Source organism: Moschus berezovskii, chromosome 4, assembly GCF_049115385.1.
Source record: "Moschus berezovskii isolate FMDL1 chromosome 4, NW_MosBer_1.0, whole genome shotgun sequence".
NCBI classification, from domain to species: domain Eukaryota; kingdom Metazoa; phylum Chordata; class Mammalia; order Artiodactyla; family Moschidae; genus Moschus; species Moschus berezovskii.
The window spans coordinates 64,984,975-65,045,922 of NC_142463.1; the positions used below are offsets into that span (position 1 = coordinate 64,984,975).

At 37.3% G+C, this 60,948-nt stretch overlaps 1 protein-coding gene across 1 annotated transcript; it reads left to right on the forward strand.

The window, feature by feature from the left end:
- Positions 1-21,149: 21,149 nt before the first annotated feature.
- On the forward strand, positions 21,150-51,929 carry LOC129541386 (calcium-activated chloride channel regulator 1). Its single transcript, XM_055403257.2, has 14 exons — positions 21,150-21,308; positions 22,752-22,892; positions 23,089-23,236; positions 23,997-24,105; positions 26,688-26,868; positions 32,622-32,849; positions 33,945-34,169; positions 41,146-41,323; positions 43,348-43,448; positions 43,791-44,015; positions 44,144-44,414; positions 45,052-45,222; positions 45,919-46,158; positions 51,589-51,929. Exons 1-14 carry the CDS (start codon positions 21,150-21,152, stop codon positions 51,927-51,929), a joined length of 2,718 nt encoding a protein of 905 aa, XP_055259232.2.
- Positions 51,930-60,948: the final 9,019 nt, after the last annotated feature.

Sequence of the window (60,948 nt, forward strand, 5' to 3'; positions counted from 1 at the left end):
TTCCAAGCCAGCCCAGCCTCTGGCCGATCTCCAGAACTCCTTGCCCCAGCTATTTAAGAGATAACTACTCCCAGCAACCTTGGAAAAGAACAGGCCCCTTAAGACAGTAGCTTTCTACATACATGCCTATATATACTTACTCTTTTCTTAGATAAGGGCAGCAGCTCGCTAATCTGACTGCTGCCCCTTCTCACCTCATTAAAGGTGATCTGTTCCTGTAGAGTGCCAGTCTCATTCTTTTTCTGAACCTTGCCTACTCTAACTCCGTACCTTACAAAACCAAAATAGCTCTTAAATTGTTTTAAAAATAAAGTCTCATGCCACAAAAGCAGAGACTATGACATTACATAAATTGTTCTAGGCATCAAGGACAAAAGGGACAAAATATTTGTCAGATAAATGAGTGCCAGGCCTGCCACTATGCGGCCCTTGCCTCCACTTCCCTATCTATACCATCCCAGTGATCTCACACTTTTAATCAAAGACTTTCAATCTTCCCAAAGTCCATACTGTTTTATATCTCTGTATCTTTATCAGAAATACCATACCCCTTTCGTCCTTCTACATTTCTATTTATTTTTCTTTTTAATTAGAGGATAATTGCTTTACAAGTGTTTCCCAGGTGGGACTAGTGGTAAAGAACCTGACAATGCAGGAGATGTAAGAGACACAGGTTTGATCCCTGGGTCAGAAAGATCCCCTGTAGGAGGGAATTGCAACCCATGCCAGTATTCTTGCCTAGAGAATCCCATGGACACAGGAGCCTGGTGGGCTACAGCCCATAGGGTGGCACAGAGTCGGACATGACTGAAGCCAATTAGTATGCATGCACATGCTTTACAGTGTTGTGCTGGTTTCTGCCAAGCAACAATGTGAATCAATCACAATTATTCCCTATCTTTTGGACCTCCCTTTCCCCTCCCATCTTACCTCTCTATGTGACTATGTGTCTTAAACAAAAGAAATGTATTTCTCACTGTTCTGGAGGCCAGGAAATGAAGATGAAGGCACCAGCAGATCTGGTGTCTGGTGAGAACTCTCTTCTTGGTTGTCAGATATTTGTCTTATCTTATCCTCAGATAGTGGTGTCCTCATTTCTAATTCTACCGCCTTCAGTTTCCCTCTTCTGCCCATGAACATGTTTCTCTTTTAAAACCCCACCTCTACTGCCATCCCTGACTGTCTCTACCACTCTCAGGCAGAAGAGAGGATTTTCTTTTGCATACAACTCTCCACTCTTCATAATGAGTCTAACGTCCAAATGTATTTACCTCTTACATCTGACATAAGCCTCCCTAACATCCCTCACCTATACAGTGAGCTCTTTGGAGAACAGGACCATGTCCTGGGGAGAGAGAATAAAACAGAAGAGAGAGAAGGATGAACTACTGAATATTTGAACACACATACACATACAGAAGGAGAAGGAAATGGCAACCCACTCCAGTATTCTTGCCTGGAGAATCCCAGGGACGGGGGAGCCTGGTGGGCTTCTGTCTGTGGGGTCACACACAGTCGGACACGACTGAAGTGACTTAGCAGTAGCAGCAGCAACACATACAGAAACTTTTCCATTCCCACTCTTTACCCTTTTACAACCAGTCAATAAATTTTGTCAGTTCTTCAGTTCAGTTCAGTCGCTCAGTCATGTCCGACTCTCCGCGACCCCATGAATCACAGCACGCCAGGCCTCCCTGTCCATCACCAACTCCCGGAGTACACTCAAACTCATGTCCACAGAGTCGGTGATGCCATCCAGCCATCTCATTCTCCGTCGTCCCCTTCTCCTCCCGCCCCCAACCTTTCCCAGCATCAGAGTCTTTTCCAGTGAGTCAACTCGTCGCATGAGGTGGCCAAAGTATTGCAGCTTCAGCTTTAGCATCAGTCCCTCCAATGAACATCCAGGATTGATCTCCTCTAGAATGGACTGGTTGGATCTCCTTGCAGTCCAAGGGACTCTCAAGAGTCTTCTCCAGCACCACAGTTCAAAAGCATCATTTCTTCGGCGCTCAGCTTTCTTCACAGTCCAACTCTCACATCCATACATGACCACGGGAAAAACCATTGCCTTGACTAGATGGACCTTGGTTGGCAAAGTAATGTCTCTGCTCTTTAATATGCTATCTAGGCTGGTCATAACTTTCCTTCCAAGGAGCAAGCGTCTTTTAATTTCATGGCTGCAATCAGCATCCGCAGTGATTTTGGAGCCCAAAAAAATAAAGTCTGACACGGTTTCCAAGGTTTCCCCATCTATTACCCAATAAGTGATGGGACCAGATGCCATGATCTTTGTTTTCTGAATGTTGAGCTTCAAGCCAACCTTTTCACTCTCCTCTTTCACTTTCATCAAGAGGCCTTTGAGTTCCTCTTCACTTTCTGCCATAAGGGTGGTGTCATCTGCATATCTGAGATTATTGATATTTCTTCCGGCAATCTTGATTCCAGCTTGTGCTTCTTCCAGCCCAGCGTTCCTCATGATGTACTCTGCATATAAGTTAAAAAAGCAGAGTGACAATATATAACCTTGACGTACTCCTTTTCCTATTTGGAACCAGTCGGTTGTTCCATGTCCAGTTCTAACTGTTGCTTCCTGACCTGCATACAGGTTTCTCAAGAGGCAGGTCAGGTGGTCTGGGATTCCCATCTCTTTCAGAATTTTCCACAGTTTATTGTGATCCACACAGTCAAAGGCCTTGGCATAGTCAATGAAGCAGAAATAGATGGTTTTCTGGAACTCTATTGCTTTCTCCATAATCCAGCGGATGTTGGCAATTTGATCTCTGGTGCCTGTGCCTTTTTAAAAACTGCTTGAACATCTGGGAGTTCACGGTTCACATATTGCTGAAGACTGGCTTGGAGAATTTTGAGCATGACTTTACTGGCGTGTGAGATGAGTGCAATTGTGCAGTAGTTTGAGCATTCTTTGGCATTGCCTTTCTTTGGGATTGGAATGAAGACTGACCTTTTCCAGTCCTGTGGCCACTGCTGAGTTTTCCCAATTTGCTGGCATATTGAGTGCAGCACTTTCACAGCATCATCTTTCAGGATTTGAAATAGCTCAATTGGAATTCCATCATCTCCACTAGCTTTGTTCGTAGTGATGCTCTCTAAGGCCCACTTGACTTCACATTCCAAGATGTCTGGCTCCAGGTCAGTGATCACGTTATTGTGACTATCTTCGTTGTGAAGATCTTTTTTGTACATTTCTTCTGTGTATTCTTGCCACCTCTTCTTAATATCTTCTGCTTCTGTTAGGTCCATACCATTTCTGTCCTTTATCGAGCCCATCTTTGCATGAAATGTTCCCTTGATATCTCTAATTTTCTTGAAAAGATCTCTTGTTTTTCCTATTCTGTTGTTTTCCTCTATTTCTTTGCATTGATCGCTGAGGAAGGCTTTCTTATCTCTCCTTGCTATTCTTTGGAACTCTGCATTTGGATGGGTATATCTTTCCTTTCCTCCTTTACTTTTCGCTTCTCTTCTTTTCACAGCTATTTGCAAGGCCTCCTAAGACAGCGATTTTGCTTTTTTGCATTTCTTTTCCATGGGGATGGTCTTGGTCCCTGTCTCCTGTACAATGTCACGAACCTCCATCCAGAGTTCATCAGGCACTCTATCTATCAGATCTAGACCCTTAAATCTATTTCTTACTTCCACTGTATAATCATAATGGATTTGATTTAGGTCATATCTGAATGGTCTAGTGGTTTTCCCTCAGTTCAGTTCAGTTCAGTCGCTCAGTTGTGTCCGACTCTCCGCGACCCCATGAATCACAGCACGCCAGGCCTCCCTGTCCATCACCAACTCCCGGAGTACACTCAAACTCATGTCCACAGAGTCGGTGATGCCATCCAGCCATCTCATTCTCCGTCGTCCCCTTCTCCTCCCGCCCCCAACCTTTCCCAGCATCAGAGTCTTTTCCAGTGAGTCAACTCGTCGCATGAGGTGGCCAAAGTATTGCAGTTTCAGCTTTAGCATCAGTCCCTCCAATGAACATCCAGGATTGATCTCCTCTAGAATGGACTGGTTGGATCTCCTTGCAGTCCAAGGGACTCTCAAGAGTCTTCTCCAGCACCACAGTTCAAAAGCATCGATTCTTCGGCGATCAGCTTTCTTCACAGTCCAACTCTCACATCCATACATGACCACGGGAAAAACCATTGCCTTGACTAGACGGACCTTGGTTGGCAAAGTAATGTCTCTGCTTTTTAATATACTATCAAGGTTGGTCATAACTTTCCTTCCAAGGAGTAAGCATCTTTTAATTTCATGGCTGCAATCAGCATCTGCAGTGATTTTGGAGCCCAAAAAAATAAAGTCTGACACTGTTTCCACTGTTTCTCCCTCTATTTCCCATGAAGTGATGGGACCAGATGCCATGATCTTTGTTTTCTGAATGTTGAGCTTCAAGCCAACCTTTTCACTCTCCTCTTTCACTTTCATCAAGAGGCTTTTGAGTTCCTCTTCACTTTCTGCCATAAGGGTAGTGTCATCTGCATATCTGAGGTTATTGATATTTCTCCCAGCAATCTTGATTCCAGCTTGTGCTTCTTCCAGCCCAGCGTTCCTCATGATGTACTCTGCATATAAGTTAAATAAGCAAGGTGACAATATACAACCTTGACGTACACCTTTTCCTATTTGGAACCAGTCTGTTGTTCCATGTCCCTACTTTCTTCAATTTAAGTCTGAATTTGGCAATAAGGAGTTCATGATCTGAGCCACAGTCAGCTCCTGGTCTTGTTTTTGCTAATTGTATAGAGCTTCTCCATCTTTGGCTGCAAAGAATATAATCAATCTGATTTCGGTGTTGACCATCTGGTGATGTCCATGTGTAGAGTGTTCTCTTGTGTTGTTGGAAGAGGGTGTTTGCTATGACCAGTGCATTCTCCTGGCAAAACTCTATTAGCCTTTGCCCTGCTTCACTCCGTGCTCCAAGGCCAAATTTGCCTGTTACTCGAGGTGTTTCTTGACTCCCTACTTTTGCATTCCAGTCCCCTATAATGAAAAGGACATCTTTTTTGGGTGTTAGTTCTAAAAGGTCTTTTAGGTCTTCATAGAACTGTTCAACTTCGGCTTCTTCAGCATTACTGGTTGGTGCATAGACTTGGATTACTGTAATATTGAATGGTTTGCCTTGGAAACGAACAGAAATCATTCTGTCGTTTTTAAGATTGCAAAATGTGGTCCACTGGAGAAGGGAATGGCAAACCACTTCAGTATACTTGCCTTGAGAACCCCATGAACAGTAACAAAAGGCAAAATGATAGGATAGTGAATGAGGAATTCTCTAGGTCGGTGGGTGCCCAGTATGCTACCGGAGATCAGTGGAGAAATAACTCCAGAAAGAATGAAGGGATGGAGCCAAAGCAAAACAAATACCCAGTTGTGGATGTGACTGATGCTAGAAGCAAGGTCCGATGCTGTAAAAAGCAATATTGCATAGGAACCTGGAATGTTAGGTCCATGAATCAAGGCAAATTGGATGTGGTCAAACAGGAGATGGCAAGAGTGAACATAGACATTCTAGGAATCAGTGAACTAAAATGGACTGGAATGGGTGAATTTAACTCAGATGACCATTATATCTACTACTGTGGGCAGGAATCCCTTAGAAGAAATGGAGTAGCCATCACGGTCAACAAAAGAGTCCAAAATGCAGTACTTGGATGCAATCTTAAAAACGACAGAATGATTTCTGTTCATTTCCAAGGCAAATCATTCAATATTACATGGACCACAGCCTTGTCTAATTCAGTGAAACTATGAGCCATGCCTCGTATGGCCACCCAAGATGGCCAGGTCATGGTGGAGAGTTCTGACAAAACGTGGTTCACTGGAGAAGATAATGGCAAACTATATCTGTATTCTTGCCTTGAGAACCCCATGAACAGTATGAAAAGGCAAAAAGATAGGACACTGAAAGATGAACTCCCCAGGTCAGTAGGCGCCCAGTATGCTACTGGAGATCAGTGGAGAAATAACTCCAGAAAGAATGAAGATACAGCCAAAGCAAAGACAACACCCAGTTGTGGATGTGACTGATGATAGAAGCAAAGTCCGATGCTATAAAGAGCAATACTGCATAGGAATCTGGAATGTTAGGTCCAAAAATCAAGGCAAATCGGAAGTGGTCAAACAGAAGATGGCAAGAGTGAACGTCAACATTTCAGGAATCAATGAACTAAAATTGACTAGAATGGGTGAATTTAACTCAGATGACCATTATAGCTTTACTGTGGGCAAGAATCCCTTAGAAGAAATGGAGTAGCCATCTTGGTCAACAAAAGAGTCCGAAGTGCAGTACTTGGATGCAATCTCAAAAAGGACAGAATGATCTGTTTGTTTCCAAAGCAAACTATTCAATATTACAGTAATCCAAGTCTATCCCCCGACCAGTAAAGCTGAAAAAGCTGAAGTTGAATGATTCTATGAAGACCTACAAGACTTTCTAGAATTAACACCCAAAAAATATGTCCTTTTCATTATAGGGGACTGGAATGCAAAAGTAGGAAGTCAAGAAACACTTGGAGTAACAGGCAAATTTGGCCTTGGAGTACAGAATGAAGCAGGGCAAAGGCTAATAGAGTTTTGCCAAGAGAATGCACTGGTCACAGCAAACACCCTTTTCCAACAACACAAGAGAAGACTCTACACATGGACATCATTAGATGGTCAACACCAAAATCAGATTGATTATATTCTTTGCAGTCAAGGATGGAGAAGCTCTATAGAGTTAGCAAAAACAAGACGGGGAGCTGACTGTGGCTCAGATCATGAACTCCTTATTGCCAAATTCAGAATTAAATTGAAGAAAATAGGGAAAACCAGTAGACCATTCAGGTATGACCTAAATAAAATCCATTACAATTATACAGTGGCAGTGAGAAATAGATCTAAGGTACTAGCTCTGATAGACAGAGTGCCTGAAGAATATGGACAGAGGTTTGTGACATTACACAGGAGACACGGATCAAGACCATCCCCAAAAAATGGAATGCAAAAAAGCAAAATGGCTCTCTCTGGATGCCTTACAAATAGCTTTGAAAAGAAGAGAAGTGAAAAGCAAAGGAGAAAAGGAAAGATATACCCATCTGAATGCAGAGTTCCAAAGAATAGCAAGGAGAGATAACAAAGCCTTCCTCAGCGATCAATGCAAAGAAATAGAGAAAAGCAATAGAATGGGAAAGACTCAGGATCTCTTCAAGAAGAGACACCAAGGGAACATTTCATGCAAACATGGGCACAATAAAAGACAGAAATGGTATGGACCTAACAGAAGCAGAAGATGTTAAGCAGAGGTGGCAAGAATAAACAGAAGAAATACACAAAAAAGACCTTCATGACCCAGATAATCACAATGGTATGATCACTCACCTAGAGCCAGACATCCAGGAATGGGCAGTCAAGTTGACCTTAGGAAGCATCACTATGAACAAAGCTAGTGGAGGTGATGGAATTTCACTTGAGCTATTTCAAATCCTGAAAGATGATGCTGTGAAAGTGCTGCACTCAATATGCCAGCAAATTTGGAAAACTCAGCAGTGGCCACAGGACTGGAAAAGGTCAGTTTTCATTCCAATCCCAAAGAAAGGCAATGCCAAAGAATGTTCAAACTATCGCACAATTGCACTCATCTCACACGGTAGTAAAGGACTGCTCAAAATTCTCCAATCCAGACTTTAACAGTACATGAACCATGAACTTCCAGGTGTTCAAGCTGGTTTTATAAAAGGCAGAGGAACCAGAGATCAATTTGCCAACATCTGCTGTATCATCAAAAAAGCAAGAAAGTTCCAGAAAAACATCTATTTCTGCTTTATTGACTACGCCAAAGCCTTTGACTGTGTGGATCACAACAAACCGTGGAAAATTCTTCAAGAGATGGGAATACCAGACCATCTGACCTGCCTCTTGAGAAATCTGTATGAAGATCAAGAAGCAACAGGCAGAACTGGACATGGAACAACAGACTGATTCCAAATAGGAAAAGGATTACCTCAAGGTTGTATATTGTCACCCTGCTTATTTAACTTATATGCAGAGTAAATCATGAGAAACGCTGGGCTGGATGAAGCACAAGCTGGAATCAAGATTGCTGGGGGAAAATATCAATAACCTCAGAAATGCAGATGACACCACCCTTATAGCAGAAAGTGAAGAACTAAAAAGCCTTTTGATGAAAGTGAAAGAGGAGAGTGAAAAAGTTGGCTTAAAACTCAACATTCAGAAAATTAAGATCATGGCATTTGATCCCATCACTTAATGGCAAATAGATAGGGAAACAGTGGAAACAGTGACAGACTTTATTTTTGAGGACTCCAAAATCACTGCAGAGGCTTTCTCCTTGGAAGAGAAGTTGTGACCAACCTAGACAGCATATTAAAAAGCACGGACATTACTTGGTCAACAAGGTCTGTCTAGTCAAAGCTATGATTTTTCCAGTAGTCATGTATGGATGTGAGAGTTGGACTATAAAGAAAGCTGAGTGCTGAAGAATTGATGCTTTTGAACTGTGGTGTTGGAGAAGACTCTTGAGAGTCCTTTGGACTGTGAGGAGATCTAAGCAGTCCATCCTAAAAGAAATCATCCATGAATATTCATTGGAAGGACTGATGCTGAAGCTGAAACTCCAGTACTTTGGCCACCTCATGCCAAGAGTTGACTCACTGGAAAAGACTCTGATGCTGGGAGGGATTGGGGGCAGGAGGAGAAGGGGACGACAGAGAATGAGATGGCTGGATGGCATCACCGACTCGATGGATGTGAGTTTGAGTGAAGTCCAGGAGTTGGTGATGGACAGGGAGGCCTGTCACACTGCAGTCCATGGTGTCACAAAGAGTCGGACATAACTGAGTAACTGAACTGAACTGAATTGAACTAACCAATATTTTAAAATTCTGCTCTGAATCTGACATTGATTCTTGAGACTGGTGGCTCAAAGAATAAACAGTCTGCCTGCAATGCTATTAAAATTAGTCTTTAAAAGTCTAGCTTTATTTACAGAAAAACACTATACAGAAGCAGGATTCAATTTAGTAAAATAAGGGATAAGATTTTTTAAATCTATTATTCTTGGATTTTTCATTTAAAAAGGAAGTAAAATGAGTTTCAGCAAGATATATATAAAAATGAAACTTTTAAAATACTTGAGTGTATTACTTAAAGTTCTTATGAAGAATTTTCTTGGATTATTATTTTAAAAATTTTGTCAGAGATAACATATGTGATACAAGCTATAAGTGGAAACTAAGGTCAATTTTAGAAGAGATTTTCAAATACAAATTTTTATTTTTCAAAAAAAAATGATCTTGAAGTTATTTTTGTTTACGATAAATGCTGCTGGCAAAGTGCTTTTCATAGTTTTATGGACTATTTAAACATCCATGAATGAATAAATTAATTAACAAGAACTAATGATCCATAATTCATTCAGTGGAGATTTAATTATGGTTATTCAATTTGTAATCAGAAGATATGTACCTAAACCTTAGCATCATTTTTACTAATCACATGCCAGTTTTTTTCTTTTTATATAAATTTGTAAGGTATAGAGAAAAACACTCCAGGGTATTTTGAAGATCTAAATGCAGATAATATATGTAAATTCCCTCTCATAAAACCTAGCAAATAATAGCTAATCAACCCTATAAGCTGTCCTTCCCAGTTTTCTTAACTGTAAAATTATGATATTAATTTATATCTCTCAGAGTAGTCATGGAAAATTAAAATAAAGTACGTATTGCAATGTAAAAGCACCTATCAAAATTCTTGGCACATGGTAGAAGCTCAGTTATTCTTCCATTAGCTCCTGATTTCCTATCATTTCATTTTCACATCAACATATTTGCTAAGCATCTACTTATGTGCAGTGGATCCTGAGCAATGAAGGTAAACAAGACAAATGTGATCTGTGCCCTCACAGAATTTATAATCCTGTGCTGGAAGAAAGAAAGTTAGTCATTTAATTACAATTAGATGGTAAAAAAGCCTTCATAACCAAAAATATGTGTGACTCAGTCATGTCGGACTCTGCAGTCCCATGGGTTGTGGCCCACCAGGCTCCTTTGTCCATGAAACTCCCCAGGAAAGAATACTGGAGTGGGTAGCTATTCCCTTCTCCAGGGGATCTCCCCAATCCAGGGACAGAACCCAGGTCTCCCACACTGCAACAGTTTCTTTACCGTCTGAGCCACCAGTGAAACTCACAACCAGCTTTTAAGTCTGCCAACTCAGTGGTAGGCACTGGGAATACAAAGGTTATATGTGCTTGCTTTCATTTGCTATGAGAAATTATTTAGGGAAGCCTGTCTACAGCTTGATCACAGGGATGTCAATGAGGTCCTGACCATCCCTCAGTCTCATCTGTCATTTGTGTTGTATTGTTTCTCTGTAGTTTTTAATCTTTCTTGACTTAGCAAGAGATTAATATCTGTCAATGACTGTTTAGTTGTCACAACATTCACATTCCTAAAATGTGAGTGGTAAATGGTTGTTTACTATAGTTCAAGTAGAGGGTAGCATCAGCACTGCTGACAACAGAATGTGACCCAGTGAAGAGGAGATGCTAATAAACTCTTCACCTTGTTACTTGCCGGAGCCTGCCGGCAAAGAGAACAAGTCCGGATCGCAACGACGTAGAAGCCTGAGAAAAGAATTAAGGAGTAAAGAATGGGATCGAGAGGACTGAATGCCCTTGAAGCAAATCAGTGACTTTATTGAAGAAGGCTAGGGTTTATATACCAAGTGAGACAGGGAACAGGGTACATAAAAATACCAAGTCATTTACCAGGTTAATTATTACATCTATAGAAGATTACAAAGGCTTGTTTGCTTTCTAAGACAAGCTTGGCATTTAGACTAATGCTCACGAGATAAGAAAAACAAGTCCGCAGGCTATAAAGATTAGGGAGTACATTCTTAATCTATTTTAAGAGATAAGGAAAACATACCTACATAAATCTGGGGGGGAGAAAACAGGAGACCAAGCAAAGGGTCATTTGCTCTGTTTTTCTCAAGGAAGAACAAAGAAGGCCTGGTAAACGTTTTATGACTCTTTTAAGGGGTGGCGGGACAGGGAACAGCACTTACAAGGCGTTCCCAGGGCCGACATTTGGGGCCTTGTTTAGGCCGGCTCCCCGCAGTTACTGTCATAGAAAATCTCTTGCAGGTTCATGCAGGAGTAAAGCAGCTATTTACTTGAAATGATTTTTAGATCACTGTGTTCAAGCTTACCGCCTGTGCAAAGTTCTCCTACGGCTTACTTTGGAGTGCCTCTTCCCTTCCTACATTATCTACTTGCCATCAGTAAATTCATTATTTCAGGTTCAATTCAATATGACAAATATTTATTGAGTGCCCATTGTGTGCATATCCTCAGGAATCTAACATTTCAAATATTCCTTGTGTGGGAGCAAAGTTCTTCGCCCTCCAAGAAGTAGGGGAAACATATTAAAGACGCTGAAGGAGAGACCGAGAGCAGAGGTTCAGCAGTGTCAGTACACTAGACCAAGGAAGGTGCATTAAGCTGACAAGATAAACCTGGCACGGATGGACATGACTGAGTGTTGAGCAGTATCCTTCTTTTGCACTTGTTCTAGTTCATATTCTCAAAACAAAAAGTAGTAAAACATCACAAAGAACCTCTTGAGAACTGTATAAGACACCAACCAAGGAAATGCCTGACCTCCCAGTGATTTAACACTTGGCCAGGTTGTTATCGCTCAGTTTTCCTTATGGAACACCATGGCTCCCCTCACCTCATTCACTACTCTAATATGTAGCCTAAATATGTCACTTAGGACCATTCCTCCCTTGCCATGGTGTATACCAAACACTGAATATGCTAGTCACAAAAAGACCTGACACCCTGGCCACGCAGATTAGTTCAGAGGGTGAGCACGTAGCCTGAACCAATATAACCAGAGCCCCTTGTCTTGCTTGTTTAAGCTGAGGTACGTGACAAGAAGCTCTTTTTTCTCAGGTGGTGATGTTGAAAAGATATGAGTCTGAACTGTCAGCAGCCAAAATTCCTGGCTTGTAGAGAAAGTCAGTCTGAAAGATGGATACTAACATGATAAGAGAAACAAAAGCAAGAAACAAAGCATGATTCCTGCTCATCCTGGGGTCCCCTACACCTAACCTTATTCCTATTTCTAATATAGTAATAAACTTGGCGTGTTCAAGGAACTGAAATCAAGTGAATGAGGAGACAGTGAAAGCAGATGAGTTGAAAATCTCAACAACAATGAAATTTTGGTGTCTGTGAATATAACTCCATAGTTAAATATTAAAATCATCTAGAAGGTTTATAGAAACACTACAGGTTTACACTTATAGTAATGTTTATTTGGCAATTCAAGTCAACCTTCCCTCTTGTAATCAATAGTCCTCTGGAGATTCTAGCAGTGTAATAACATGAGAAAACAAATAAAAGTCATCAAGATTAGAAAATAAGTAAAATTCTCTTTGTCTGCAAATGATATCATCTGTGCAGAAAATCCAACCTCTTCTACAAAAGCTATAAAACTAATATATGATTTTATCAAGGTTGCTTTATACAATAGCAATTTATTTTAAAAAATCCATTACTTCTGTGTGTGTTCAGTTGCCAAATCATATCCATCTCTTTGAGACACCATGGACTGGCACTCCAGGCTTCCCTGTCCCTCCCGGAGTTTGCCCAAATTCCTGTCCATTAAGTCAGTGATGCTATTTAATCATCTCATCCTCTGCACCCCCTTCTCCTTTTGCCTTCAGTCTTTCCCAGCATCAGGGTCTTTTCCAACAAGTTGGCTCTTTGTATCAGGTGGTCAAAGTATTGGAGCTTCAGTTTCAGCATCAGTCCTTCCCATGAGTATTCAGGACTGCTTTCCTTTAGGATTGACTGGCTTGATCTCCTTGCTGTCCAAGGGACTCTCAAGAGTCTTCTCCAGCACCACAGTTCAAAAGCATCAATTCTTCAGCATTCTGTCTTCTTTATGGTCTAACTCTCACATTCATACATGACTACTGTAAAGACCATAGCCTTGACTATATGGACCTTTGTTGGCAAAGTGATGTCTTTGCTTTTTAATACACTGTCTAGGTTTGTCATAGTTTTTCTGCCAAGAGCAATCATCTTCTAATTCCATGGCTGCAATCACCATCTGCAGTGATTTTAGAGCCTAAGAAGAAGAAATCTGTCACTACTCTCAATTTTTCCCCTTCTATTTGCCATGAAGTAATGGGACCAGATGTCATGATCTTAGTTTGGTTAATACTGAGTTTTAAGCCAGCTTTTTCACTCTCTTCTTTCAGCCTCATCAAGAGGCTCTTCAGATCCCCTTGGCTTTCTGCCATTAGCATGGTATCATCTGCATATCTGAGGTTGTTGATATATCTCCCAGATCTTGATTCTAACTTGTAATTCATCCAGCCTGGCATTTCACATCATGTGCTCTGCATATAAGTTAAATAAACAGGGTGACAATAAACAGCCTTGTCATACCCCTTTTTAAATTTTGAACCAGTCAGTTGTTCCACATAAGGTTCTAACTGTTGCTGTTTGACCCACATACAGGTTTCTCAAGAGACAGATAAGATGGTCTGGTGTTCCCATCTTTTTAAGAGTTTTCCACAGTTTGTTGTGATCCACACACTCAAGGCTTTAGCATAGTCAATGAAGCAGAAGTAGATGTTTTTCTGGAATGCCTTTGTTTTCCCTATGATCCAGCAAATGCTGGCAATTTGATCTCTGGTTCCTCTGCGTTTTCTGAAACCAACTTGAACGTCTGAAAGCTCTTGGTTCATGTACTGCTGAAGCCTAGCTTGGAGAATTTTGAGTATAATCTTACTAGCATGGGAGATGAATGCAATTGTCTGGTTGTTTGAACATTTTTTTAGTACTGCCCTTCTTGAGAACTGGGATGAAGATTGACCTTTTCCAGTCCTTTGGCCACTGCTGGGTTTTCCATATTTGCTGACATATTGAATGCAGCACTTTAATAGCATCATCTTTGAGGATTTTAAATAGCTCTCATGGAATTTCATCCTCTCCACTAGCTTTATTGGCAGCAGTGCTTCCTAAGGCCCGCTTGACTTCACACTCCAGAATGTCTGGCTCTAGTTAAGTGATCACACCATCATGGTAATCTGGGTCATTAAGATCTCTTTTGTACAGTTCTTGTGTGTATTCTTTCCATCTCTTCTGATCTCTTCTGGTTCTAACAGGTCTTTAACATTTCTGTCCTTTACTGTGCACATCTTTGCCTGAAATATTCCTTTGATAACTCTAATTTTCTTGAAGAGATGTCATTTCCCTTTCTGTTGGTTTCCTTCATTTCTTTGCATTGTTCATTGAAGAAGGCCTTCTTGTCTCTCCTTGTTTACTTCTATACACTAGCAAATCATCTGAAAAAATTTTAAGTGCCATTTATAAACAATACCCTGGAGGAAGAAAATGGCAACCCACTCCAGTATTCTTGCCTGGAGAATTCCATGGATGGAGGAACCTCGCTGGCTATAGTCCAAGGGTCACAAAGTGTTGGACATGACTGAGTGACTAAGCACATGCACTGTATAGAGATAATATGACAATAATTGTAAAAAAAAAAAAAAAAACTTGTACACTGCAAACTACAAAAAATACTGAGAGAAGTTAGATGACCTAAATAAAATTGAGCACTAAATCATATTTATATACCAGAAGATTCAATATTGTTAAGATGATAATTTTCTCAAAATTATCTATAAGTTTAACAAGATCTCACTAGGTTTTTTGGTAGAAAGTGAGAAGAAAATTCTAAAACTTGGAAATTGAAAGGAACTAAACTAACAAAAAATTTTTTTCTGAAAAGGAAGAACAAAGTTGGGGGACTCACATTGTCTGATTTCAAGACTTACTATAAAACAACAGTAGACTGAAAACTATAAGACATTGATGAAATTGAAGAAGACACAAATAAATGGAAAAATATTCCATACTCATGGATTGGAAGAAATAATTTAAATTTTCATACTCAAAGCAATATAACTAAGCCCATACGCCACAGCTACTGAGCCTGATTTTTAGAGCCCATGAGCAGCACCTACCAAAGCTCACATGCCCTAGATCCTGTGCTCCACAAGAGAAGCCACCACAATGAGAAGTCTGAGGACGGCAACTAGACAGTAGCCCGTGCTCCCCGCAATTAGAGAAAGTCCCTGCACAGCAATAAAGACAGCCTAAATAAATAAATTTAAACTAAATAAATAAATATGTGGAATTAATATATATGAGAAGGATAATATGAATGGGAAAGAAGAATTGGAATTCAAGTTTTCTAAGGTCCTTGTTTAACCTGAAAAAAAAGAGATAATTATACTAACTTTGAACTTTGTTAAGATAAATATGCATATTAAAATTTTTAGGGGAAACAGTAAACAAATAGAAATACAGCATGTAACTTCCAAACTATCAGAGGAGAAAATATGGCAAGACAACTACCTGATGATCATGAGCCCAGCCAGTTAGCTCAGCTAGTCAAAGCCCACCACAGGAAAGACTTCTGCAGATTTTACCTCTATATAGGACAAGTAGTATTACACAGAGAACATTTTGTTTGATGGCTGGAGACTTTGGACCTTAACTTTAGGTAAAAGATCTGTTTAGCATGTGTATTACTGGAGTAGATAACAGAAAATGTGTTACTTCCAGTATGAATGTATCAATAACATTTCAAAAACAACTCATATGACTTCCCAGTGGTGAGTTCTCTTCCTAGACCAAGGTCCACACCTGACTTCTTAGCTTTATTGTATGGGATAGACTTGTGGTACTGAACACCCTATTTAATAGTCTAAATAATAACGCTTTCTATTTGAATAGTATTTTGTATATACGGGCTTCCCTTGTGGCTCAGCTGGTAAAGAATCTGCCTGCAACGCGGGAGACCTGAGTTCGATCCCTGGGTTGGGAAGATCCCCTGGAGAAGGGAAAGGCTACCCACTCCAGTATTCTGGCCTAGAGATTTTCATGGACTGTATAGCCCATGGGGTCATAAAGAGTCGGACATGACCAAGCAATTTTCACTTTCACTTTTATACAAACAGTACTTACATTCTCAATTAATTTCCACGGGAATTCTTAAAGATAGATATAAATTTATGTTATAAATGAGGAGTTAGAGGTTATACAAGTTGACACAGTTTGTACAAAGTAAATTAGTAGCATATATAAACCTCAGACTCTGGTCTCCTGGCTGCCTATAGACTACTTCAAAAAATACTCCCAAGTTGCTACTTTACTAAATTTTTTTCTCCAAAAGAAGTTAAACCATAATAAATTACAAAATGTTTAATTTTCAAAATGTTTATTTTGCTATACAATAAAGTGTCTTCCTAACCCATTATGCTAATAATGTTTTAGTGTATATATCTATGTGTGTATGTGAACATATGTCAAACTACCAAAATGAGTTATTTCAGAGAAGCAGCAAATATTGATTCCTGATAGATAATTCTGTTCTGTTCTGTTCTGTTCTGTTCTGTCGCTCAGTCGTGTCCGACTCTTTGCGACCCCGTGGACTGTAGCCTACCAGGCTTCTCCGTCCATGGGATTCTCCAGGCAAGAATACTGGAGTGGGTTACCGTTTCCTTCTCCAGGGGATAGATAATTAAGAAGAGTTAATCTAATACTGTATCCCTCCTTTAGTTTACCTCTTCTTTCAAATTTTTTAAACTATTTCTCACATTACCCATAAGTTTGTTTAGCAAACATAACATCAACAAAAATTTCTTTCCTGGGTATTAAGGGATGAATGATTAAAATGCAAGCCAATTATAGCTTCTAAGAAACAGTCTACTGTTTACTAACAGGGTTTCTTGAGTATTTTAATGAAAAGACACTACAAAAATCAAATATTTATTAATTGGCATTTAAATTAAGTGATAATGATTTTATTGAAATTTTAGAAATAGTTTTCAAACATCCACTGATTTAGAAAACATCACAAAACAAGTAAATTGATATTCTGTTAAATAGTTCTTTATGTATATTATATTTTGAATGGATATTTACATTTGTGTAATTTTTTAATATCATGCATTGATTATTTGGAAAATACTGATTCACTGAGTTATGCAAATCTAAATGTTGACACATTTCATTATATAATAGCAAAAACTCACATTAATTGATACCACCTACTACCAACCTTATGAAAAAAGTCTTTATCAAGTTTACAATATTTCCAAATTCTAATTTTTAAAAGCTCAAATTTTATCATTGTCAACAAGTAGTTAGTTGTCTTCTCCTACATGACATTTGTGAGAAAATATTTGCCAAATATCTATGTCTAAATAACCATAGTTTGTCAATAATTCTTTCAAGTAAAACATGGCACTTATGACAAACGTGACTAGTTCAGCTTATACCTTTTGTTCAAGTGATTTTCCTTATTTGAGCTAAGGTCTTAGCAGTATTATCCTCTGCAACTTTTGCATCATCATCAAATGTCAACAAATTTAAATTAAAAAAACACAAATACTCTAACTTCTTAGTATAATCATCAAAATAGCTTTTGGCCTTTTAGATCTTCTGAAAGAGTCTTGGAGACCTTTACACGTCTGCAAACCACACTTCGAAGACCATAGGCTTAGATCAACCTAGAATTATCCTTGAGCTTGAGATAGGGATAACCTTCATTCAAGTCACAGGAAAGTTGAAAACACCCGGACAAAATTGAAATTCTATCAGCAAGGGAGAAAGGGTACATGGACATTGAAGAAACTTATAGAGTATGCTACAGCAATGTAGTAGTTAACACTTGGCTGAGGTAGTGTTAAGTTCAAAAATCACAGTAATAAATTGCATAATGATCAAAGTCTCTAAATTGAAATAATGCTCAACCATGTAGGAAGAACAAGAGAAATTCAATCAAGATAATTACTAGTGTCCAGGATGCCAAGTAGATTGGAAGCACCTTGAAGAAGATAATGATTATAGCTTAATACACTAGCAGAGTGCCTGATACATAGCAATTGTCCATTAAGTTTGTTGAATAAATGAATGAATGAATGGATTTGTAAAATAAAATAATGAATAGTCATGAACGCAGAGCATGAATGTTGGTAGCAAATAAAATAACATTCCAGAAGTGATGGTATAAAACAAGCAAAGAAAAAGGAAGGGCCAATAAAATTTTAAGGCAGCATCTACAAGGAGACTAAGCTAACAATTCACTGAATTCATCAGCTTAAAGTTTATGTAACAGTTGGTAAAATCCAGTATAATCTCTACAGGAATTAACTGTGACATCTAAGAATGACTGGACAGTAGCATGAGTGGGTGTGGTTCATAAACCTCTGAATCGGTGCAACATACCCACAGGAGAACTCTTAACATTTCCTTCTTCATATCTCATACTACAAAGAATAGCATTTGCTTTTCATTCATTTTATGTAACTCTTTGAAAGGTATATAAAAAATAATTTTCTATTATCTCAACACTTCTGTGAGGCATCCAGACAAATATCTTTCAGGAGAAGAGGCAACAAGGGAAAGAATAAAGTAATAGTTTTAATAAAGATCATCAAAAGAAACTTAGAGATTAAGTTTTCGGAATTTTTATGACAATATAATGTTTTACCTCTGTTGATCATTTCAATTTCAGATATAGTTTAAAAATTGCTTATTGAATGGTTTTCTGTCCTTAAAATAATCAAAAAATAAATTCTGAAAGACTTGTACTTAATTCTAAGTTTTCATGGCAAAAGTCTTTTGAAAATTCCATTATTCAAACTAAAATTTAAAAAAAGATAAAATTTCTATTGATTTATAGCAAATAATCATAGCAGTCCCCATTCTTTTTACTCTTATACTGTCAAGTACTAGTTTGCAATAGAAACAGAAACTGCTTTCAAAATAATTTTCTAGGCTGATACTCACTGAATCATTCTTTGAGGAGTTATGTATGTTACATATACTTTAAAAACATAGATTCTGAAAGTGGATGACCTGAGTTCAAATCTCAAATTTGCAAGTTCTTTAAAGGCAGTGCCTGTATTTTACTCATTTCTTTACTCTTTAAAGAGCAGGAATAACACTGATTAGCCACTATAAAAAACAGTATAGAGATTCCTCAAAAGTTAAAAAAAAAAAATAGAACTACCACATTATCAAACAATTCCAGTCCTGGGTATTTATTCAAAGAAAGGAAAATCATGAAATAGAAAAGATACATGCATCCCTATGTTCATTATTGCATTATTTACAATAGCCAAGATACAGGAAGCAATTTAAGGGCCCATGAACAGATGAATAGATAAAGATGTGGTATATATATAATGGACTATTACTCAGCCATTAAAAAAAATGAAATCTTGCCATTTGTGACAGCATGGACAGACCTACAGGGCATTATACTAAGTGAAATAAGCCAGACAGAGAAAGACAAATGCTGTAAGGTTTCATTTATAAGTAAAACATAAAGAATACAACAAACTAGCAAATACAACCAAAAAGAAACAGACTCACAGATATACAGAACTAGTGGTCACTGGTGGAAAGAAAGAAGAAGGGTCAGGCAAGATAATGATAGGGGACCAAGAGTTACAAACTACAAAATGTATAAAATAAATAAGCTACAAGGGTATACTGTACAACACAGGGAATATAGTCAATATTTTATAAGTATAATCTTTAAAAACTGTGCATCATTTTGTTGTGAACCTGAAACTTATATAATATTTTACACCAGTGAGCAAGTAAGTGAAAGTCGCTTAGTCGTGTCTGACTCTTTGTGACCCCATGGACTATACAGTACATGGAATTCTCCAGGCCCAAATACTGGCCTTTCCCTTCTCCAGGGGATCTTCCCAACCCAGGGATTGAACCCAGGTCTCCCACATTGTGGGCAGATTCTTTACTAGCTGAGCCACAAGGGAAGCCCAAATATTTTACACCAATTACACCTCAATTTTTTAAACTGTTTCTTTAATTGGCTGCATCAGGTCTCAGTTGTGGCATGTAGGATATTTTGTTGCTGCACACAGACTCTCCAGCTGTGGCACAGGCTCCAGAGCACACAAGCTTCAGTAGTTGCAGCATGCAAGCTTAGTTGTTCTGTGGCATGTGGGATCTTAGTTACCTGACAAGGGATCTAACTTGTGTCCCTGCATTGAAGGTGGATCTTAACCACTGGACCACCAGGGAAGTTCCTTTACTTCAATTTTTAAAAAGAATCACATGACTGTTAAATGACCAAGGCAAGGGTCAGGTTTAGATTCATCTGACTCTAAAGTCAGCTCACAATGCTATGTATACAACTATTTCAAGGTAACAGAATACTGGCAGATTTGTGTTCAATCCAAAAAAGAAATATAATTGAAGCATATTAACTGTCCAAGTTATACAAGGATTTAAAGCATTCAGTGCTATTTGAAAACTGAAATACCCAAGTAGTCATCACAGAAAGTAGGGAAAAAACCCACTTCCCTCTTGACACATAGCTGTTTCCAACCATTGTGACTCCCATCATCTTCAAATAGATATTTTACAGTCCTGGGTACTGTTTACAGAAAAGTACTCTGTGAAAGCATGAGGAACTGAAACCCAAAGCACCAGGAAATAACAGATGAAAAAGTCTTGTTTAGAAACTGAAGCAAAAATGAATAAAAGAATTAGAGTAGGAGTGGCAGTGAATTAGGATTTTGATAATTCACTGCCACTCCTGCTCTAGTTCCTTTATTCATCTTTGCTTTGTTTTTTAACATGATTTTTTCATCTGTTATTTCCTGGTGCTTTGCATTTCAGTTCCTCAGCTTTTCACAGGCCACTTTTCTGTAAACAGATCCCAGGACTGTAAAATATCTAAAACTATTTGATGATGATGACAATGAAGACAATGAATGACCACCATGATGAGGATGATGACTAACTACATAATCTAAAAGAATTCCTCAATTCAATGAGTATTTAACACCTTAGCTGTCTTAGAAAGTACAATAAATGTCCAGTATAATCCCCGTTACTACTTAACAATTAAAGAATTCTATAGAATAAGGAAGTTCATCAAGATATTTTGCAATACTTTTATGCAAATTTGGGGCTACAGTCAAATCACTGAGTTATACAGATACATAAATAATCTCGTTACATTTCCAATAGGTTTATTGTAACATGCGCAAAAATGGTGCTCTGTCTGACTGTCATTCTGTTCCTAACTTTGCATCTCCCGCCTGGAATGAAAAGTTCAATGGTAAATCTGATTAACAATGGATATGATGGCATTGTCATTGCAATTAATCCTAGTGTGCCAGAAGATAAAAAACTCATTCAAAACATAAAGGTAAGAGAAAAGCTTATTATCCACTTATTTTTATTTTGTTAAGTATTTCAACTCATGTTGCCTAGGCAGATACACACATTCATATAGAGTTATAGCTTTCCAAAATTCCTTTGATAATATTCATCACTTATTTAGCATGTATCTAAACTGTCAAGGTTAATATCTGCTTAGTTTAAGTATTATGTATCATATATTAATAGCTTTAGTCACTCCCTTAATGAATTACTAAAAGGCCAAACTACTAATATTTTCAACTCATTAAGCTAAAAGAAAGATCTTCAAGCTACTAGAGAATAATTTTGAAACTTTATGAAGTCACTTTTATAATGTTTTAAAAACTAACCTTATTTAAAGCCCTTGAGGTTCATTATCTTATACATTTTTTCAATTTTTTCAGTTTTCATATTTGTTTAGTTCTGAAAATTTTGAGTCTTAGGTATCTGATCATAAAGAAAATATTATCTTTTTGAAGTTGACTTATTTCCTAATTTTCTTTGGGTTAATCAGTACAATATTCTATACATAGTACTCTTAATATATACTATTTTCTTTGTATCTCAATATCCCTATAAGGTGGTCAACAATGCATGCATGCATGCATGCTCACTCATTTCAGTTGTGTCTGACTTTTTGTGACCCCATGGACTGTAGCCCACCAGGCTCTTCTATACACCGGATTCTCCAGGCAAGAACACTGGAGTGGGTTGCCATGACCTACTCCAGGGGATCTTCCCAACCCAGGGATCAAACCCACATCCCTTATGTCTCCTGCATTGGCACACAAGTTATCACCAGCACTACCTGGAAAGCCCACACAATATAGATTATTAATTACCCTTGCTGTATAAATTGAGAGAAGTTAAGTGACTTGCACAGTCATACATTAAGTAGCAAAACTAGAACTTGAAGCCAATGACTTACATATCCTTAGAAAATTACTGCTTGGTAAAACTTTGCTTTTTATGAACATATTCCATATGAGAAGATAACTCAAAATAAATCTAGCAAATGTTTTTTTTTCAATTAACAACAGCCTAAAATCAACCAAACTTTAAACTCCCAACCCAGTTTTAAGCACCTCTGTCCAGTTCAAGAAGCAACTTGCTAACAGGCTCCCAGTCTTAATCACCTTTATACCTCCCTGCTCCCACTCATGTTGAATGCAGACCTGGACAGGTAAAAATTAAAGAACTGATTTCTAGGTATATAAAAATGAGAGTTTACAGACTAGATAGATATAGTAAAATGTAACCTACTTTTCAGTTAGTCTTTGCCAAAATATTTGGGGAGATGGGCTTAGATCAGCTTCTTTTTGCTTGTATGTACACTTTCACATCCTTTTCATTGTGAAACTGCCAATACAAGGTACTTTTTTTTTTTTTTTTTTGTAGTTAATTTATTTTTTATTGGAGGCAAATTACAAGGTACTTTTAATTTTGTCAGGAAATGGTAACTGAAGCTTCTACTTACCTGTTTCATGCCACCAAACGAAGAGTTTATTTCAGGAATGTAAGCATTTTAATTCCAGTGACGTGGAAGTCAAAAACTGAGTACTTAATGCCAAAACAAGAATCCTATGACCAGGTAGGGTATTTTATCTAGCTCCGAAATTGTTTCTTCTTGATGTGATTTTTAGAAATTAATGATCGTAATTTTGAGTAATTACTAACGACTACTTTAGTATTTAATTTAGTAATATTAATGTTCTAAATTTAGATGAAAAATTCCTTGTTTCTATTGCTCATGAGTTCTGTTCTGGTCTGCTTATTCTGCCTTTTAGGCAGAAGTCATAGTTGCTAATCCTTACCTAAAATATAGAGATGATCCCTATACACTTCAATATGGAAGATGTGGAGAAAAAGGACAATATATACATTTTACTCCAAACTTCTTGTTGACTAATAATTTGCCTATCTATGGGTCCCGAGGTAAGGATATCTATTTCATACTTCTGTTTTTATTTCCACTGGAAACAAATATAACACTGTGATTAATGGTATTTTTTAAATTTTTAAAGGAAAAAATAAGTATTAATTAATATTTTTGTTTGGAAAGTTACTAGTTATGTTCAACCTAACTACATTTCTTTTTGTATGTGTGTTTAATAATAAAGTTAGTCATTTACTGATACTAACCGATTTAACTTCTTTGGTCTAATGAAATTTGTCAATTTCTAGATTTCCTTGACTCAGATTGATGATGTGGGGAAGGGAGACTTAAAATATAAGGAAACTATTTATATACAAGTTTCCCTCATTATCCAGAAGAAGTGTTCCTATGAAACTTTTTGTAAGTCAGAATGATATACAAGAAGCAATTACCTTAGGACACATCTTGTTAACAGATACACAAAATATGTTGAGATAAATCACAGATGCTCACAGACACATTTCAAATCTATGAGACTTGATGCCAAGCACAGTTGCTAGGGGAACTTGGTGGTGCCACTTATCCTGCTCTGGGTGGGTGCTGTCTGTAAAACAGTTGGCAGCAAAACAAATGCCTAACACTATCTTTGCTTTTCTCCTTTTTTCATAAAAGCAAAAATCCTCTCAAATTTCTCTGTTAGTGAAAACAGGTACTAAGGTGGGTCTTTCATAAAAGTTAAGTGGTGTATAATGAATTTTCAAAAAACAGGGATACCTCTGTTGTAAACATAAATTTAAAAGCGGCAATATTCTCTCATAGGCAGAGCATTTGTCCATGAGTGGGCCCATCTCCGATGGGGAATATTTGATGAGTATAATGGGGACCAGCCGTTCTATATCTCCAGAAGGAACACTATTGAAGCAACAAGGTATCATTCTACTAAATAAATCTGTTTTCAAAAGTTTTCACTCATGAATTTTTAATTCTCCATACTAGGCAAACAAAGACGATCTCTGTGGTTGAGTGCTCACACAGTTTATTGCAATATTCAACCTGCCCCATTATATATCTAACAATGTCTGAGTATTAAATTTTGGAACACGATCAATCAAAATTTGGAAATAATTTCAATATTCATGGGGTTGTATTAAAAATATGTTGTTGTCAGAGGAAAGAGAAAGAAAAAAGTTGTAATCTAAACCTTAAGATATCTGAGAACTAGAGCTCAAGTTCCTACCCAATCTTTTATTTCATGTGGTTCAAAGCTTTTTAAGGTGAATCAGTTTTACTGAAATCAATTAAACTGTTAGAGCCTTATGTTAAGTATATTTTATTTTTCATTTAATCCTGAGTTTAAAGAAAAGAAGTACTTTTCATAAAAATAAGTGAGAAATTTGATTTTTTAAAGAATAGGTAGAATTAGACAGCTCTTATTTATGAATAAATGAGATATTTAAATTAAAACTATCAAATACATGGAATAGTTAATGAGTATTAAAGAACAACAGAAATCAGTGTAATTAAAAATGTTCTAGAATAAAAAACATTAAATTAGAGAGAAGAGGTGTGGTAGAAAAAATGCCTCTGCGTTGTTCGCTTTATGTCTACTAAGCTGCTAGAATCTTTCACAGAGACTAGGGTTTCAACCCAGGAAACATTACTCTCTCCTCTTCTCATGCAACAACCCCTCCCAGCACTACCTCCCATATTCAGATAATGCTTGTCAATCCTTCAAGTCTCAGTTTAAATGCCCAAGTCTTTCCTCTCCCTCCATTGGGGTTAGATATCCTTGAGGCTTCTCTCACGTATGTGTGTGTGTGTGCTTCTCTCACGTGTGTGTGTGTGTGTGTGTGTGTGTGTGTGTGTTGACAATTCTCTTACTTATAAAGACCAAAAGGTTTGAACACACATGCATTTCTATACAAGGTTTATTTTCATTTCTTCTTTCAGTCTAGCTCAATAAAATGTAAAACATAAACACAAAAACCACACATGGTTTTCATGTATGATATATACATCTATGTATATATGTATATACCTATATAGCAATATGAGCTTCTCTGGTAGCTCAGCTGGTAAAGAATCTGCCTGCAATGCACGAGACCCCGGTTCGATTCCTGGATCAGAAAGACCCCCTGGAGAAGGGATAGGCTACCGACTCCAGTATTCCTGGGCTTACCTGGTGGCTCAGATGGTAAAGAAGACGCCTGCAATGTGGGAGACCAGGTTCAATCCCTGGGTCGGGAAGACCCCTTGAAGGAGGGCATGGCAACCCACTCCAGTAGTCTTGCCTGGAGAATCTCATGGCAAGCTACAGGACACAGGGTCGCAAAGAGTCAGACACGACTGAAAGACTAAGCACAGCACAGCACAAACAGCAATATCAGTTCAAATCAGTTGTGTCCAACTCTTTGCAACCCCATGGACTGCAGCACGCCAGGCTTCCCTGTCCATCACCATCTCCCGGAGCTTACTCAAACTCATTTCCATCAAGTCACTGATGCCATTCAACCATCTCATCCTCTGTCACCCGCTTCTCCTCCCACCTTCAATCTTGCCCAGCATCTGGGTCTTTTCAAATGAGTCAGTTCTTCGCATCAGGTAGCCAAAGTATAGGAGTTTCAGCTTCAGCATCAGTCCTTCCAATGAATATTCAGGATTGATTTCCTTTAGGATTGACTGGTTTGATCTCCTTGCAGTCCAAGGGACTCCCAAGAGTCTTCTCCAACACCACAGTTCAAAAGCTCAGCTTTCTTTATAGTCCAACTCTCACATCCATACATGACCACTGGAAAAACCATAGCTTTGATTAGATGGACCTTTGCCAGCAAAGTGCTGTCTCTGTTTTTTAATATGCTCTCTAGGCTGGTCATAGCTTTTCTTCCAAGGAGTAAGCGTCTTTTAATTTCATGGCCGCAGTCACCATCTGCAGTGATTTTGGAGCCCAAATAGTCTCTCACTGTTTCCACTGTTTCCCCATCTACTTGCCATGAAGTGATGGGACCAGATGCCATGATCTTAGTTTTCTGAATGTTGAGCTGTAAGCCAACTTTTTCACTCTTCTCTTTCACTTTCATCAAGAGGCTCTTTATATATATATACACATATATATGTATATGTGTACCATGCATAGGAAATCTAAGAGGGTTTTAAGCATAATGTTGACTCTCCCCTCCCCACTGGGAAGCAACTCCTCTGTATCTTTTAACTCAATTAATTTTCACAACACGCCTGTGAAAAATTATCATCTTTAGCACAAAGTCACAAGGAGCTAATAGATATGTTGATCACTTTAATGAATAGTGAATATTATACATATGAATTAACATCATTGTTCTTGTTGAAGTTGATGGTTAATAGGGGTAGGACACTGTGCCTACTTTTGTCAAAATGGAATTTGGTACATGGTCCATAGCAATTATCACTGAGGGAATGATTTTAGGATGTTAATATCTATTCATAATTTCTCTGGCCTTCATATATAAATGTAACCTAATTCTATCACCATAGATGTTCAACTCATATTACTGGTATTAATGTGATTTTCAAGAAATGCCAGGGAGGCAGCTGTATAACAAGGCCATGCAGACGTGACTCACAGACAGGGCTGTATGAAGCAAAATGTACATTCATCCCAGAAAAATCCCAGACTGCAAAGGAGTCTATTATGTTTATGCAAAGTCTCCATTCTGTAAGTACCTTCTTTTACTAGTCTCACAAAGGAAGCCTTTGGGAAAATTAATTAGGGAAGCTGAATTTTCTACTGTGAAATTATATATACCAATAGAAGTAAGGAAAATTACTAAGACAGTTAACTAACAGTTATTTTATCCAGTCCTGTGTCACCAGTCCTGTCAGAATATATCTGGAAATTATCCCATACTTTATTACTAACCTGTCTTTTTTTCGTCAAAGGTAAAACTGTACCCTCCTCATTGGTATCACAGAATTTCTTATAGCATCCCTTCCCTCATTTGACTTCTATAGTGTCCAGAACTACAACCTTACTTTAATTATTTCTTCTAAGTGTTATTCATACTACTTTTCCAAAGTAAATCATTCTGTAGCTTTGGAAAGTACTGACAGTCTCTGCTTTCCATTACCTTCACACTGGATGGCATCACCAACTCGATGGACATGAGTTTGGGTGAACTCCGGGAATTGGTGATGGACAGGGAGGCCTGGCGTGCTGTGATTCATGGGCTTGCAAAAAGTCGGACACGACTGAGTGACTGAACCGAACCGAACCGAAAGCACACTAAGCTTGGCAAAATGATATTGTGAAAACATAAATGGCTCTGTCTCTATCTCTACAGAACAACATAAAACTACTTAATCTTTAATTCTCTAGTTTTTTAAATGGGAATTAAAAAATACTTTACAGCATTACTGTTGTTAGTTTTATAAGAGCTAATATAAATAAAGTATGACCACAGTGCTTAGCACAAGGTGAGTACACAGTAAACTTAAATTTTTTAATTTTTTAAAATTATAAAATATTTGGATAATAGGAAATTGTCTCTTTCCCTGGATAAATTCAACTTAATTAGTGTAAGCATACTCTAGTTACTCAATGAAAGTCTCCAAACATTAAAAACAGACTTTTAAACATGAAACATGAAAGTTATCAAAAACTGCAAATCAAAATAAATAATACTATCTCTAGATAGTAAAATAACAATTAAAAGAAGCAAATTTTCATATACCAAATTACTAGTAACACAGACTTTATGGGTAGAGGTTTGTAAAAGCCTATTATTTCCAATAAGCTTTAAAATTGCTTTGAAGTCTAGGGCATTAATAATGAAAGACTTGAGTAAAAATATAGACTTGATAATTTCTTCTAAAACTCCTAAATGAATCCAATGAGATTTTTAAGTAAAAATTGTTTTCCAGCCTAATAAAGCTCCCTCCTAGGAATATTTGAAGCATGAGTCTAGAAATCTCACTTTAACCTGCTGCAAGTAAATCCACAAAGGTAGCCAAAGAATTCAGCATCCAAATAGATATTAGATCATGTGACACAAGAAGATAATTGGAATATATACTGTCTGTACCAAACTATAAATTCCGAAAGCATTTGCCTATTAAGAGATAACTGATGCTGCCTATCAGAAAATAAATAATAATGAAGAAGGAAAATCATGTAGCTGAAATATGGAGGGCAACTTATATAAGATATGGCTCAGAGATAAATACTGTACTTTAACTATAATATCTTGTGCATAAAACTACCTTCTAATTATTATAACATAGACTAAATACATACCTTCTAATTATTGTCATATAGACTAAATACATTGTATGACTGTACCCAAGGCATAAACTGAGGCCCAGGAGAAATATGCTCTGAAATAATGAATATTCAAGTCCATGATTTTCTTCCTTTAAACTTCATTTCTCCCACTTCATGTCCAGCACTGTATTAAGAGCAGAAAAAAATATATAAATAATTAAAAATAATTGTTTTTGAGGAACTCAATTTAGTAAGGCTGGTAGATATAAGAAAAATAAATAAGAACACAAAGTAGGAAGAAATAGAAACCAAGTATTGTGGGAGTGTAGAAAATGTCTCCAACTAGAGGTCAGAAAATGGTTTCTAAAAGAAATGAGCTTTGAGTTGGGATTTGGAAAAAATATTAGTATGAACTTGCTAAAGCAGGATGAGGAAGTGTCTTCTAGGCAAAGGAACAGGTTTACAAAAACAAAGATGGAAAAATATACGGATGCCACACATGACTGCACAAGTTGAGCACTGCCCAAATTATATGCAGCATGGTCACTATAATTTTAATATTTATTAGAACAATTTTCAAGTCATTGTTGCTGTTCAATCACTAAGACGTGCCCGACTCTTTGCAACCCCTCGAACTGCAGCAAGCCAGGCTTCCCTGTCCTTCACCACCTCCCAGATTTTGCTCAAACTCATGTTCATTGACTCAATGATGCCATCCAACCATCTCATCTGCTGTTGCTCCCTTCTCCTGCCTTCAATCTTTCCCAGCATCATGGTCTTTTTCAGTGAGTCAGTCCTTCATATCAGGTGGCCAAAATACTGGAGTTTCAGCATCAACACCAGCATCAGTCCTTCCAATGAATATTCAGGGTTGGTTTCCTTTAGGATTGATCATTTTGATCTCCTTGCTGTCCAGGTGACTCTCAAGAGTGTTCTCCAACACCACAGTTCAAAAGCATCAATTCTTTGGCACTCAGCCTTCTTTATGGTCCAACTCTCACATCCATACATGACTACTGGATAGAAATTTTAAAAAAAACTTGAGAAAGGGGCACCTTTTTATAATTTGAACAAATTTCCTGTTCCCTTTTTCCACTTGGATTAGCGAGAACCTTATAAAAGTTTCTGGCATACTCTAAAGAACAGGAGAAAGTTCAGTGTTCTATAAGCAAAATATACACGGTAAGGAAAAAACATGGAATGAGACTGAAACACAAAATTGGAACCTACAAACCTAAGGTGTTTGGATTTTTATTTTATCAACCTCAGGCTTGTAACATAACCAGCTAATTCCTTCAGGATAATTCTACTGGCTGTGGAAAACAAAGGGAGTGAGATAGTGGAGGTAGGCAGACCAGTTGGAAGGACATGAAAACAGGCAGACAAGAGACCTGAAGGTCACGAATAAAGGCAGTGACAGTAGTAAAAGGAGTCATGTTTCATATGCATTTCTTAACATCAAGACGATTATAAATCACTGCTTTGACTGAAAACTATACTCTTCTTCCATTCCAATATATCCTCTTCTGAGAAATATAGGTCAGAAAAATAAGAGAAGGAAAAGAAACTCTTACAACTTGAATAAAAGTTATGCAAGTTTAATAATTTAGTTGTAAACCTGAACTTATAGCCAGAGATTTATATAAGAAGGGCATTTAAAAAAACAAAATGACACCTACAAAGCTGAGGCTTTACTGTAAGACGAATTCTCACCTAATGCTACACTAGTTTATCCAGTGTTTTTCCAAGTTACAAAATTTTCAAAACTTGGAGGATTTTAATAAGTTCTATAGTAATGGAACATCATTTGGCAGAATTACTGGACATGACTCACCACTTCAGTTCAGTTCAGTCGCTGTCATGTCTGACTCTGCGACCCAAAGCACTGCAGCACACCAGGCCTCCCTGTCCATCACCAACTCCCGGAGCTTACTCAAACTCATGTCCATCAAGTCAGTGATGCCATCCAACCATCTCATCCTCTGTCATCCCCTTCTCCTCCCACCTTCAATCTTTCCCAGCAACAGGGTCTTTTCAAATGGGTCAGTTCTTTGCATCAGGCAGTCAAAGTATTGAAGTTTCTGCTTCAGCATCAGTCCTTCCAATGAAGGACTGATTTCCTTTAGGATGGACTGGCTGGATCTCCTTGCAGTCCAAGAGACTCTCAAGAGTCTTCTCCAACACCACAGTTCAAAAGCATCAATTCTTCGGCACTTAGCTTTCTTAATAGTCCAACTATCGTATCCATACATAACTACTGGAAGAACCATAGCTTTGACTAGACAGACCTTTGTTAGCAAAATAATGTCTCTGCTTTTTAATATGCTGTCTAGGTTGGTCAAAACTTTTCTTTCAAGGAGTAAGCATCTTTTAATTTCATGGCTGCAGTCACTATCTGCAGTGATTTTGGAGCAAAAAAAAAAAAAATCAGCCACTGTTTTCACTGTTTCCCCATCTATTTGCCATGAAGTGATGGAACCAGAAGCCATGATCTTAGTTTTCAATGTTTAGTTTTAAGCCAGCTTTTTCACTCTCCTCTTTTCACTCTCATCAAGAGGCCCTTTAGTTCTTCTTCACTTTCTGCCATAAGGGTGGTGTCATCTGCATATCTGAGATTATTGATATTTCTCCCAGCAATCTTGATTCCAGCTTGTGCCTCATCCAGCCCAGCATTTCTCATGATGTACTCTGCATATAAGTTAAATAAGCACAGTGACAATATACAGCCTTGACGTACTCCTTTCCCGATTTGGAACCAGTCTGTTGTTCCATGTCCAGTTCTAACTGTTGCTTCTTGATCTGCATACAGATTTCTCAGGAGGCAGGTCAGGTGGTCTGATATTCCCATCTCTTTCAGAATTTTCCACAGTTTATTATGATCCACACAGTCAAAGGCTTTGGCATAGTCAAGAAAGCAGAAATAGATGTTTTTCTGGAACTCTCTTGCTTTTTCAACGATACAGCAAATGTTGACAACTTGATCTCTGGTTCCTCTGCCTTTTCTAAATCCAGCTTGAACATCTGGAAGTTCACAGTCCATGTACTGTTAAAGCCTGGCTTGGAAAATTTTGAGCATTCCTTTACTAGCATGTGAGATGAGTGCAACCGTGTGGTAGTTTGAGCATTCTTTGGCATTGCCTTTCTTTGGGATTTGGAATGAAAACTGACCTTTTCCAGTCCTGTGGCCACTGCTGAGTATTCCAAATTTGCTGGCATATTGAGTGCAGCACTTTCACAGCATCATCTTTCAGTTTGAAAAAGCTCAACTAGAATTCCATCACCTCCATTAGCTTTGTTCGTAGTGATGCTTTCTAATGAGGCATCACATTTCTTTTTTTTCTTTCCACATTGTCATTACTTTTTCAGGAGTATTATTTTATGTCTGAGTTCACAGAGCCAATAACATTCAGAGTAACAATGTAATAATGTAACATTGTTACATATTTGTTTTCAAGTTTTCCAATAAATTATAGAGATTGCAAATACTTAGACAATTAAAGAAGGCTGTTTTCTTTAGCCCACTTTTGGGGGGCAGCTAGAAATTACTACAAATCTCACCCCTTTTTCCATTAAGCTTATTTCAAAGCTTGAATTCCCTAAGAGTCTAAAAGGGAAAATAAGAAGTTTACTTAAGCAGTTAAGATGATGTCAGGCACCATCATCCCTCAAGGACTTCCCTGGTAACTCAGATGGTTAAGTATCTGCCTGCAGTACAGAAGACCTGGGTTTGATCTCTGAGTAGGAAGATTCCCTGGAGAATGGAATGGCTACCACTTCAGTATTCTTGCCTGGAGAATTTCATGGACAGAGGATTCTGGCAGTCTACAGTCCATGGGGTCACAGAGTCAGACACCCATTCAGTTCAGTTCAGTCGCTCAGTCGTGTCCGACTCTTTGCGACCCCATGAATCACAGCACGCCAGGCCTCCCTGTCCATCACCAACTCCCAGAGTTCACTCAAACTCATGTCCATCGAGTTGGTGATACCTAAAATAATTACCAAATAATTTTCCAGTGCATATGATTTTACTTCGCTTTTTCTCCACTAAAGTATGCAAAACAGATGTGAGAATGTTAGATTATGAAATAATTGTCAATTATCCAGAGATAAAATCTGTGAAGGATGAATAACACAGCCAGCTATATATCTGGAAAGGGAGGTAATGCATCAGTTACTGTATAATTGTCTTTCAATTGATTTTTTTCCAGGTGACTGAATTTTGTACAGAAAAAACACACAATACGGAAGCTCCAAACCTACAAAACAAAATGTGCAATGGCAAAAGCACATGGGATGTAATCATGAACTCTTCTGACTTTCAAAATACATCTCCCATGACAGAAATGAATCCACCAACTCATCCTACATTTTCACTGCTCAAGTCCGAACAGCGAGTAGTTTGTTTGGTACTTGATAAATCTGGAAGCATGTCTTCAGTAAGATTTTATTTTTTAGCTCTTTAAAATTAGATATTTAAACTAATAGAAGTATAATTTAATCTTAGGTTTAGTTTTACTAAGCTAACTAAAATTTATTATTCTAATAAATTTTAATCAATGATTTTGTATGGACAAGCACTATAAGATAATACACTAAAATAAAAGTAATTGCTATCTTAAGGTTATTGGATTATGGTTGACATTTATTCTTTTAACTTTTAGTTCTAACAAACAAGAAATAATATAACTGAACAAAAAGAATAAATGAAAATCACTCATGACTCCACCACTGAGCATATTATAATTATTTTTTCTGTTTATTCATTTGTATTTCCTCCTCAAAAATGTGATTATCTTACATAATATTTCATAATATAATTTTTTACTTACCATAACTTAAACACTCCCCAGGGGAAAAAATGATTCCATGAAACATATTTTAATGATTGTATCATATGCACAAACTATAATTTAGTCAAATAACCCCCCATTAATGGACATTTTGATGATTTTCAACTTATCAGAAATTATACTGCAACAAACATTTTTGTGTGCATTTTAAATTATATTCTTATTGTTAAAGAAGACAGTATACATTTTCAAGGCTTTCCCAAGTATGACATGACTGACTTTTTAAGTTTTTCTTTAATATTTCTTTTTAATATAATGAAGTTAAATGCTAAAATACAATAATCAATTATTACCATTCTCTCTGGCCATGAACTTTCTTTTCACCAGTCTATCAAGATTGGAGGAAACTCAGGGATTGTTCAGACATGCCACAATAATTGATTCACTGATTATTGGAGTTATTTAATCCCTTTAGTTTAAATTATAAGAATTTTTTAGGGATATGAAAACAAACAGGGGCTTCCCTGGTGGCTCAGAGGTTAAAGCATCTGCCCGCAATGCAGGAGACCCGGGTTTGATCCCTGGGTCGGGAAGATCCCCTGGAGAAGGAAATGTCAACCCACTCCAGTATTCTTGCCTGGAGAATCCCATGGACAGAGGGGTCTGGAGGGCTACAGTCCATGGGGTCACAAAGAGTCAGACACGACTGAGCGACTTCACTTTCACTTTCTTTTCTTACAGGAAGATCGTCTCTTTCGAATGAATCAAGCAGCAGAATTATACTTGATTCAAGTTATTGAAAAGGGATCCTTGGTTGGGATGGTTACATTTGACAGTGTTGCTGAAATCAGAAATAATCTAACAAAAATAACTGATGATAATGTTTACAAAAATATCACTGCAAATCTGCCTCAAGAAGCTGATGGTGGAACTTCAATTTGTAGGGGGCTCAAAGCAGGATTTCAGGTAAAATAAAAAAGCTTTTATAAGTATCATTTGCATTTATTATTATTTTTAATATTGTCCAGTTCCCTTACAAGGGTCATGAGCATAGAGGTCTCTCATTTAAATAATTTTTTTCAATAGTAAAAGATGTTTATCTGTTTTCACAATCAATAGCCAGACAAAAAATCAAAGATAATTACAATTGCAGGCCATAATCGGGACATGATTAACCTAACAATATAAAACAATATAAAATAACATACAGTTTGGGGGGTCAAGCAGAGTGATGTGGTAAGTGGAAGTACCTACATGCACATGTTTTTATCCACCCAGCCAGTCTACATCTTTTAGTTGGTGCATTTAATCCATTTACATTTAAGGTAATTATGGATATGTATGGTCTACTACCATTTTCTTAATTGTTTTGGGTTTATTTTTTGTAGGTCTTTTCCTTGTCTTGTCTCCTGCCCACAAATTCCTTTAGCATTTGTTGTAAAGATGGTGTGGTGGCACTGAATTCTCTCAGCTTTCGCTTATCTGGAAAGCTTTTGATTTCTCCATCAAATCTGAACGAGAGTCTTGTTATGTAGAATATTCTTAGATGTAGATTCTTCCCTTTAAATATATTGTGTCATATCCTTCTGGTTTGTAGAGTTACTGCTGAGAAATCAGCTGATAACTTGATGGGAGTTCCCTTGTATGTTATTTGTCATTTTCCTTGTTGTTTTAAATATTCTACTTTGTCTTTAATTTTTGTCAGTTTGATTACTATGTGTCTCAGTGTGTTCCTCCTTGGGTTCATCCTGCCTGAGATTCTCTGTGCTTTCTGGACTTGGTTGACTATTTCCATTTCCATGTTAGGTAAGTTTCAGTTATTAGCTCTTCAAATATTTTCTCAGATCCTTCTTCTCTCTCTTCTACTTCTGGGACCCCTAAAATGTGAATGTTGGTGTGTTTAATGCTGTCCCAGGGGTCTCTTAGGCTATCTTCATTTTTTTTCATTCTTTTTTCTATATTCTGTTCTATGGGAGTGATTTCCACCATTCTGTCCTCCAGGTCATTTAACCATTCTTCTGCTTCAGTTATTCTGCTACTAAGTCCTTCTAGTGTATTATTCATCTCTGTTTGTTCTTTAGTTTTTATAGGTCTTTGGTAAACATTTTTTTGTATCTTTACCATTGTTCCCGAGATCCTGGATCATCTTCACTATCATTATTCTGAATTATTTTTCTGGGAGGTTGCCCATCTCCACAACATTTAGCTGTTTTGGGGTTTTTTTTTTCTTGTCTCTTCATCTGGGATATAAGCTTCTGCTTTGTCATCCTGATTAACTTTCTGTAATGTGGCTTTTGTTCTAGTTGTGGGATTGTGGTTCTTCTTGCTTTTTTTGTCTTGCTTTCTGAAGGAGGAGGCTAAGAGGCTTGTGTAAGCTTCCTGATGGGAGGGACTGGCAGTGGGAAAAACTGGGTTTTACGCTGGTGGGCAGGGCCTTGCTCAATAAATTTCAACCCAGTTATCTGCTGATGGGTAAGGTTGTGCTCCCTCTCTGTTAGTTGTTTGGCCTGAGGCGACCCAGCCTTGGGGTCTACAGGCTCTAGGGTTAATGGTGACCTCCAAGAGGGCTTATGCCAAGGGGGGATGTTGGGTATCTTTTTTTGGTGGGTTCCAGCATCTTCCTGTCAATGGCTGTTCAACAACTAGTTGAGAATTTGGTTGAACACCAAATTCTCAACTAGTAGAATGATGAGCACACATCCTTCTACTCTGCCATCTTGAACTCTCATTTAAATAATTTTTAAAGACATTCTATTGCCTATTGTTCAAACTCCTGAGGTACTGCGTTGCACTGAGGAGTGGTTAAAGGGAAGAAAAATTCTGTGTAAACATAATCATCATGATTTTATTGAGAAAGTCCTCATTTCTTTATCACTACATAGTCCAAATTTCCATGAGGATAAAATAATGCTGTTAAAGGGATTTTAGAAGAGGGAGATTACTAATATTTTTATATTATGGATAAAGAAAACCCAAGTTCATCCAATTAAATTGACATTTAAAATCACAAAAATAGAGGTAGTTGCTCAAATATAGTATGAAACTCTAAACACATAGGTAGAAGTTTATTGAAATAAAAATTGTGAAATCAAAAGTTGTGAGCAACTTTTGAGCACTATATTAAACTGCCTCCAGTACTCATCTGAATCTCTTCCAACCTAAGATAGCCTCTGTTTAAGCCTATTTATATTCCTTCAGTCAAAAAAACAGAAAACTGTTTCCCTTCCCTGATCCTCTCACTGCCTCAGCTAAAAAGTGGAGATTGTTACTCTCATCTGGGCCACTAGTTAATGCAAACTCCTAGCTTTCCTCATGATGTTTATTTTCTGTAAAGCATATAGGTTTAAGAAAATACACAAGTTCCAATCCAGACAAACCTAGGACTGTGATTCTATTATTCCCTAGCCAAATGACCTTGGGTGAGTTGCTGCTGCTGCTGCTGCTAAGTCACTTCAGTCGTGTCCGACTCTGTGCGACCCCATGGACAGCAGCCCACCAGGCTCAACTCAAAAAAAAAATCTCAGTTTCCTCAATTAATGGAATATGAGAAGTAATACTTGTTCTTGTTCAGTCACTAAGTCGTATCCAATTCTTTGTGACCACATGGGCTGCAGGACACCAGGCTCCTCTGTCCTCTATTATCTCCCAAAGTTTGCTCAAATTCATGTCCATGAGTCAGTGATGCTATCTAACCATCTCATCCTCTGCCACCCCCTTCTCCTTTTGCCTTCAATTCTTCCCAGAATCAAAGTCTTTTCCAATGAGTTAGCTCTTCACATCAAGTGGCCAAAGTACTGGAGCTTCAACTTCAGCATCAGTCCTTCCAATGAATATTCAGGGTTGATTCCCTTTAGAATTGACTAATTTGATCTCCCTGCAGTCCAAGGGACACTCAGGAGTCTTCTCCAGCACCACAATTCAGAAACATCAATTCTTCAGCATTTAGCCTTCTTTATGGTCCAACTCTCACAACTGTACATGACGACTGGAAAAACCATAACTTTGACTAGACTGACTTTTGTCAGCAAACTATGCTGTCAAGGTTTTTCATAGCTTTCCTTTCAAGAAGCAAGCATCTTTTTATTAATTATTTATTTAAATTGGAGGATAATTACTTTACAATATTGTGGTGGTTTTTGCCTATATCAACATGAATCAGCCACAGGTGCACATGTTCCCCCCATCCTGAACACTCCTCCCACCTCCCTCCCCATTCCATCCTTCTGGGTTGTCCCAGAGCACTGGCTTTGAGAGCCCTGCTTCATGCATCGAACTTGCACTGGTCATCTGCTTTACATATGATAATGTACATATTTCAATGCTATTCTCTCAAATCATCCCACCCTTGTCTTCTCCCACATAGTCCAAAACTTTGTTCTTTACATCTGTGTCTCTTGTGCTAAGGAGCAAGCATCTTAATTGCAAGGCTGCAGTCACTGTCTGCAGTGGTTTTGGAGCCCAAGAAAATAAAATCTGTCACTGTTTCCACTTTTTCCCCTTCTATTTGCCATGAAATGATGGGACCAGATGCCATGACCTTAGTTTTTTGAATGCTGAGTTTTGAGCCAGTTTTTTCACTCTCTTCTTCCACCCTCATCAAGAGGGTCTTTAGTTCCTCTTCATTTTCTGCCATTTGAGTGGTATCATATGCTTATCAGAGGTTGTTGATATTTCTCCCAGCAATCTTGATTCCAGCTTGTGATTAATTCAACCCAGAATTTAGCATAATGTACTCTGTATATAAGTTAAATAAGCAGCCTTGTCACACTCCTTTTCCAATTTGAAACCAGTCAGTTGTTCCATGTAAGGTTCTAACTGTTGCTTCTTGACCTGCATACAGTTTTCTCAGGAGGCAGGTAAGGTGGTCTAGTATTCCCATCTCTTTCAGAATTTTCCACAGTTGTGATCCACACAGTCAGTCAAAGGCTTTAGCATAGTCAATAAAGCAGTTTTTTTTAATTCCTTCATTTTTTTCATGATCCAATGGATGTTGGCAATTTGACTTCTGATTCCTCTGCCTTTTCTAAATTTAGTTTGTACATCTGAAAGTTCTCAGTTCACATACTACTGAAGCCAGCTTGAAGGATTTTGGCATAACTTTACTAGTATGTGAAATGAGCACAAATATTCAGTAGTTTAAACATACTTTGGCATTGCCTTTCTTTGGGATTGGGATGAAAACTGACCTTTTCCAGTCCTGTGGCTATGGCTGAGTTTTCCAGATTTGCTGAAGTACTGCAACACTTTAACAGCATCATCTTTTAGGATTTGAAATAGTTCAGTTGTACTTCTATCACCTCTACTAGCTTCGTTCATAGTAATGCTTCCTAAGCCCACTTGACTTCACACTCCAGGATGTCCATCTCTAGGTGAGTTACCACACTATCAGGGTTATCAGTGCCATTAATATCTTTTTTATATAGTTCCTCTGTGTATTCTTGCCACCTCTTCTTAATCTCTTCTGTTTTGGTTAGGTCCTTAGCACTCTGTTCTTTACTGTACCTATCCTTGCATGAAATGTTCCCTTGATATCTCCATTTTCTTGAAGAGATCTCTAGTCTTTTCCATTCTATTGTTTTCCTCTATTTCTTTACATTGTTAATTTAAGAAGGCCTTCTTAGCTCTCCTTGCTATTCTCTGGAACTTTGCATTCAGTTGAGTGTATCTTTTCCTTTCTCCTTTGCTTTTCACTTCTTTTCTTTCCTCAGCTCTTTGTAAAGCCTCTTCAGACAACTACTTTGCCTTCTTGCACTTCTTTTTCTTTGAAGGAAAAAAAGCAATAGTACTTATCTCATTTAATTGTGAGAAATATGTCAGATAAATAAGTACTCCCCTAATGTTCATAGCAGCATCATTTACAATAGCCTAGATATAGCAACAAACCAAGTGTCCATCAAAAGATGAATGAATAAAGAAGATTTAGTGTGTATGTATGTATATATACATATATAAAGTGGACTATGACTCAGCAATAAAAAAAGAATGAGATTCTGCCATTTGCAACAATGTGGATGGACCTAGAGGGTATGATGCTTAATAAAATAAGTCAGGCAGAGAAAGACAAAAACTCTATTATCAATTATATGTAGGATCTAAAAAATTATACAAACATTATGAATATAGCAAAACAGGCTCACAGATATAGAGAACAATCTAGTGTTAACCAATGGGGAGAGAAAAAGTGAAGGTGCAAGATAAGGATATGGTATTAAGAAATATAAATTACTACATATAAAATAAATACACAACAGGATATAGCACAGAGAAATATAGCTATTATTTTGTAATGACTTTACAATTATAACTTTAAATTCATAAAATAATTCATAAAATATAATTCATAATATAATAATGTATTATTATGATAACGTATAATTATAAAATATAATTATACATTATAATTATATAAAATATATATAATATATTATATAATATGCATTATATATATTATATTGATATATTATTATATTATATATAATATATAAAGTATATAATATATTTTATATATTATATAATATATATTATATATTATTATATATTATATTAATATATAATATATATAAATATATAAAATTATAATGCATAATTCATAAAATAGTAAATTACTATGTTGTACACCTGAAACTAAAATAACATTGTAAATCAACTATAATTCAATCAAAATGATAAGCAAGTGCTCAAGGAAGGATTGCTATTAAAAATGATAATTCTTATATATGTTTATTCAATTCTAAAATATGACTGAACTATATCTTGGAAATGTGTTATAATGTTTGCACATATTAGTTCATAAGTTTTTCTTAATGTTTTGATATGTGTCATATGACATTTTGACCACAGACTATTGCTGAAGAGATTATATCAAATTACATTCAAATAAAAACCTCTTAATTACTTATGTAATGAAATCATATAAGCTTTTACTTACAGAATCATAACAATAATATCTGAAATTTATTGAGCATACACTACATTAGTGCATATGTTAAATGCTTTTCATTCATAATCTTACTGTATTGCCAGCATTAATTTTTAATCAGGCACTATTATTATGCCTATTTTGCACATAAAGAAACTGAGGTACAGAGTAATTAAATATCTTTCTCAAGGTCATATAATCAGTAATTGGCAAAACCATGATCAAAACCTGGTCTTTCTTACTCCAAAGTTCAAAAAAGTAATCATTACACTGAACTCTTTATAGAACTTTATTATAAATATAAATTACATTCATAGATACATATATTTTATATATACATATACTGCAGAGAGACTAAACACTAGCTATTCAGTTCAGCAAATGGAAGAGCTAGAATTTACTCTCAATTTCTCTGAGTAAATTGTGTTAGCCACTCCTCTTAGTAAAAAATCAGGAAAATACCACCCCCCTAAAATTACAGAATTTGATCAATTCGTGAACTTCCTTCTTCATGACAGGTCAATATTTTTTCCAGGAAATCCTAAGATTCTTTAATTATCAACTAAAATGTGTAAAAAGACACAAGTCACATCATTTAACTTTGCACACCTGCCTTCAATCATGGCTTTACAAATGTTGTCTAGTCTGCAAATTACCAAAACTGCCTGGGTTGTAGGGCTCCACCCCAAATATCTCCTGAGATAATAATAATAGTTAGCATTCACTGAATATTTATTGTGTGTTAGTATTCTGAGTGTTATATTCTTTCTGTCTTATATAGCTTGAGTATATGTGAAAGCATTGTTAACATTCTGCCTTTAGAAACCTACAAGACCATTGTACATTACACTCATTTCTAAGCTAGCTCAACCTGGAATGACAACACGAAGTTTCCTTTTGCCTACTCTGATGTATAGGCCTAAAGACTTTTCCAAGATTAAAGAAAAGGTTTATTCTTAGTTTATATGTATTTAGATAAGATGTTCTCTAATTATTAATAATAGTCTGGTTTTTCAACATTAGGCAATTATCCAGAGTCACCAGAGTACTTCTGGTTCTGAAATCATATTACTAACTGATGGGGAAGATGATGAAATACACTTATGCATTGAGGAGGTAAAACAAAGTGGTGTGATCATTCACACCATTGCTCTGGGACCTTCTGCTGCCAAAGAACTGGAGACACTGTCAGATATGACAGGTAAACCTTTGGAATAGAGTTTGAATAGAAAATACCTTTTCAGTTTCTCTCATTCCAGGGACTCTTTCCCCTTAAACTATAAACTGCTCAAAATTTTCCTGTCCTAAAAAATTCATCTTTGTCCTTTCCTTCTCTTCATCCTTCAAATTAGTATCTTTCCTCACCCCATTTCACTTCTCTCTGTTTCTACCTATACTAGCTTCTTCTAACATTAGTCAATATATGTTGTCTTCATTCATTTCTCATCACTTTTTACCACAAGATGTACCTTTGCTCTCGTGGTTACTGGACTTACTCAACTGCAGTTCCAAAATTCTTACTCAGTATCTTACCTGCTCAATATTACAGTAGAGATTCAGCTAACACTATTTTATTGAGGAAGAAATGTAAAATCTACAGAATACAAATTATTTGCCCAAGGCAATATAGTAAGACAGGGCTTCCCCAGTAGATCAGCTGGTAAAGAATCTGCCTGCAATGCAGGAGACTTGGGTTCAATTCCTGGGTCAGGAAGATCCCCTGGAGAAAGGATGGGCTACCCACTCCACTATTCTTGGGCTTCCCTGGTCATTCAGATGGTTAAGAATCCACTTACAATGCAGGAGACCCAGATTCAATTGTTGGGCTGGAAAGATCCAAGGAGAAGGAGCTGGAAACCCACTCTAGTATTCTTGCCTGGAAAATCCCCAAGGACAGACAGCCTGGTGGGCTACAGCCCGTGGGTCTCAAAGAGTTGGACACAACTAGAGAGTCGGACACAACTAGCAACTAAGCACAGCACAGCAAAATTAGAGAACTGAATACCAAATCTTGTTCTCTGCTATCCACTTTTCCAGCTCCTGACACCTAAGTTATCTCCCTCTTCCTTAATTCTAGCGTCATTTAGTATCTGCATTTAATCAAGTTTAGGGCTTCCCTGGTGGCTCAGAGGTTAAAGTGTCTGCCTGCAATGCGGGAGATCTGGGTTCAATCCCTGGGTCAGGAAGATGCCCTGGAGAAGGAAATGGCAACCCACTCCAGTATTCTTGCCTGGAGAATCCCATGGATGGAGGAGCCTGGTGGGCTACAGTCCACAGGGTCCCAGAGCTGGACACGACTGAGCAACTTCAATTTCACTTTACTTTCACTTTCTTTAATCAATTTTACTTTATTCTACACTGTCATTCTCTAATTGTTTTGGTATATCTTAATATAACTAGAAAATAAGCAGCTAGTTTAAAATTGTCTTTAATTTTCATAACATTATTTGGTGATTAGATAAGTTTTACTAATGTGGCAAGCACTTAAATCTAATGATTGATTTTAAAATAATATTATTTGGCCAGTTTTTTTCTTTATTCTAAGATATTTTGAGCAAGGGTTAGTTATTGCAGGATTATATCTAGGACACTGGTATACTAAAAGTTTCTAAGGTCTGGAAAATTCATCTTTTGTAAGTTTAAAAAGAAATGTTTAAATGTATTTTATAGTACATTGATAAGAGTATAATATCAAATATGATTTTCCCACTTAAAATTAGAATCATATGGAATATGACTCAGCCATAAAAGAGAACTAAATACTGCCATTTGCAGCAACATGAATGGACCTAGAGATAGTCAAACTGAGTGAAGTAAGTCAGACAGAGAAAGACAAATCTATGATATCACTTATACGTGAAATCTTTAAAAATGGTACAAAACAGAAACAGAGTCACGGTTGTAGAAAACAAATTTATAGTTATCAGGGGCAAAAGGAGCTGGGGAGAGATAAATTGGGAGGTTAGGATTGACATATAAACACTACTGTATATAAAATAGATAACTAATAAAGACCTACTGTATGGTACAGAGAACTCTACTCAATATTCTGTAATGTCCTATATGGAAAAAGAATCTAAAAAAAGAATGGATAAATGTATTTGTATAACTGATTCACTTTGCTACATATCTGAAACTAACATTTTGTTAATCAACTATATTTCAGTAAAACTTTTTCAAATAAAATAAAATTAGCATTATAAAAGAAATAAAATTCCATTTTAGGAGGACATCGGTTTTACGCCAATAAAGACATAAATGGCCTTACTAATGCATTCAGTAGAATTTCATCTAGAAGTGGCAGTATCACTCAGCAGACTATTCAGGTCAGTATCTTAAAAAAATTATTTGCCTTTTCACACTTGTAACAAATTTTTATTATCCTAAATGGTAACTTCTTTCTCTAATAAATAACTCACCTGTCCAAAAGCATTTTAGGTTCCAGAAGAAAAACATCGTACTGAATTTGCTTTTTGTGATACTTATAGCCACTTTTTCTTTTGATTCTTCTATTTTTAATTAATATAAACATTCAACATACTTGGTTATTTTAATTGAAATCTTAAAAGTATATTTAGAATTTCTCTAAACTGACTAAACTCTGAAATCTTATTAACTGTAATAACAAATCAGTCTCATGTGTTTGTTGTTTACATTTACGTTAACAGTTGGAAAGCAAAGCCTTGGCAATTACAGGAAAGAAATGGGTAAATGGTACAGTGCCTGTGGATAGTACAATTGGAAATGACACTTTCTTTGTTGTCACATGGACAATAAAAAAGCCAGAAATTCTTCTCCAGGATCCAAAAGGAAAGAAATATAAAACCTCAGATTTCAAAGAAGATAAGCTAAATATTCGTTCTGCTCGTCTTCGAATACCTGGTATTGCAGAGGTAAGAATATTTTTTATTTTCTCCATGCTTTACCAACCAATTTTAAGGAAAAAATGAAGACAATATCTCATATAGGAGTAGGAAGATATTACAAAAGCTCTAAAATAGATGTTTTTTTTAATTTTCAGACAGGTACTTGGACTTATAGCCTTCTAAATAATCATGCCAGTTCTCAAATACTAACAGTGACAGTGACCACTCAAGCAAGAAGTCCTACTACACCCCCAGTAACTGCAACTGCTCACATGAGTCAAAACACAGCACATTATCCTAACCCAGTGATTGTTTATGCACAAGTCAGTCAAGGGTTTTTGCCTGTACTGGGAATCAATGTAACTGCCATTATAGAAACTGAAGATGGACATGAAGTAACATTGGAGCTCTGGGACAATGGTGCAGGTAATAAGAATCTGCATCAACTTTCACTGAACTTAAAATTCTACTATAGTCACATGTGTTCAGTTCAGTTCAGTTCAGTCGCTCAGTCGTGTCCGACTCTCCGCGACCCCATGAATCACAGCACGCCACATGTGTTAGAAGTCAGGATTTCCTATATATCCAAAGAAACATACTTTAAGTGAATTAAATTTAATTGTAATGCTTTTGAAACATTTTAACCTTTCACTTAGCTATCTTGTCTAGGCGTGAACAAAAGCATATTTATCTTCTCTAAATTTTATGAATAATTTTACTTTTCCCATATAACAGTACAATTTTTCTCTATTTTCATTAGTATCAGTGTTTTACATTTGCTTTCTCCAGTTTAGTTACATTTTCCTTATTTTGATAGGGTTCTCTTATGAAATAATAGTAACTAATATTAATTGCATGTTTACCATGAACTAGACTTTTCCAAAGTCAAAGGTTGGCAAGTGGCCAAACCAGACTTTGAACCCAAGTGGCCTGATTCTTAGATTCATGTACTTAAAAAATCGTGCTATACTATCCCCCAAAATAGCTTCCATCACTAGGGCTCATAAGTAGTTGATGTCATTTTTACTTTGTTGTATATCTAATATTATATTTCAATATCAAGGTGCTGATACTGTCAAGAATGATGGCATCTATTCAAGATATTTTACAGATTACCGTGGAAATGGTAGATACAGTTTAAAAGTACATGCCCAGGCAAGAAACAACATGGCTAGGCTAAGTTTAAGACAACCACAGAACAAAGCCCTGTATATACCAGGCTATATTGAAAATGGTAAGTGGCATTAAAATAGAAATATGTCATTTATCTAGGTAAATTATATGTGACAAGCATTCAAATTAAAAGGTACCATGGAGGCGGCACTAGTGGTAAAGAACCCACCTGCTAATGCAGGAGATGTAAGAGACATGAGTTCGATCCCTGGATTGGAAAGATCTCCTGGAGGAGGAAATGGCAACCCACTCCAGTATTCTTGACTGAAGAATCGCCCTGGACAGAGAAGCCTGGCCGGCTACAGTCCAAGAGTTGGACATGACTGAAGCAACTTAGCATGGAAAACCTAAGTATAGAGTTATATAATCAAATTAATGTTTCAAAACCATATTTATGATAAGGGACCTAGTTTTGTTTATATCTCCCTCAGTTCATTTCAATTACACTGAAAAAAAATTTACTATGGCAAGCATTTTGCTATATACTGGAGCTACAGAGATAAATAAGGGGCCATCCTTGTCCTCAAAGAATTTAGAGTCAAGAATAAAGACAGATGGGTTAAACAATAGTACTAATATTTCATAATGTCTCCTCATCAATTTTAAAATAACACCAATAAAACAAGCTTTTTTTCACTAGAAGTTATTACTTTTTCAATAGCTGCTGCTACTCAATATTAACCCCTCTACAGCTGCAAATGAGATTATAAGAATAGATATGGCAATATGAAAAGTTACAAAATTGCTTTTTTGGTAGGTAAAATTATACTGAACCCACCCAGACCTGAAGTCAAAGATGACCTGGCAAAAGCTGAAATAGAGAACTTTAACAGACTAACCTCTGGAGGATCATTTACTGTATCAGGAGCTCCTCCTTCTGGTAATCAACCTTCTGTGCTCCCACCCAATAAAATTATAGACCTTGAAGCAAAATTTAAAGAATATCATATTCATGTCTCATGGACAGCCCCTGGCAATGTCCTAGATAAAGGAAAAGGTAAGTGTGATATTATATTTTTAAATATTATATACTAAAAGAAATCCCACAGGCTTTAAAAATTGCTCAAAAATTTCTAATGTTCTATTTATAAATAAACATATATAGATTGTCTCGGAGAAGGCAATGGCAAGCCACTCCAGTACTCTTGCCTAGAAAATCCCATGGATGGAGGAGCCTGGTAGGCTGCAATCCGTGGAGTCGCTAAGGGTCGGACACGACTGAGCGACTTCACTTTCACTTTTCACTTTCACACATTGGAAAAGGAAATGGCAACCCACTCCAGTGTTCTTGCCTGGAGAATCCCAGGGACGGGGGAGCCTGGTGGGTTTCCGTCTATGGGGTCACACAGAGTGTGACTTAGCAGCAGCAGCATATTGTCTACTATCAGTTACCTGTTTTCATATGTGAAAACTTAAGCCCCAAGAGATAATGAATTGGCCCAAATTACTTCTATATTTAATAAATTAGAAGTCTAACTCACTCTCATCAGATTCAGTTGTACCAAACCGCCTCTCACAACATGAACTATCTTAGAAATTCTTTGAGAAGACTGATTTCCTAACACAGAAAATTTTTTCTATGTATTTCTGTACTTGCATAATTTCATTCATTCATTGACCTCTTATTGAATTTTCAAAAACTATTTAGGTTCTTAAGAAATAAGCCCTACTCTCAACAGTTAAGTAGAGAAGATAGTTCCTGAAAATAAAAGATAATTTTATAGAATATAATCAGATACACCATTGGATGGCCACTTCTATTAACAGTTGAAGGTTAAGATCACAACGTATATCTTAAAGGACTTTTCAGGGGAGACTATCCCTGACCTAAGTCTTGAAGAATGAAAGAAGTTAATGAATTTAAATGAAGATGTCCCAGAGAGAGGATCACGAGCAGAGATTTGGCTATGGAGTTTGAATTAAATTTCAAGGCCAAAATAGCTCATTCATTCAAAGTTCCTCATAATAAACTGCCCTCATTCCAAAAAGCTTAAATCACGTTTAGCTTTGCTTTAAATTTAACTAAATTAAATTAGTATTTATTGAATGACTAACATATTCCAGAATTGTGCTAGACTAGAAGATTTTCATGGGGTAAAGCCAATTTTGTTATTTTCCCTTTAGGTGGTAAAATGAAAGTAATATGCATATGAACAGACACAATAACTCAGAGTGCTTAAAAGTGACTTTCAGTGCTCCTTCACTTGGATTATAATATACCCCTCACTATATGCTCTCAAAAGAAATGATGCTTCTTAATCTTTCATTTCCTATGTAGTTATATTTCTTTTTATTATTCAGTTCAGTTCAGTTCAGTCGCTCAGTCGTGTCCGACTCTCCGCGACCCCATGAATCACAGCACGCCAGGCCTCCCTGTCCATCACCAACTCCCGGAGTTCACTCAAACTCATGTCCACAGAGTCGGAGATGCCATCCAGCCATCTCATTCTCTGTCGTCCCCTTCTCCTCCCGCCCCCAATCTTTCCCAGCATCAGAGTCTTTTCCAGTGAGTCAACTCGTCGCATGAGGTGGCCAAAGTATTGCAGTTTCAGCTTTAGCATCAGTCCCTCCAATGAACATCCAGGATTGATCTCCTCTAGAATGGACTGGTTGGATCACACAATGAAAAAAATTATTCTGAAGCCAAAGAAAACATAAAATACCTACAAAAAGCTCTTTGTACTTCAGTACTGAGACTCTTATCATGACAGCTTCTGAAATACATTATGACCCTTAAAACTATGGTGAAAAATATATATATATACTTTCACTGAAAAAGCCATAATGAAATTATCTTACTATCTGTTTAGTTCTAACTTGAATTCAGTTAGATTAAGCCTTTAGATTAAGACTGGATTCATAATAATTGTCCCTTATGCTGCTTACAGGAACTAAAAGAAGGAAGAAAGTATTTCATACACACATTGAAAAAGAAAGAACTTCAGTGTGTTTAACCTCAAACACCTACAATAGGTGGGATCCGATCTCCCTCTTTTCTTGTAACTAATAGGAAGATATTGTAGTTCTATCAAATTTTACCCTTAGGTATTACAAAAGGAGGTAGTAGCAGTATCTCAAAAAATAAATGAATAGCCTATATAATTTTGAATGAAAAACTTAAATTTACTGGGACCCAATTTCCATTTCTGTCATATATGCAAATCAGACTAGATGACCTACAATTACTAAAACAAGTAGATATAATTCTAATATTTTACGATCTTCTAATTTTGTCATTTTGGGCATCAACTGAATAAACATTTTTGGCCAAAAAGTAATATTTTTATTAAAGTGCAATTGATCTACACTATTTTAGTTCTGAATACATAATATAGTAATTTGATGTATCTATACAGTACAAAATGATCATCACTTTAAATCTAGTTACCATCTGTCACCATACAAAGGCACCATAGTATTATTGACTACATTCTCCATACTGTACATTTCATCACCATGACTGGTTTATTTTGTAACTGGAAGTTTGTACCTCTTCATCTCCCTTACAGACTTCACTCACTCCCCCCATTCCCCTCCCATTTGGCAAATACTTGTTTGTCCTCTGTATTGATGAGTCTATTTTGTTATATTTGTTCATTTGTTTGTTTTTAGATTCCACATATAAATGAAATCACATGGTATTTGTCTTTTCTATCTGACTTAATTCACTTAGCATAATACCCTCTAGGTCCATCCATGTTGTCATTTAATACAAGATCTCCTTCTTTTTATGACTGATTAATATTCCGTTGTGTCTAAGTATGTATATATAGGGCTTCTGTAGTAGCTCAGTTCGGAGAAGGCAATGGCAATCCACTCCAGTACTCTTGCCTGGAAAACCCCATGGACAGAGGAGTCTGGTGGGCTGCAGTCCATGGGGTTGAGAAGAGTCGGACACGACTGAGTGACTTCACTTTCACTTTTCACTTTCATGCATTGGAGAAGAAAATGGCAACCCACTCCAGTGTTCTTGCCTGGAGAATCCCAGGGACAGCGGAGCCTGGTGGGCTACCTTCTGCGGGGTCACACAGAGTCAGACACGACTGAAGCGACTTAGTAGCAGCAGCAGCAGCAGTAGCTCAGCTGGTAGAGAATTCACTTGAGATGTAGGAGACCCCCAGTTCAATTCCTGGGTTGGGAAGATCTCTTGGAGAAGGGATAGGCCAGCCACTCCAGTGTTTTATATATATATATCCATTCACCTATCAATGGACACAGGTTGCTCCATATCTTAGCTATTGTAAATAATGCTGCAATGAATATAGAAGTGCATATATCTTTTTGAATTAGTGTTTTTGTTTTCTTGAGAAAAATACCCAGAAGCAGAATTCCTGGATCATATGATCATTCTACTTTTAATGTTTTTAGTAACTTCTATACTGTTTTCCAACCTTGATAGTATATTAAAAAGCAGAGACATTACTTTGCCAACCAAGGTCCGTCTAGTCAAGGCAATGATTTTTCCCGTGGTCATGTATGGTTGTGAGAGTTGGACTGTGAAGAAGGCTGATCACCGAAGAATCGATGCTTTTGAACTGTGGTGTTGGAGAAGACTCTTGAGAGTCCCTTATACTGCAAGGAGATCCAACCAGTCCATTCTAAATGAGATCAATCCTGGATGTTCATTGGAGGGACTGATGCTAAAGCTGAAACTGCAATACTTTGGCCACCTCATGGGACGAGTTGACTCACTGGAAAAGACTCTGATGCTGGGAAAGGTTGGGGGCGGGAGGAGAAGGGGACGACGGAGAATGAGATGGCTGGATGGCATCACCGACTCTGTGGACATGAGTTTGAGTGTACTCGGGAGTTGGTGATGGACAGGGAGGCCTGGCGTGCTGTGATTCATGGGGTCGCGGAGAGTCGGACACGACTGAGCGACTGAACTGAACTGAACTGATACTGTTTTCCATAGTGGTGCAACAATTTACATTCCCACCAACAGTGCAAGAGGGTTCCCTTTTCTCTACATTTTGGCCAACACTTGTTTTTTATTGTTTTTTTAATAATACATATTCTGACAGGTGCAAGGTAGTTTTGATTTGCATTTCCCTGATGATTGGTAATGTTGAGCATTTTTCATGTGTCTTTGGGGGCCCAGAAGTACTTCACATTGAAAAGATAAACTGAATCTTCATAAAATTGGAAAGCTCCTTCCTATGCAGTAAGAGTTCATGGAGGAGAGTCATCAAGTGATGAAACACATTACCAAGAGTTCAAGGAGAAATTGGACCACCTGTTGGGCCCTGAAGAATAAGTACAATTTGCATAGATAGGGAGAGGGAGGCACATTCCAGGGATTCACGGCAGGGAGAAAAGGAACCAAATATTATGCTCAAAGTCAAGAAAGCAAAATTTCACAATGAAATATTTGAATTAAAATAAGGGATGGATGGATAGTTAGATAGATCCACCAAAATTAAATACAGAGAGGATGTGAAGAGTAGCAGAATAGATCAGATCAATAAGATGTATTTATTAAAAGACTCAGATGTTAAGGCACAGGGCCTGAGTTAAAAAGAAAAACCTAAATTTAAGTTATTCACCACATACTTAAAACATCTTCAACATTTCATGAAATAAAGTCCTCACTTCAGAAAAAGACATCCGATGTTTTATTGTTCATGGCATTTCCTAATATTAAAATATATTTATATTTATCTACGGCTCTGATGGGTTTCTAAAAGCATTTTGAAATGAAACATTTGTATTATCTTTCTTTCCTTTCTTGCTAAAGTAACAGTAATAATAACTAATATTTCAAACATTTCTTAAGTCCCAGACATTGTGCTAAACACTTTTCATGCATTCTCACATATAATTTCATCACTAGCATTCCATATATATTTGTTGGATGAAATGAATGATTGATTCTCTTTTTATAGTTAAGAAAACTAAGAAGTATTAAATTTTTCTTTCTTATAGCTAGAAAGTAGTAGAACTAAGGTGCTAGTCCAAGTCCACCTGGCTCTTACACATGTTAATTAGTACACATTCCAGACTCTTTGCCTCCCTTTGCGCTTTGTCCATATCCCTGGTTCCTACTCTACTTATCTGCTCTTACTCATCCATCTTATAACTCCCTCTCTCAGCTTAATGGAAAATAGCACAGACATAAGGTACTGAATGTCTTTACTATACTCAAACATTATTATGTTCCTTGTTCTAAATCAAGAGTAGGCTCAGTTCTTCATATTTCTATTTCTTAAAAAATTGAGATCCATTTTTAGTACTATACAATTTTAAATTCTTTGTGATTAGGTAACTAGATAAAAAACTGTTCACATATTTGTTCTTAAAGAAGATGGAATAACCAGACAAAAAAACCCAGTGTGCATCTCTGATGGATCCTTAAATGTAAAACAATGTGGTAGCAATAAGGCATGTAGTGACTCTAACGTACATGAAATTTCTATTTGTTTTCCAGCCAACAGCTACATTATAAGAATAAGTAAGAGTTTCGTGGATCTCCAAGAAGATTTTGACAGTGCTACTTTAGTGAATACTTCTAGTCTAAAACCTAAGGAGGCTGGCTCAGTAGAAAATTTTGAATTTAAGCCAGAACCTTTTAGAATAGAAAATGGCTCCAACTTCTATATTGCAGTCCGAGCCATCAATGAAGCCAATCTCACCTCAGAGGTTTCTAACATTGCACAAGCAATCAAGTTTATTCCTATGCCAGAAGACAGTGTCCCTGCTCTGGGTATCAAGATTTCTGCAATCAGTTTGGCAATTTTTGGATTAGCTATGATTTTATCTATATTTTAAACTAGGGATTGCATCAGAACTGAGATTCACTGTTACACATAGTTGGCAAACATTTATTTAGAATTTAATTTGCTATACACATTGTCTATTATAAAGCTCTTTGAAATATATGTGAATGTATGAAAGTTGTAAATTTCCTAAATACTTGTTTACTATTTCTATTAGTTTCACTTTAAAGCAAAATGAATATACCATTTCCTATCATAGAAAAATCCATTTATTAACTAACCATAAAATAAAATGCATATTTTTACTTGCTGGCTTTTTTTTTTCTTTTTTTTTTTTTTGGCTATGCCATACAGCTTGCAGGATCTCACTTCCCCAAATAGGAACTGAACCCAGGCAACACCAGCAAGAGTGCCAAATCCTAACTTCTAGACCACTAGGGAACACCTTAATTATTGGGTTTTTAAGAAACACTTTCAAAGTGTGCAATAAATTCACTTGGTATATTAATAAAATCAAAGTTTTTCTAAGCCATTTGAAACATATTTATGAATCCACAATAGAAATAATTTTATGATATAATTATTTAGGTTTCATTTTATTATGAATGAATACTTCATATTAACAAAAACTATAATAAAAAAAGACTATAAGATAATTTTTCAATGAAATATGATCCAAAGCAGTAAGGAGGTCAAATTTGTTTTTTATCATTGATTAAAAGTGGTCTATCAAAGCTTTGACCCTAGGCATGAAACGACCATTAGACAAGAATAATTTACTTTTCTATGTATTGTGGAACATCACTAAAGACCCATTCATATTCTGAGACCATTATTAAATCCTAAGGATATCACGAAGATGCTCTATCAAGGCAGGGATTTGTTTTGACTGCTGTATCCTCAGAATCTAGAATAGTATTTGACACAAAATATACATTTAATAAATATTTGTGAAACAAGTTAATGAACATTTTCGTAAATCAATGAAATTCAAATTTGACCAATTACATTTTAAAAATCCACAAAATATCATGTGTACCTGGTATTGTAAGAATTTGATACAATGAAAACTAACCACTTAATAATAGTGATCTCAATCAACACAGCAAGTAAAAGTCACAGTCGTGTCAGACTCTTTGCAACCCCATGGACTATAGCCCACCAGACTCCTCTGTCCATGGAATTCTCCAGGCAAGAGTACTGAAGTGGGTAGCCATCCCCTTGTCCAGGGGATCTTCTCAACTCCAGGATGAAACCGCATCTCCTGCATTGCAGGCTGATTCTTTACCATCTGAGCCACCAGGGGAAGCCCAATCAACACATAGCATTTGTATTGTTGATCCTGTTCATGATGCCAATTGTCTCACTGTTCACACAATTCACACAGTTCGCTGAACCGAGGGTAGGCAAGGTGCAAGCTAAGAGGCTGGAAGATGACACTAGGAGCCGTAGGAACTGCTGCTGCTGCTGCTGCTGCTGCTAAGTCGCTTCAGTCGTGTCCGACCCTGTGCGACCCCATAGACGGAAGCCCACCAGGCTCCCCCATCCCTGGGATTCTCCAGGCAAGAACACTGGAGTGGGTTGCCATTTCCTTCTCCAGTGCAAGAAAGTGAGAAGTGAAAGTCAAGTCGCTCAGTCGTGTCCGACTCTTCGCAACCCCATGGACTGCAGCCTACCAGGCTCTTTCCTCCTTGGGATTTTCCAGGCAAGAGTACTGGAGTGGATTGCCATTGCCTTCTCCGGTAGGAACTGCAGATGCATTTATTCTATCCCGGCTGGCATGGCAGCAATAACACAGCCTCTCTCTTGACTGACGCAGCAGCCATAACATAACCTCATATAACATAATCATGAGGTCGCTCCAATGTAGGCCCAATGCAGCAGCAACCAGGGCTTTCATGGTGAAGCTCATACAAGGGTACCTCACAAAGTAGCTGGGGATCAAGCATCTTGTGAGGCGCATGTGCAGTGCTGTAAGTGATCTCAGCTGTTACACAACCTTGCAAAGTCACTGTTTACAGAACATGGGGCGAGAGAGTCTGACTGGTACCATCTTGTTAATTTCCCCACAGCATTTCAGGAAATTAACCGTATTCTGTCAATAGAATTTATAAACTATTTAATAAAATATAAATTAAACCATTACTATAGCACTAGTATGATTTTTTCCTGAGGGAGAAAGAGACAAAGAGAGTAACAGTTTTATTAAAGGAAAATCCTTTGTTTACAGACAAGAATATTTCAAAAACTTTGAATGTCTGAAAGGAGGAAGCTATTTGATACACTGGAAAAGTCAGGGAAAAAATTACACTGACAAACCAAATCTACATTAATATGTAAAAAAAAAAAATAACATATTATGACCAAGTTGAATCTATCCTAGGAATCCAAAGATGGTTTAATATTAGAAAATCAATGTAATTTATCACATTGATAGATTTAAAAGGAAAACTATATTATTTCAACACACATATAAAAGCATAATTCAACTACCATTCTTTTTTAATTAATTTATTTTAATTTGAGGCTAATTACTTTATAATATTGTAGCAGTTTTTGCCATACATTGACATGAATCAGCCATGAGTGTATATTTGTTCCCCATCCTGAAACCCCCCTTCTACCTCCCTCCCCATCCCATCCCTCAGGGTCATCCCAGTGCACCAGCCCTGAGCACCCTGTCTCATGCATCGAACCTGGACTGGTGATCTATTTCACATATGATAATATACATTCAGCCACCATTCTTCATTAAAATTGAAACCTTTGAAAACTTTATTAACCTGATTCCATAAATGGTAATGTCCAACCTGATCATTAAAAAAAAAAAAATTTAAAGGAGCCATTAAATCTCCAGGCTTCCCCAGGTGGCATGCTGCTGCTGCTGCTGCTGCTGCTGCTAAGTCGCTTCAGTCGTGTCCGACTCTGTGCGACCCCATAGACGGCAGCCCACCAGGCTCCGCTGTCCCTGGGATTCTCGAGGCAAGAACACTGGAGTGGGTTGCCATTTCCTTCTCCAATGTGTGAAAGTGAAAAGTGAAAGTGAAGTCGCTCAGTCGTATCTGACTAGTAGCGACCCCATGGACTGCAGTCCACCAGGCTCCTCTGTCCATGCAATTTTCTAGGCAAGAGTACTGGAGTGGCTTGCCATTGCCTTCTCCCCAGGTGGCATAGTGGTAAAGAATCCACCTACAAATGCAGGAGACACAATAGCAGGTGTGGTCCTCAGGTCAGGAAGATCCCCTGCAGTAGGAAATGGCAACCTGATCTAGTATTCTTGCCTGGAAAATTCCATGGACAGAGGATACAGTGCATGGGGCTGCAAAGAGTCAGACACAAATGAGCAACTGAGCACATGCACATGCACATTAAATCTTCAAGTATGGATGAGAAATTAGACACAAAGAGGGGGAACTCTAAATTCCAAGGAAAACACATCACTGAAGAGTCTATAAATTATAAAAAATTTTTGTTGATTGTGAAGATCTAAATAGTCAAATAATAATTTATTCTATCTACTTGGCCACTGTACTGAGAAATTATTTACAGACCTTTAACGGTCACTGAGGAAAGCAAGATTCCTATGATGCAGCTAAAGAAAAAAAAAAAACAGAAGATGCAATTGGGAAGAAAGATACAAAACTGTAATTACTTTCAGGTGAGACAGAAAATTCAATAGAATTAACAAATAATTAAAACTAATAAGATAATTCTGTTAAGTTACCAGATACAAGATCAATTATAAAAATCAAGAGCAGCAGTCTACTACCATGCTCCCAAGAAAAAAGCTGAATAACTAAAATCAACAATTGCTCTTGGGTCCATAATTAATCACTATCTGCTATTCCATTAATTGAAAAGACACGTATACACAATGGAATATTACTCAGCCATAAAACGGTATGCATTTGACTCAGTTCTAATAAGGCAAATGAACCTAGAGCCTATGATACAGAGTGAAGTCAGAAAGACAAATATTGCATATATATGGAATCCAGAAAGATGGAACTGATGAAACTATCTGCAGGGTAGCAATAGAGACCCAGACATAGAGAACAGACTTGTGGAGGCAGTGGGGGAAGAGGGTGGAACAAATTGATACAGCAGCATTGAAACATGTACATTGCCATGTGTAAAATTAGATACCCAGTGGAAATTTGCTGTATAACACAAGGAGCACAAATCCAGTGCTCTGTGAGAATCCAGAGGAGTGGGATGGGGAGGGAGGTGGGAGGGAGATTCAAGATTGAAGGGATACCCGTATACCTATGACTGATTCATGTTGACAGACAGCAGAAACCAATACAATATTGTAAAGCAATTATCTTCCAATTAAAAATAAATTTTAAAAATTGGAAAGATAGACAAATACAGAGAATCACAGTTAAAACAGAAACCCAGGAGTTGAACCTTGCCATTTCCCTGGTGGGTCAGACAGTAAAGAGTCTGCCTGTAATGTGGGAGATCCGGGTTTGATCCCTGGGTCAGGAAGATCCCCTGGAGAAGGAAATGGCAACACACTCCAGTATTCTTGCCTGGGAAATCCCATGGATAAAGGAGTCTGGCAGACTACAGTCTATGGAGTCGCAAAGAGTCAGACACAATTGAGTGACTTCACTTTCTTTTTTTCACTGAAGCCAGTATCAGTAGGAAAACAAACTATAAATGATGATCTGGCAGAGGCTCAGTGTGGCTAAGTTTAAGAGTTAAAAACTCTAAGGGGCCTTTGAGGAACCTCTACACCTTGCTGAATTTTTGCTCCAGGAGCCTCACCATGTTCTCAAACTGAGAATTGGAGAAAATTCCTTCAGACTTTTCACAGGGAGAGAAGGAAAAATCATTTTTAAATTGCCCAGAGCATTTCTGTTTTCCTTAACAAAAAGCTGTCCTCAAGGGAAATAATGTTACCTAACTATCCAGCTTAGGTTTTACAGGAGCCTAACCAACTTTCGGAGAAGGCAATGGCAATCCACTCCAGTACTCTTGCCTGGAAAATCCCATGGACGGAGGAGCCTGGTAGGCTGCAGTCCATGGGGTCGCTGAGAGTCAGACACGACTGAGCAACTTCATTTTCACTTTTCACTTTTGTGCATTGGAGAAGGAAATGGCAACCCACTCCACTGTTCTTGCCTGGAGAGTCCCAGGGATGGTGGAGCCTGGTGGGCTGCCATCTATGGGGTCGCACAGAGTCAGACACGACTGAAGTGACTTAGCAGCAGCAGCAGCAACCAACTTTCAGGAAGAAAATATTCAATACCAATCTCCCATAAACCACCATGCGGGGAGAAGAAAATTCCCAAATCCAACCCCAACTAGCCTTCCACATGGAGGAAGAGAAGTACCAAACTCCAGAGCCATTTAGTTGTTTCTGTCTTATCAAAGGAAAAAAATCTATAAAACACATGTGAAGGTCACAGCTCAGAGAACGAGCACACTACAAGAATGAAACATAATTATAAGACTATAAGGTGTTTTCCCTTCCCTACACCTTACCATCACACTAATAAGGCTGCAGTATAATAACAGAAGGTTAGAGATGAAAGAACTGGAAATCTCAAAACCAATTAAGAAAGAGTCACTAGAGAAGCCCAAAACATTCAAGAAGACAAAAATAGACACTAGAGGAAATTTTTGTCTCTGACACCTAAAGCTACACCTTTAGTAAGCACAGCCTACTAGTCAGATAGCAGAAAACCTCAGATGAAAGGCCTATTTACCTCAGTTCCTTTCACCCAACACATAACCTGTGACTTTCAACCAAAAATTACACGGCATGATAAAGGCAAAAAAATCAACAGTCTGAAATTAACAAAAATAAACAAACAAAACATTAGACCCAGATTTACATATAGCAGAAATTTTATAATCAACAGATCAAGAATTTAAAGTAACTATGATCAATATTCTAGGGTTCAAATACAAAAAGTACACAACACACAAGAAAGATGTAAGCAGAGACAGTCAGTCAGTCAGTCAGTTCAGTCGCTCAGTCGTGTCCGACTCTCCGCGACCCCATGAATCACAGCACGCCAGGCCTCCCTGTCCATCACCAACTCCCGGAGTACACTCAAAGCAGAGACATGAAACCCTAAAAAAGAATCAAAACTAAATGCTAAAATCAAAAACCCCATAACAGAAATAAAGAATGCCTTTGATGGACTCATTAGTAGACTGGACATGGCCAATAAAAGAATCAGTAAGCTTGAAGATGTGTCAATAGAAAGTACCCAAACTGAAAAGCAAAGAGGAAAAATGGAATAGAATATCCAACAACTATGTGACAAATATAAAAAGTGCAACATGCATTCAACGGGAGGAGCAAGAGAAAGAGAAAAGAAGAAAAGGAATGATGAATAATACCATTATTCATGGCTGACAATTTTAATTAATTTGACAATCCAAAATTAACGACAAATATCAACCACAGATTAAGGAAACTCAGAGAACACCAAGAGTGACAAATTCCAAAAAATCTACACCTAGGCATATCATTATGCCTCATTAGACTCATCAGAAAAGACCCTGATGCTGGGAAAGATTGAAGGCAGGAGGAGAAGGCAGCGAGAGAGAACGAGATAGTTGGATGGCATCACCAACTGAATGGACATGAGTTTGAGCTCCAGGAGACGGTGAAGGACAGGGAAGCCTGGTATGCTGCAGTTCATGGGGTCACAAAGAGTCAGACATGACAGAGCCACTGAACAACAGGCATATCATATTCAAACTGAAGAAAATAAAGACTAAAAAGTCTTAAAACAAGCTGGAAATAAACAACATCTTACCTATAAAGTAATAGGATAAGAATTTTCTTCAGAAGCCCTGCAAGCAATAAGAGAGTAGAGTGATACATTCAAAAGTGTTGAAAGAGAAACCACCAACCCAGAATTCCCTGTCCAGCAAAATTATTTTTCAAAAACAAAGGATATTGTTTTGTATATGTATGTTAGAGATGTTCTAATTTTCTTCTTGTACAAGTAGCTGTCCAAAAATAAACTCAAAATGGATTAAAGACCTAAATGTAAAGTTGGATAGTATAAAACTCCTAGATGAAAGCATAGGCAGAACACTTTTAGAAATAAATTGAAGCAATATTTTTAGGATCCATCTCCTAAAGCAAAAGAAAACAAAAGCAAAAATAGATAAATGGGACCTAATTAAATTCAAAAGCTTTTGCACAGCAAAAGAAACCATGGACAAAACAACAACAACAAAAACATACTGAATGGAAGAAGATATTTTCAAATGATATGATTGATAAGGGGTTAATATTCAACAGATTTAAAGAGCTCACACAAGTCAATAGAAAAAAACAAACAATTCAGTTAAAAAATAGGCAGAAGAACCGAATAGACATTTTTCCAAGGAGAAAATGCAGATGGCCAACAAACACATGCAAAGACGCTCAACACTGCTAATCATCACAAAAATGCAAATCAAAATCATAATCCCATCACCCCAAACTCATCAGCATAGCTATGGTCAAAAAAAAAAAAACACAAATGCTGACAAGGATGTGGAGAAAGGAGAACACTCACACACTATTGGTGGGAATGTAAATTGGAGCAGACACTGTGGAAAAAAACATGGAGGTTTCCCAAGAAACTAAAAACAGAGCCATTGTATGACACAGCAATTCTACTCCTGGGTATATATCAAAAAAAAAACAAAAACACTTATTTGAAAAGATATGTGCACCCCAATGTTCACATCAGTGTTATTTACATTTTCCAAAGTATGAAAGCAACCTAAGTGTTCATCAACAGGTGAATGAAGAAAGATGTGGTGCATATACACAAACATTCCATGGAATACGATAAAGCCATAAAAAAGAATGAAATTTTGCCATTTGCAGCAGCATGGATGGGCTTGGAGGGCATTATGTTAACATGAAATAAGTCAGACAAATAAAAACAAATACTGTATGATATTCATATGTGGAATATTAAAAACACAACAAACTAGTGAATAAAACAAAAAAAGAAGCAAACTCACAGACACAGAGAACAAATTAGTGGTTATTAGTGGGACAGGGAAAACGATGAGGCAATATAGGGGTAGAGGGCTGAAGAGGGGTTATTAAGACATTATATAAAATCAAATATGTAAAACTTTTGAAAATTGTAATGCATTATAGAATTTAAAGGCTCTTTCATTCCAAACAAAAAAATAAAAGTGAAGAAATACTTTCTAAAAAAAAAAAGAAAGGAATTAGTCTCCAACAGACCTGTCTTACAATAAATGTTAAGTGAAATTTTGTGGTAGTCATCATTAAGCTGGAGCAGGAAATGGCAACCCACTCCAGTACTCTTGCCTGGAGAATCTCATGGACGGAGGAGCCTGGTAGGCTATGGTCTATGGGGTCATGAAGAGCTGGACACGACTGAGCGACTTCACTTTCACTTTTCACTTTGATGCACTGGAAAAGGAAATGGCAACCCACTCCAGTGTTCGTGCCTGGAGAATCCCAGGGACAGAGGAGCCTGGAGGGCTGCCATCTATGGGGTCGCACAGAGTTGGACATGACTGAAGTGACTTAGCAGCAGCAACAGTAGCACCTTTTAAGACTGACCCTCAATGATTCTTGACTCCCTCTCTTAAGTCCACAAATCAAAAGAAACTGCACTCAAAAAACTGTACTTAAGAAATATACCCAAGAAGCCTCATGACCTCTGGACCTAATTTAGATGAGAATCTGGACTTCAAGCTGATTCTGTAGTAGGTTAGGACAGTCTTGTGAGAAGGGTGAGTCTATTTTGCATGCTGTTGTTCAATCGCTAAATCATCTCTGACTCTTTGCGACCCCATGGACTGCAGCATGCCAGGCTCCTCTGTCCTCCGCTATCTCCCAGAGTTTGCTCAAATTCATGTCCATTGATTCAGTGATGCTGTCTAACCATCTCATCCTCTGCCGCCTCCTTCTTCTTCTGCCTTCCATCTTTCCCAGTATTTGGGTCTTTTCCAATGAGTCAGCTCCTTGCATCAGGGGCCAAAGTATTGGAGCTTCAGTTTCAGCATCAGTCCTTCCAATGAATATTCAGGGTTGATTTCCTTTAGGATTGACTAGTTTGATC

Bases quoted from the DNA above. Each gene is read 5' to 3' on its own strand.
- LOC129541386 (XM_055403257.2), top strand. From the start codon at position 21,150: ATGGTGCTCTGTCTGACTGTCATTCTGTTCCTAACTTTGCATCTCCCG. The intron at 44,415-45,051 runs GTAATAAGAATC...TTCAATATCAAG, and splicing joins GCTCTGGGACAATGGTGCAG to GTGCTGATACTGTCAAGAAT. The intron at 46,159-51,588 runs GTAAGTGTGATA...TTTGTTTTCCAG, and splicing joins TGTCCTAGATAAAGGAAAAG to CCAACAGCTACATTATAAGA.